General features: G+C 44.6%; 1 protein-coding gene and 1 long non-coding RNA gene across 5 annotated transcripts; one reads left to right on the top strand and one right to left on the bottom strand.

The window, feature by feature from the left end:
* Positions 1 to 11,628: 11,628 nt before the first annotated feature.
* Positions 11,629 to 56,950, bottom strand: SMOX (spermine oxidase). Of its 4 annotated transcripts, none has more exons than XM_085223731.1 (9): positions 56,771 to 56,949; positions 32,467 to 32,701; positions 31,993 to 32,035; positions 30,535 to 30,557; positions 28,026 to 28,252; positions 21,190 to 21,363; positions 18,038 to 18,737; positions 13,343 to 13,503; positions 11,629 to 12,117 (listed from the first exon to the last, which is right to left on the bottom strand). In XM_085223731.1, the coding sequence occupies exons 2-9, from the start codon at positions 32,672 to 32,674 to the stop codon at positions 11,980 to 11,982; spliced, it is 1,674 nt and encodes a 557-aa protein (XP_085079857.1). In that variant the 5' UTR covers positions 32,675 to 32,701; positions 56,771 to 56,949; the 3' UTR covers positions 11,629 to 11,979. The 4 variants fall into 4 exon arrangements, 3 of the variants coding, with proteins under 3 accessions (XP_085079857.1, XP_085079858.1, XP_085079859.1); XM_085223732.1 differs by lacking the exon at positions 56,771 to 56,949 and adding an exon at positions 53,545 to 53,564; XR_014883267.1 differs by having other exon boundaries at positions 11,893 to 12,117; positions 18,013 to 18,737; positions 56,771 to 56,950.
* On the top strand, positions 23,686 to 28,435 carry LOC146544552 (uncharacterized). The gene is made up of 2 exons (XR_014883268.1): positions 23,686 to 26,203; positions 26,530 to 28,435. It is a non-coding gene; the product is annotated as an uncharacterized LOC146544552 (long non-coding RNA).
* Positions 56,951 to 72,089: the final 15,139 nt, after the last annotated feature.

Here is a 72,089-nt window from a genome sequence, read left to right on the forward strand (position 1 = left end):
GTGCCACTGCATCACTGCTCTTTGGGAGAAGAATGTTCTCCTAATATTCAACCTGAAAGTTAACAAAAAAAAAAAAAAAAAAAAAAAGCCAGTCTTTTTCTTGATTTCTCTGAACTCTTTCCAAAACAAAAAAAAACATGTAAATATCATCAGCTAGAAAAAAAAAATTGTGTGCTAACATTGCTGATGACTGAAAGTAGCTTGTCATTATAAGCAGAAAACAAATGGAGTGTAATCAGAAGAATCTAGACATAGGGAGATTGAGTCACTTTTATGCTAATTCATCTTCATCAGACCTCCCCAGTGGATACATAAAATGGTCTATTTATTGCAACTGAAGTTTATGATAAAATCACAGATCATGTTTTCTAGCTCTTGTAAATGTATGTACACGGCTATATACAAAAACTTGTTTTTCTCTCTCTTTTTTTCCTCCATAAATTCTCCTCATTTTTTCTCTTTGGAAATCATTGCTTTCAAGATAGGTGAACACAAATCATTTGCTCAGCTGTGCAAGGGCAAGGGTCTGCTCACATGGGCACCACATCTCTGCCTTCTTAGTCCCAAACTGAGCCGAACTCTGAAAAACACTTTCTTTAGTGTTACCAACTCATTAACCATGTGTTGCTCTTCTGCAGTGCTCTGAGCTGGTTCTAGACCTCTGGGCCATTCTTGAATCACAAGCATTGCCCCTTTCATCAGTTACCCAATTCTGAGAGCTCTGCTGTCACGATATCTTGGTTTTGTAGCTCCAAGACCCTCAGTTCCCTTCTTGCCTTGGATCCAAATGGCAATGTTTCATTTTCCACTATTTCCCTCTCCCACAGTGTCAATCTAACACAACTGGTGTGACAGCAATTGCTTCACACTGCTGAGGTACACAACTTCATCTACCATGTTCTTCCTCTTCTCTTTATCCTCCTCCTTAATGACTCCGAGCTAAGAAGAAAACTGCTGCAGTTACCAAAAGGCTGTTGATCTGACCTGAAATAGCTGAACTTCAATGAACACCCAAAATGCAGCTCTTAACCACAAAATGCCCTATCTGAGATGGTAAACTCTAGAGGGAATAAATATAAATCTTACAGTTGTTCTGACTGTCCAGAAGGGTTGTTAATAAGCATTCCCTTATTAAAGTCCACTGATCCCCTTGTGCTTTGCCTCTCTTGGTTCTGGCCATCCCTGATCTCTTTCTGAACAAGAAGTGCTATGGATCCCATCAGTATCTCTATCTATCCCCTTGAAAAATCTTGACTGTGTTCAGATTGGAAGTGTTCAAGGACAGGCTGGATGGGGCCCTGGGCAGCCTGATCTGGTGGGGGGCAACCAAGAGGTGCGATGAGATCAGAAGTCGTGGTGCTGGGATCTGGGGTCTCGGGTCCCACTGGGTAATCATGGCATTGAAGGATCTGCTGAAGACCTAATGGGGCATGGACAGCAAAAATAAGCCCAAGTCACCTAATCAGGTTGAATTCCCCTGGTATATTAGAGCAATTTCAACATTTTCATTGTACCCATGAGCCCAAAATCATGAATGAAATAATGGTAGATGAAGGGACAAAGCTGAGATGAGAACAGATTAATCTGTATGTGCCTATATCATAAAAAAGAGAGCCAGCAAAGTGTAAATTTGTCTCTCTGCAAATGGCTCAAAGTATAAAGAGAAGCAGTCATGTTTTTCCTATGCTACCAGGGCTTCTTTGACTTTCTGGAAAAGGGGTGAAAGGTCTAAAAGTCTCATTTGGTCACAGCAACACTTCTTTGATTTTGCTGCTCCGAGAAGCAAACAGCAGGGAATGTGGAGATCCAAGGAAGTGCCACCACTAATGCCCATCCAGAGTTCCATGATGACAGAGAGGTGGGGATAAGGTAATAATAAACAAAAACGTAACTGCAGAACAACAACTCCCAGCACTTCCGTGTTCTTCTGCATCACATGGCATTAAAAAATCTGCATTATTTTACATGCTTTTTTAATGTTAATTTGCACTGTAAATAATGCAAATGGTTTTCTAGCCTCTCCTTTTGACTCAAGTCTCCCTCTGCTCCAGATCTCAGCTAAGACTGTCTGAATGGCGTTGGCATTATTTTTTTTTTTAAGACTAAGCATTGATTTTTATATGGAGGCCCTATCAGCATTAGTCAGCATCCCACTATTTATAAAACCTGGTGTTTTGTTGGCTTTCTTGTCTGCAATTACAGAGTGAAAAGAGGTTTGTATTGACCTGTCTGTGCTGATGCAGAAGTGTCACTCTCGAGCAGACACAGGTTATCTGAGAATCCTGTCCTGTCCTGATTTGTTTGATTTCCCCTCTCTTCTGAGTTAGCTTACGTTTTACCGGGGCTTAATCTCCTCTGCTATGCTATTAATTCCCTTGGCTTGTTTATGCATCTGTGAAACTCCTCCTTGCTTTTGACTATCTAAATTAGCTCTGTGCCATCAGCAGATCCATCTGCTTCTCTTTCCAAGCCAGGTATCAGCGCATTAACCAGCACAGCACATCTGGGACTGAGCACCGACTGTACCCTACCTGCCTGTTTAATCCTCCTCTTTACTTTCTCCTAGGACAGCTGCAGAGCCACAAGAACAGTTTCCCACTCATCCTGCAACCCCTAAGCTCCCTCAGGAGGGCCTTTACTCTGACCTGGTTAGAAACCTTCCGGATCTCCAAATGCACAGAGTGGAGCAGGTCTCCTTCAGCCACCATTTTCCTGGCATGGTCATTGAGTCACAATTCCTCACAGGGAGCCAGTGGGCTCATGCTCTCCAATCATCAGCTATCTCTCTGAATTTCATTATCCTGCTTTTAATATCATTTCAGACTAATTTCTCCAGGACAGTTGTAAAGAAGGATGAGCTGCAATTCCCCCAATCACACCTTAAGGCTTTTTGAATATGTGTGTATCCTTCCCTATATCCCAGTCCTTGCATATGGTTGGATTTGATGATCTTAGTGGTGTTTTCCAACCTTAATTTTTCTATGATCTTTTCCTTACTAAGTCAACCATGTCCTATCTAAACTGCTTTATAATGTCTTGCCAGGTGCCCTGGACCACCCAGGAAATTCCTCCTGAGATAAGTTGAGGGACATTTACAGTTCATGGCTGGGTTTCTCTCCAACAAACAACAAGGGCAGAGAGCTCTCTTGTCTGCCCCATTCATATTTTACCCCAAAACCAAAACTGCAAGCTCTATCAAGCAGGGAGACCCCAGTGTGAGCCAGCTGACATCTGGAATCCACATTGAAATACTTGTATGGGGCAGCATTTCAGCTAACATAGACTTGGGGATGATTAGAAAGAGAGCTCAAGCACCATTTTGAAAATTGTTTTCCATCTCAGCACCTTCATCTTTTATATTGAACCCCATAGAGGAACCAAAGGAAGCCCTCAATCCAGCACTCCATGATCCTTGTGGATCCTTTCTAATTCATGATATTCGATGATTCTATGATTTTTGTATGGTCCATGTGTTCCACTTTCCATACTGAAACAGAGTGGAGTGCTTTACTGTAAGCTTCTGCAGTGAAATAATTTCTGTACTTGGGACTTAACTTTAGAAACTCCTCATAAATAATTCACGTTCTACCTTCCTTGTGGGAAATGGAGTCTTTGCCCAGCAGATATAAAGGGCTGTGTAGATTAGAAAGAACTCTGTTGAGTTAGTGTTTTTTTTTTTTTCTTAACACTGTCAAAACTGCTCTCAGAACCCATTTTCACCCATTTCCAGCCACTTTGAGGTATATCAGAGAGTCAGTGAAAGCATTTCTGTGATACGTGTGCGATGCTCCAACTTACTTTCCCTCCAGGAGCAAGTTGGAGTAAGTCACAGAATGGCCAGGGTTGGAGGGACCTCAAGGATGATGAATCTCCAACCCCCTGCCACATGCAGGGCCACCAACCTCCACATTTCATACCAGACCAGGCTGCCCAGGGCCCCATCCAACCTGGCCTTGAAAACCTCCAGGGATGGACGGGGCATCCACAGCCTCTCTGGGCAGCTGTTCCAGCACCTCACCACTCTCTCTGTAAAGTCTTTGGGGTTACATATAATTTGGTGGATCCGCAATGATTTACACAAATCTGATAAACTCTGTCTGGGCAGAGAGTTCTTTAATACTTTTGCCTAAGATCAACAAGTCCAACTCTTGCACCATGCCCACTGACCCATGTCCCCACTCAAGGTGGGTTGCTGTAGGCCAAAGTCTCAAGGTATGCATCAGTGAGCCTCACTTGGCTCAGCAAAGCTTCTTCTTTTCCATCCTTGCATTTCCCAGTGGAAATTCTTGTCCTGGTGCAACACACGTGGCTGCAGTGACACTACTGCATAGCAAGGATGCGACATGCATGGGCTGAATGGAATAGGGAAGAGGGTGGAGAGTGCACAGCTACAGCAAGAATTGGAAAGACGTCCTGGAAGAAAATGAGTTTGGAGCTGACTTGATTTGTTCAGGACCAAGCAGCTGCTTTAGGGGGTTTGTATTGGAACAGGTTGCCCAGAGAAGTGATGGAATGTCTTTCTATGGAGATATTCAAGACTTGTTTGGTTGCTGACCTGTGCAACCTATTGTGGGGAACTGCTTTATCAGGGGGGTTGGACTCAACGATCTCTTGAGGTGCTTTCAACTCCTGCATTTCTGTGATCCTGTACTGGCAGTCCCTGCTTAGGAGACCCCTGGCAGAATATTGTGGATGTAGATTGCAATTATAATTCATAATTGTAACCACATAATTGCCATTGTAATCTTATATTTATGAAATATGTATCTATAAAGAGTGCATACACTAAGAGAATGTGTGTATATATATTTATACCAAGAGTTTTCACTTCAAGCAAATAAAACTGTGACTCAGCTGCAGTGATACCTTTGTGAAGGTCCCAATAATTAAAGGGTCACTTTATCCAAATCCACCTTTTCCATCCACCTCTGACGCACTGTTATTTATTCTGGCTATGCATCTGCTCATCCCACTGCTTCTCATTTCCGTGCAGATAATCAGAGAGTACAAGTTATTTGAAGGTGGAAAAACCTCAGAACTTCTTTTCACGAATTGGGCTTTGTGTTATTTCAAATGCAGCATTTCCATCTGGAAATGATGTCCTGCAAGACACAGGACAGAAGATGGATTTATGGGAAGAGCCCTCGCTGGCTGGGAAGGCCATACAATAAGTCGTGTCGTGATTCAGGCAGAGGAGACACTCAGCCTAAAATTAATCCTGGAATAAAAATGCATTAAGGGAGAAAGCCTCTGTTCCTCCAGCCTGATTGTGCTGAAGGCCTGCCCCATTTGGAGCCAATTGTGGCAGCTTGATATCCCTTGTCTTGGCGATGGCAAAGTTTTGCTGCTTAAAAGTAATTGCAGGAAGGTTTCCTTTGACTCAGCCAGTGAAAATCACCCAGCCCTTCCCAGCAGTGCTACCAGGGGCTGCTACATGGGGATTCAGCTGAGGTTTTAATTGAAAGACCGGCAGAAATTAGAAGAATGGATCAAATCTCCCCCAGCAAAGGAGACATTAAACATGTCAGGTATACTGAGACATGGAATCATAGAACCACTGAAGTTGAAAAAGAGATCTAAGATCACCAAATCCAGCCCAATCCAACCCCTCCATGCCCATAACCACATCCCTCAGTGCCACAGCTCCATAGTTCTTCACCACCTCCCACTCTACCATTCCCTGGGCAGCCCGTGCCAATGCTGACCACTCTTTCTGAGCAGGAATGTTTCCTAATACTCAACCTGCACAACTTGAGGCCATCACCTCTCATCCTATTGCTATTACCTGGGAACAGAGGCCAGGACCCACCTCGCTCCAACCTCCTTCCAGGCAGCTGTACACAGCCATGAGGTCTCCAGGCATAAGCATGACCTGGCATTATCAGATATCCTCAGGGATGAAGCACCATTTTGGACGTGGAAGTTGGCTTGTCAGTAAGCAGGTAACCTTATAGCTCCCAGCTTTGTTTCAGACGCTGTGCACCAGGACAGAGAGGGAGAATTTTGCTTCCCAAACCGAGGTTTTCCTGGAGATTTATGGCCCTCAGCTGGTGGCTTTCGGCAGAGCACTGCAGAAAAAAACATTGGTACATTCCTGTGCTGACACTTCTGTGCTTGCTCTCCCAGCTCTGCCACCCACCCACAACACTCATAAAAGCCCCAAATCCCCCTCATCCTCACCCTGAGTACCATCAAAGCCCACACCAGCTCAGCCCTCACTGCTGCCCAGCCAAACAACGCACGCTTTGCTCTGCCAATTTATTTATTTTGCCATCCCTGTCCTCATAAAACAATTCCTCCAGCCTCTGAAGCACTCCCTGTGCTGTTGCTTTACCATTTGGCAATGCTCATTTCCAAATGCTTTGCACATTGCCCTCTGGAAGTCACCCATTCAACCCATGAGAAAACCATAGAATCATAGAATATCCAGAGAGGGAATGGACTCATAGGGATCACCCAATTCTCACATGTCCCATAAACTCAGGGAAATCCAACAAACTCAGCACGTCACCATTGGACCCTCCTATGCTGCAGGGCCATTGCTATTATCACTATAAAGGGCCATGCCAGCCATGCAGTGATGCCAGCCTTGGGACTTGTGGGTCAAGCAGGTGAAGATTTACTGTTGCCTGGGACACCAAGAAACTGACACTAGGTCTCCAAGGAGCCAAAAATCTCACAGATACGAGCTCTGAGAGACTGGAAATCATCCAGCATTTTCTATTCACTTTCCAGTTCTGCCCTCAGATACCCCAGGGTAGGAATAGGCTGCCCAGGCAGTAGTAGGGTCACCATCCCTGGAGATGTTCCATAGCCATGGAGATGTGGCACTGAGGGATGTGGTTATGGGCATGGTGGGACAGGTTGGAGTTGGACTTGATGATCTCAGAACTCTTTTCCAACCTTAATGGTTCTATGATTCTATCATCTGTTTATGGATCACCTGTTTTTGGGTCCTTCATCCTCACTGACAAGAAACAGAACTCACTGATGAACGCCACATCTATGTTTATGCACGTAAAGGCTTTTAAAGGCCTCGAGAAGTCTTTTTTAGCCACGAGATGGCAGCACAAAATCACCTTTCCTCGGTTCGTGACACCATGCGGCTGAAAGTCATTGCAACACCAAGGAGAAACCGGTGGTGTCACCCCAAGGACGGACAGAGGAAGGGAAAAACATCCAACCTGCAAGCTGCGGATCCGAGGATACTTCTTCTGTCTTTCCATCACTTAACCATTTGCAGTTTCAGCATCCACTCATTGCACGCACTTCTGGTGTGCTGCATTTGCCTGTTGTTTTCAGGTCCTTCATGTAGTAACACCAAGGTGCCTTTTAAGCTGCTCTGGACACCCAGATTCCCTCCACCCAACTTCCCTCATCATTTGCACTGTTTTATAGGTAACACCCCTTGCACATCCTGGATGATACCCACTATGCAAGCAGGCACAGCGGGGAAAAGAGTTCAACAGTGCAAACGCACAGCTCTGTGCTAAAAAATTGTGCTGCAAGCACAACATGAACTAGAGAAGGTGCAACCCAAATGGTGCCCTCATTGCATGACAGCACAGTCGTGCAACTTTGTGCCACTGTGGCACCCAAACGCGTTCTCCACTCACCACAGACACATAAGGGCTTGTAGAAGAAGGGATGTTGAGCCCCAAGCCAGGAGTTGGCCCACAATGCCACCATCCTTCTGGAGCAGTAGAAGCATTGGAAACTCATTTTAGCTTTTCCAACTATCCCCTATCCAAAACATTTCTTGCTGCCATGTTCAAGGTTCAGCTAAGAAATGTGCAGCTGGGGACAGACGTGCACGTTCCCCATGACACCACCAAGTTTTCCTGGGAAATTGGGCAGCCCTTACCATCATCATTACTCCAATCTCTGCTTTCTATCCAGCTTTCATCCCACTGATGAGTTGCCTGTGGCAGGGGAGAGGTCAGAACTACACGATCATTGAGGTCTCTTCCAACCCAAGCCATTCTTTCATTCAGTGACTATGACAAGGAGGCTGCTGGGTTTAGAGAAGGCAGAGCAGAGTGAGAGGCCATGGCCCTCACTGATGGGTCCCCTCTCTTCCTCATGTACTCAGGTGCATCAGAGCCTTCTAATTTTAAGAACTTCTTGGTAAACAATTGCTAAATTTAGTGGCTGCAAGAGAAACATTAGCCTTGTTGTAAAGGCTTAACTGCTGGTGATGGAGCAGAGGAGTGAGGAGGCCAGGTGGGGTTGCCCCACTTGGTTTTCCTGGAGAAAGGAGAAGTAAATTAGAAGACCTCATACGAAGGGAGCAACTTGCAGACTCATCTGAACCAGCTGTTGGCCTTGCCAGTCCCATTTGGCTCACTGCACGATGGAGGACATCACAGCAGGTTTTGCCTATGGAGGAATGCTTTGAGTTTTGTTGAGAAATGCTTGGCAGTCCTGGGGCAAGGACAGCCCCGTGGAACCAGGTGGTGGAAGAGCAAGGTGACATCCCTCATTTGTGGGGTTTGTACCCAAAGCCAAGAAGCAAGCCGTAGAGGGGAGACACTTCACTCTTCCCACCCTGACACAGTTAAGCAACGTGACTCCCAGCCCAGATGCTTTGTAGGAAACCACAAGGAGAATACACATACTTCTCATGGGGCAACTGATGCCAAAATAGACATATTCTTCATTTTGCTCCTTGAAAGGTCCTTCGGGCAGCAGCTAGTCACATGGATAAATGACATGCAAAGAGATGTCAACAGCTTAAGAACGTGTCTTCTTTATCCTGCAGACTTTTTTATCTTTTGGAAAAACATCGCTTAGACATTATAAAACTATGCTGATGACCACATTTTGCTCAGCTGACTTTGAAAAGGATTTATGTGTCTAAGAAAAAAAAAAAAAAAAATTAAAAACTCTTGTTCCAGAAGGCACTCTTAGCAAGGTCAACCCAAAATCCAGCTAGTTACTAACATCTGTGTCTACTGACACAGCTTAGGGGATGCTAACATTGGGGAGAGTGCTGCTGTTCAGCAGGACATGCAATTAAAGCATGAGGCAGCAAATGGGACGTGCTGTGCACAGGTCCTCATGGAAGTTGTTGTCCCATGGGAAGAGCAGAGCTCAACATTATTGGGGTTAAACACAACAGCTCTCAGCAGCAAGCTGCTGTCCTAGATACACCATGGTTTGTACCTGCAACCTGGGTGAAGCTTAGAGCTGGCCTGAGTTACTCAAAGCCATCCCTCTGAACCCCACCAGTTTGGTGGATCCCAAGAGCTGCAAACCCCACTGATCCATGACACCTGACTGCCTCCTCTTCAGGGCATGCTGGAGGTGAGAACTGCTGCTGTTGGCTTACTGTTGAACAAAGAAACACATGAGCTGGCAAATCCTTGCCTATACAGATGGAGAACCCTTCGAGGGAAACAAAACATGCGCACACACACACACATATGCTCCAGTGACTGAAGCTAGAACCCATTTACAAATAAACAAGTTTCTTTTCAGGAAGCCTATTTAGGTCAGAGGAGAATTCTCTTGCTGAAAGCTTGAATGCAGCACACAGATGGTTTCTCATTTATCACAGTCCTGTTAGCTTTGTACCAGCCAGACCTCTTTAGTCCAAATCTTGTTGCTGGAATCAGAAAACCCCAGTTCTGAGGGATTCAGCCATACAAAGCAAAGTTTACGTGGTGTATTTCTGACACTGGGCAAACACAACTGTTTATTTCCATGAGGATCACTGCAGGTGATTATCTTTGGGCTCCAATGCAAACCAGGTCACCTCTCCATCCCAAAATTCTAGCCTGGCTGTCTTCTCAATTGTAATCACATTCAGTCAGGCTTGTAATATTATCTTAATTCACTCACACCAAGTCAATCTTCAGATCGTTTTCCTTATAAATTCCACTTCTTACCTACCTTTTTCAAGTACACTTGAGGGATTTTCAAAGTTTGACTTGCTCAGTACAAGAGCTGTCACTGCCTGAGGTGCTCTTCAGGTGAAGATGTGCTCTCCAGGTTACAGAAGAAGCTGCTAGGCTCAAAACCAATCCCTGCCAGGTATTTCTTACCTTTGGCATGGCATTCAGTCTCCTCATGGCTGAGCAGCATCCCTGCACAAAGTATGGAGAAGGAAGGAGGGAAGATGAAGGAAGATGGAGAGAAGAAGGAAAGGAAGGAAAGGAAGGAAAGGAAGGAAAGGAAGGAAAGGAAGGAAAGGAAGGAAAGGAAGGAAAGGAAGGAAAGGAAGGAAAGGAAGGAAAGGATCTATTCAACCAGTCTTCAGACCTCGTCTGGCCTGGCAATCCCCCCAAAAAATCACCCTAAATCACCATCTCCTAGCCACAAGTGTTGCTGCAGAAGAAGAGTTTATCATGAGAACAAATCTTACTGGCCAGCTGGGAGCAATTATACACAGCTGATCACAGAGCTGATCACATAAAGGAAGAGGTTTATCAAAGGTTCTAGAATGTCATCTCCTCTTGGAAAAACTAAAAGGTACTGATGTGAAAGATGCAGTATCCCTGCAGGATAAGTTGAGCTTTCCCATCTTGAGGAGGGATTTTGTCCTTACCTCTACGGAGGGAACTCCTCTATGTGGACTAAGAGAAAATCTGGCATAACTGAATTGTGAGAATTTTAATTGAAATCCATGTCAGATACTATACAGAGGCTCCAAAGGATATATATATTTTTTTTATCCAGATATGACATGACACGCTTTCACATTCCTTCAAAAGTCAGTGGCAATGGCCTTGACCCCCCCTGAGAAAACTCTTCAGCATCAGTGGTTTAATTTAGACTTTTGGGCTCTTCTCTGGAGGAAGGGGCTGAAAACCTCACCTGTTTTGGACACCACTGCCCAACAAAACATGGAGTTTCATCACAGGAGAAGTTCGAGAATGCATCTTCTTATGATCCTCCTTCGAGCACACCTAAGTTTGAATGAAGTTTTCTACTTGGACTACTTACAACTACAGCTGCAAATTGTGCTCCAGCTATATCTACATTACCAAGGTGGGCATTAGCATTGTGTTTCAAGAATTTTTGAAGGACAAAAAGCTCAAGGAGGGAAGGTTCAGAGTGGATGTCCAGGATAAGTTCTTCATAGAGAGTGGTGAGGTGCTGGAACAGCTGCCCTGAAAGGCTGTGGATGTCTCATCCCTGGAGGTGTTCAATAACCAGTTTGGATGGGGCCCCGGGCAGCCTGGTCTACTGTCAGATCTAGAGGTTGGTGGCCTGTGACAGGGGGTTGGAACTTGATGATCCTTGGGGTTCCTTCCAACCCAAGCCAGTATATGATTCCATGACTCTATGACAAGGGATAGGTTAAGACTATCCCCAACAAATTTCCACACAAAATCATAGAAAGGTTTCCACAAAAGCCCACAGCAGCTGACAGGCAGGTGACACCGAGTTAAATATACAGTGATGCAGAGGGATCTCAGTGCTGACCTAGATAAGGCAAATGACAATGTCTCTAGGGCACAATTCCTTGAACACATACCAATCGACTGATACACAGAATCAATTCTCAAGATCTTCCTATTCCGAATTTTGTAGATAGAAAGAAAACCCCTATTTTTTGACATCACTGAAAAAACATGTAATAACTTACTGAGATGACTATGCAGAAAGTACCGGATCATGCAGTCTTTTTATTACAACATTTATTTTAGTATAGAAGGCACTTACAATACAGAAAGGAAAAAAAAAAAAAATGATAGGCACTGAAAATGCAGTTAGAATTAAAATGACAACAGTTCAACAGACAAAAAGAGCACCCTTCCCTGTTAACAATACAGCACATAGAAATGAAGCTATTGATGACCAGGCTTTTAAAACAGGGCATTTTTTTTTTTCTTTTTCTGTTTTTAATAGGAAAAGATAAAGGCTGTTCTACTGCGAATTGAAATAAAAATAAAATTAAAAAAAAAAAGGAATCTCCTCCACACACCTGGAAAATGAATGGGGAGTTGGTGGTGGTTGCAAACACGGGGCCTTTTAGCTCCGGCACTGCAGGAGGTCCTGGTACATCTCAATGAGGTGAGCAGCCTCTCTCTGCCCAGAAAGCACAGCACCGTGGGTAGTGGAATAATACTTCCTGTGAGTGGCCTCCCCTGAAAACATCACCTGCATCGGCTGGAGGGGATAAGAAAAGTGGGAAAGCTCAGCAGAGCTTACTGAAAAGTATGCATGAGGCAAAAAGGAGACAATATTTTTGTGCCCTCCCGCATCCCCCATGAGCTGATATGCCAAAGGTGTTTATAGGTGGCTACTGAACCCCAGTGTGGGACAGGCACAGCACATCTGGGAACATGCAGCTAACCCTTCCTGGAATGCCTGCATATGGTTCTTGGCAGAGCTGCAGCACCATCCCAGCTCCCACAGCCTCAAACAAAGCTGCACAAGTCACTGAGCATCCAACTTCTGTGCTCTCTCTCCTCTTTGCTCCCCCAAATTACACCTCAGACTTCTGGACGTTAAAGATTTATTTGGGAATTGTAACTTCAGAAGGAAAGGCAGCCACATCTCAAAAATCACAGGGTGAAACAGTGCCTTCTCTCTCACATCGATAGTTCAGTGCTGGGTAAAATTGCTCCTCACTCACTTTTGAGGATTTCAGATCCCTCTCTTCCTTGAGAATGAGTGTGAAAGGTTCCTAAAGCTTCTGCTATCTTTTTTAATAGATTTCCATGCTGACCAAAATTACATGGTGGCTCTGGGTGCTTGTATAGCTGTTTGGAGGCTGCATATTCATCAGACATTGTCTCTGGGTTTGGATGGGGTGAGTTTGATTAATTTATTATTGCTTATAAGTTGAGATGCAGTAATAATCTCCACGTGTGCTCTCACTCTCTTTAAGAAAGTGAAGACAGTACCTGGGGAACAAATTTCTCTGTCCTCTGCCAATGCACGAGTCCCTCAGCCAAGAACTTCCATTACCCCTCTCCTGCCAAAACATAAGGATTTCCTAATATGCTCCTCTGAAATATTCAGACCTAGCCATTAGCAGGGGTTATGCATTTAATGCTGTATATTCTGTGTATGCTTTAAATCAGAATAATTTTTCCTACGGAGCTCTGAACAAGCTAGTAATCCCAATCACAATTTCAGAAGCCACCTGGATGCTCAGCTCTTGGTACTTCTTGAGAGAGGTAGGAATCCCAAGGTGTTGGGATTCCAGTCTCTAAGGAGGTAAAATCCTACGTCCATCATTTGTCCAGATGGGTATGTATAAAAACATGGCAAACACACTACTGAAGGCCCCACCAGAAACTGTCTCTTTCAATCTGCCTCGCAGAAAACCCACTGCCCAGTGTCTTATTAGTCTTCTCGTCACCCAGCTGATTCGGGCCATACTTACAGTAGTTTTGGAGCTCTCAGCATAAGGCAGTGGCTTAGCAAGTTTCTCCACATCGGCCCCGCTAGACCCAACTTGGGTATAGGAGTAGGATCCACGGAAATTGGGATTGCTGCCCCAGGAGGACCGCAGGATCCGACGAGGTTTTGGAATGTTTGGATTCCCTGGGTGGAAGGCAAGAGAAAAAGTGAGCCTGCATTCAAGAGAAAACATCTGTGCAAGTTGTGAGTGGCTTGTATTCAAAACACATCCTGGCAGAGCCTACAGGCTACATGGAAGAGAACCTAAACCAGATCTCCTTTCTATTGCTATGTTCCAGGTATCTAAATAACAGAAACAGCATCCCTTTTAATTCCAATCAACCACTCACAGCCTCACGTTTTAGGAAAGATTGTTAAAACATGCAGAAGAGATTTGGGAGCTCCAGAGAACCCAGGACACATTCTAGGTGAAAATATACAGCATTCCCTGCTTTTATTCAGCTTCTAGATCCTGGTGGTGATCAAGCAATTAATCTCACCTAATTTTAGGTATCTAACTGGGTGCCCAATCTAAACTGGATGATAAAGTAGTCTCATAAGAGATACACCTCCAAAAAGAACAGTAATAAGATAAGAAGGCAAATCCTCATTATGCAGGTGCATAGGTAAGCCTGTCAGAAAGTTCTCAAAGCCTGTATTACTCACTCTAACTGCTACTCAGTCACCAGCCTAAAACAAATCTAAAATCCAGCAGACCCATTCCGTGGGATGCACGTGGCATGGAAAGGAGAATGATGCTGGGAGGAGGGTTTCTAGATTGTTGTATGTTTTCAATGTGGATGCAGGACATGGAGGTGAGGGGTACTTGAGAGAAAAAATTCTAAGAGGCAAAGTGACTGAGAGTTCTTACACAGCTCCTGTGGCTGCTCCAGGCCCTGGCTTTGTAACATTTCAGAATGCTTAGCCTAGCACAGAGACAATCCAAACTCTACTTTCTTCATAACAGCTTAGAGTGGGAGATGCCCAGCTCTAAAGATTAGCTAGGTACTGTGCTATTTAGTTCTACTAAACAGTTACTGCCTTTAATTCCTTAAAATCAGGAGCAAATTATTGCCCTGGTTCAGCTACCACTTTTTGGAGTACGATGTGTCTACCAGAATGATGAAATATAAGGCTGAAACACAGCAAAGGCAGTTGGGTGGCTTTTCACCCCTGTGAACACTTTCTAACCACTAATACACAGATCAAAATATGGCACAGACCAGCAAACAAATACACCCTACAAACAAAATATACCCTATAAATGAATGTTGTTTCAGGACTGAGCATAACAAAGGCTCTGAAACACGCTCCTCCAAGAATCATCAAAGCAAGAATGCCTGGGATGGAAGTGAAAAGCCCAAGGGAGTCTGAGAATAGGGAGCTCTCAGATGCGTCAAGGAAATAAGTTATCTTGTTTTATTTTGAAGGGCTGTGGGAAAACTCAGGAGAATACACCACGAACACCATTAGAGGACACAACAGCAAGCAGTCATCCATCGTGCTGCATTACAAAAAACAATCATACAAGTAAAAGGAGTCTCTGCAGTGGGCTGATGATGCTTCTCCTGTAGCTAGTGCATGTTCTTATATTCCATTGCCAACATAGAGTCAACATGTAAAACATGCCAGTAGAAAGATAATTGATAGAATCATAAAGTACCCCAAGTTGAAAGGGACCCAGAAAGATCAGCAAGTCCAACTCCTGGCTCCACAAAGGACCAAAGAAACATGAAGTTTCTACTAATGTAGAAACACTACAAGCAGCGAGATGATGGCTTGTTGGATAAGGCCACATATTTGAAGGACTGAAATTTGTTAACAAAATAATTTGTGGAGTCATCAGCTCAATTAACAGTGGTATAAATCCTGTAATATTTGATAGAAGCACAGAGATACCTCTGCCAGCACGGACCTAAGGAGCCCTGGGTACTTTATATGGCAACTGTGTAGAAGAGAAGCCAGTCTCCTTCCTTAGCACCACACTGTGTGGTGCAGACATCTCAGCTCTCCTGAGATCCCCTGAGGTTTTCCTTTAAAGTTCTCCAGCACACCAGACCATGATGCAAATGTCTCCTGTTAAACCTCTTGTGCTGCTGTTTGCAAGACAGAAACTACAAAGACTGGCAGACTCTTTCAAGGAATATATTTAATTGGGCTTTCTCAATCTGCTTTTAAATAGATGGGTAAACATGTGCCTTTGCCTACAGATAAAAGTAACAACCAGCACAGATGTGGAAACTTGTAAGAACTGAGCACTCGTTCACTGTCCAAACAGAGATAAAAAGTCTAAAAAAAGAAATCAGCCTTCACTAAAATAGGACACATTTTTTATGCCACTGAGTCCCATTTGTGAAGCTATGGAAGATAAATTCACATGCTTCCAACAGTCCTCTCTTCATTCTGCACATTTACTGATTATGGGACTGATTATGAGACACTGAAGCATCACAAAATCAACATATACCTGTCAGTTAAGACACCCAAACTTAGATTATCTACCAGCAGAGCATCTAAAATCCCATCAATGCCAACAGATAGTAGTACTATCCCTATACATCAGCATCCACAGACAGCAAAGGGACATCAGGACATCCCAGGTATCCACATAGTAAGGCACAGCACTGAAAAGAGATCCGTTGTCTTTCAGAGAAATAGCAGGAGGACAGGCAGAACTCCTCAGGGCATCTCCAGCCTAAGCTTGGCAACTCAGAGGGAGCAGGGCTGCAATTATACCTTCTGGCATCTAATGCTCAGAGCTTAGCCAACAAAGAAAGCAGGGCAAGACCAATAATTGTCTGGAGGCATCCCATTTAGTCAGATCTACAGGAGCCTGCAGCCTTCTGTCATCCAGTTGTGAAGAGCTCCAACTGTCAATGGTTCTGAGGCTAGAACAACCCCAAATGTTTTTATCAGCAAAGCCAGATAAGCCCCAGCACTAACCTGCAAGTGAAATCTAAGGTCACAAAACTATGTTATCCTCTCTTAGAGAGAAATACTCAGTATAATATAACACTCTAAAAGAACAGATTGACCGTAGGGCATGTCCAACACCCTCTGAAGCCAATGGAAAGGGCTCCACAAGCAAAAGACCACAGAAGATCTGAACTACCTTACAGAAGAGCCTCTCTTTCCATCAAGTTCAGGGTCAAGTCTGAGATCCTGGGGAGTAATGGTAAAATTATGAACCCAAACAATTATCCCCAAAAAACTAACAGTTGGGTTTTTTGTCTTTTTTTTGTTGTTGTTGTTGTTTTGTTTTGTTTTGTTTGTGGAAAAAAGTGGAACAAGTCATGTTATATAATGGGTGATTCAAGGACAGGTTGGAGAGTTTTGCAGTCTTAAGCACAAAACGTTCACTGCAGGGCGAAGCTCAGTAATATTCCATGTGAATTTCTCCAGGGTTAGGTAACCAGGATTGGAGGTTGAGACAGAAATCATTCAGCTGAAGAGTCTGATGGACAGTGACCAGGTGCAGCATCAGCTGGAACAGCAACTGTAGCACGTACCAATGACTCAGTGCCAAGGTATTTCCATTGCAGGAGGAAGGGAGGAACATCCAACACATACAAAACAATAACAGCAAAGGAGCACAACGGGGAAGAGGGAGAATAGAAGAATACACTCCCATCGGCCAAATTAATACGAAGCCAAGGAATCAACTCTCTTAGATAAATCGAGATGTTAAAAAAAAAAAAAAAAAAAGAAAAAGGTGATTAAGTGAGAAGAGCTGCAGCAAACAAGGTTGTTTATACTCTCAGGGAGAAATCAGCACTAGAACTTGGCTTTAAAGCCTGTTGTGCTTCCATAGAGCAGCAGCTGGCCTGCTGAAGTCAAGAGGAATGAAGGCATGTGTGTAGTGCTACTGTGACGTAATGTAGGGATACCCAACACCACTGAAAACAAACAGCTCAGGAAACAGAAGCTGCCTGGAGTTCAGCACTGATTCATCCTACTTCTCTGCAGGCTGCAGTAGAACCACAGGGTCATCATCCATCATGAATGTATCACTGAGAAGAACGAGCCAAGGATTCAGTTTTGGTCCCTGCAATGGAGTTTTTGAAAACAAAGTCTAGCCAATGTTTTCTAAAGAGACTACTAAAATGTAAAACCTCTTCTGGCAATGGCCAGCTATGCAGGCAGTCCTCAGCTTCCAGGTCCCCTTCTATAGATCTCTGCACTGACAGCAGCAAATGGTCTGTAAATGCAGGGGAAAGCTACACTTGTGAAGGCAAATTTCTTCAATTAACTGGAGATCGTGGACAAGAGGTAAGGCTGGAAACTCACTGGGTGTTGAGATTTGGGTAGCATGAGGTAACAGATATAAATAGGTTAAGTGGGGGACTTGTTTCTAGAATAGCATAAAATATATCTAATCTTGGAGGACGCTGCTCTTACAAATACTTACAATTTGTGATTAAACAAAGCAGAGGATGTGGAATCCTCAAGCACTTCAGTCCACCGCTTCCTGAGCTGGTTATCAGCCCCTCAGTATAAATAGCTTCCAGGCACACCCAAGCAGGAGGTATGCTGGAAGCACTTACCCAACCAGAGCAACATAAGATGCCAAAGAACTAAAAATTACTCTAGCACACTTCCTTCCTAATGGTTATTCAACACCCAACCCCCATTCTCCCTCTCTTCTCCACTCACCCAAATGAACCAGGGCATGGCTGACCTGTAAATTTCCGTAGCATTTCGGTGCAGGTTTCAGCCACAGTTTCATCATCGCACTTCTCCATGATCAAAGCCTCTTCTCCACAGATCCAGCCACTCAGCACATGGCCGTACCGCTCAGGTGGGTAGAGTACATCGAAGCTGCAGATCTTCTTATACCACAGCTCCTCGGGGTAAGTCAAGCTCTCGCTCTCCGCCTCATCTTCCCAGACAAATTGGATGCTGTTGCATTCAGAACTCCAGAAAGGCTCTTCGAACTCAAGGAAAATCTTGTCAGTGGTATTGATCCCCAGTTTCTCAATGGCCATCACCTTCTCCTCGGGCAAGCGGGGATGGAACAGGCTCTCGTGGCGTTTCTTCAAGACTCCCAGGGACACAGTCACAATGACGTGGTCAGCTGGGATAAACTCACAGTCCTCGCACTCCACGAAGACATTGGAGCCCTTGTCCTCCTCAGGGAGGTCACTGTTGTGGTCAGCCACTCTCTCAATCTCCTTGCTGACCGACTGGTTCCAGTGGATGCATTTGACCGGCTTGCGGAGCTGAATGACAGATTCAGGAATGGAACGGGCTAAAATCTCCACGATTTTAATGAAACCACATGGAATGATGTGATGAGCACCAGGGATCTCCGTCCATTCCCCAAATTCGCTGAGCGAGACCTCATCCATGCTGTGGGAGCTGCTCTCACAACTCTCTACCTAAGGAAAAGCAACACAGAAGCAACGTTGCCACAGAGGAACTCACTGCAAGGGCAAAAAGCAGATGCCTAAATTGGGAATCCTGAATCCCTCTCTTAAAGCACATTATTGTCACTAGTAAAAAAGTGTTCTGCAAGATCTGATGAAATCTGTCCCTTAACCTTGCTTCTAGTTAGAGAAACCACTTTGTTATGATCACAAGCTGCATTGGCCTTGGTTGCATTGGCCACAGTTCCATCAGCCATGGTTAAGAGATGATGTGTCTTCTTCTGATGACACTGGGTTACAGTTCTGACTGTCTCCTAGCACTAAAAAACCACAGCCATGTCCAGGACTTGCTGTTTGGCACTCCCACAACAGAAGCTGGAGCTGTGTTAATCAGATGCTCTTCCCCATGTTAATAAACGGCCCCTTGAGAAGCCAGGAAAAAAATCTGGCAGCTATTTCTGCTGTCTGCAGCTTTCAACATGCTGTCAGTCAGCAATCAGCAAGCTAACTATCTGCAGGAGGTGGCAGGACCCAATACAGAAGGAACTAAAGGAGACAGGAAAGGGAGATGTCAAGATGTGAGACACTTGCAGTTGGTTCTCTTGATGTGATTATCAAAGCTTTAGATCCACAACCTGTAGGTCAATGTTAGCAAGGGTATTAGATATAGATGCAGCTTGCATCAATTCCTCAAACAAAGGCAGAAATGTTTGGTTTGCCTCATGATAAGTTTCTAATAACAATGCATAGCACACAGTGATCTAAGAATCTTCAAATCACCATTATTCCCACATTGCAGTTCTTTAAGCATTTTAGATGAAGGGAACTTTATAATTCCATGCCTTACCCTTTCATCCATTTTCCAGGTGTTTCCACACTTGGAAGACTACCTTTGGAAGCCTGGAGCACCCTGATGCAGGGCAGGAATCTCCATGCTGGGCTAAGACATCATGCAAACAAGTCAGATAGCTTTTTAGGAAAAGGTTAAAGTTGCACTAAGTAGTTCACAGGCTGCTCCTGGGACTGCATCAAGATGGTTGCCCCAATCTGATTACTGCACAGGGAAGGACTAAGCAGGAACTGCCACTGGGCCACATTGCCAGCAGGTCTTGAAGATCTGTCCTCTGAGTCTGCTGTGTTTCTATCCCATCCGTGCCACTCAGGGTCAGTACTGCTGGACTACAGCACAGATCTGTGCCCTGGGTCACACAACAGAGTCACTTGTCTTGAGATGAGTGACTCATTATGGAGATAACAAACAGTGATGGCTGTTGGGTTATTTCAACCATGAAGGAAAAGTGCAAAACAGTTAACAGGGAGAAAAACAAGCAGCTATCAAGACCATGTTTCAGCTGAAATACTGGTTAATCCTCACTTTCTCAGCAGCCACTCTGATCTGAGAGTCTTAAGTCTCAGAAGCTTTATTGTTCTCAGGTATTTATGTGAGAAAAGATTTGCAAGAGCTGCAGAAAAGTCTTTGGCTGTAGCAACCTGTAGAAGCCACAAATGCCACCACCAGAAAAAAAACAAAACAGGAGTGCATCAAATGAGTAACATCATCTGCATTGGTAAAACTGCATGAATGAAATAGCAAGTAACTAGTCATTAGGTAATGGAGTTGCCACACTATACAAGTTCTTCATTTAGGATTCTGAGATATGAGAAAAGTTTTATGATGCCTGAGTTCAAATCTCAGCTTTATCACAGGCCTCTTCGGATACTCTTTAAGTCTTTATCTCTGTTTCAGTTTCCCACCTAGTAACAGTGAATATCACATACTTACCCATGTGACAGAATGCTGCCTGGCTCCCCTGTCTCATTTCATAAGCCTTTAAGTCATTATAATTGAAAAAGGAATGACTGTTAGACTTTACTTGCGGAGTGCTTGATGCAGCATTAACTCCTCATCCCACAGAGATCTCATTTAGGCCAAGGCATCAAGTAGATAAAAAGAACTAGGGAAGCCGTGAGGAAAGATGATTAGGACATTGGTTTATACAATCTGCCTTTGACTTTATTCCTTTACCTTTCAAAATGCTTTCCAGGGATTTCTTCAGCAAATTACTCATACCAAAGATACATTTCTTCTGGCCTCTGAGATATGGGCAGAGGCAGAAGGGGGTAAAGATACTTGGTGGGGTCATGGGGTGCTAAGTGTAGGGCACAAGACAACACATCACTAAAAGAAGATGACAACAGAGTAGCTCCGGGTGTAAGAAAACCCTAAATCAGACTAGAAGATTTAACATGGCTTAGGAAATCCCATTCTAATTAAAAAGCTAGAAAGCTAAGAAAAAAAGCAACGAATGCATTGTTTCCTACAGCCCACTGTCTTAGCATATGTCTCAAGAGGAAAGATTGTCCATATGAAAAAAAAACTGCCCAACAGCAACAGCCCACAGACAGTGATTCCTCAGTGACGGGACAGCAGTAAAAACAGTGGAACAACGATGTGTACACACACCTTAAGGTACTGCTGGATCATGGCTAGTTTCAACCTCTTGACAGCCTCTGTGTCATCTGGATCAGCCTTGACACGTTTCCGGACTACGTCCCGTGTGAAGACACCCACACTATTCTGGCTCTCAGCATTGACTGGTTTACCTCGTTGGAAGAACTCCTGAGTCAGGTTATAGACCTGTAAGAGATGGGATAGGAAAATGGACATAGTGAACATCATGATTCACAGCAGCATCCAAACCCCAATGCAGGATGCTTTTTCCTCCATCCAAATCCAGCATGTTCAGGTTACCTTCCTTTGCCAACCTCTGAGATTTAGTTCATTGCACACTCTGCTCCAACACCACGTGTGTCTGCACCCATAGCTGTGCTGGGTAGAAGGAAAGAAACAAGACCTCCCTCCAGGCAAAGACAAATGGCCTAAGATAATCGCCCTTACTCGCCGGCAATAGTCTACTCACTATAGTTCATTATTAAGTTAATATTAACTATGAAGTGATTATTTATTTGAACATGTGTTTTCTATCACTTGCAGAAGAGCAGGAGACGTAGTCCATTCAAAGTCCTCTCCCACCTCTGTGTCCCAGGTGCAGTCCCAGATTCCTGACATTTTTCAGCCCTGGATTTCCACTGTATCAGCTACTTAAAAGCAAGAAAACAACCATCCACCTTGGCCACCTCCTTGTGGCTGTCTGGAATAGTCAGTATTTCTGCCTCTTAAGACTCCCAGAAGAGCATGCAGTTGAATCACGGCTCTCCATCTCAATGGAAAAACTCTGAGGAATCTTTTAACAGAGGAAAGCTTTTAAAAAGTGCTTCCCAGATGGACAACTCATCCCATTACTAACTTGTTTGCCCAGAACGAGTCACTGTCGTCACCATCCCTGGAGGCTGGGGACATGGTTAATGGGCATAGTGGTGATGGGTTGACTTGATGACCTTAGAGGCCTTTTCCAACCTTAATGATTCTGTTCTGTCTCACTTATATCATGCCACGAGGGGTGCACGGTGCTTTTACAAGTAGAGAGGCAAGATCTCTGCTCAGTTTTTCCCATCTAAGTTGGTTTGACTAAAACTCATCATCTTTTTTTGGAGACAGATGAATTAGGCAAACAGAGGGCTTCAGCTCACAAATAATTGCTTGGCAGGCAGCTTGCTGTCCATCAAAGGCTCCAACAGCTTCTCATTGTCTACTGATACAGCTAATTAATCATGTTCCAGCTTCCTTCACCTCAGTGCTCCTCAGAAGCTTGGTTTTCTCTGGGGTTTTAGGAGTAACGTGAATTTCAGGAGGCAAAACGGAAGAATAATGAAGATGGGAAGGTGTTGAGAGAAAACATACAGGAGTGGTAGGAACAAGAGAGAGCAGGTCTGTGAGTAAATGGAGGAGAAAACAGATGAGGACAAGTAAAGAATGAGGAGAAAACTGACAAAGAAAGTATAAGGGAAAAAAGGGAAAATAAATTCTAAGAATAAGAAAAATGAGTAGAGGTGCTGAAGATAAGTGAGACTTGCAGACACTGAGACATAAAGCCTCTCCAAGGAGATTTCCAGGTGAGAAAGGTGGAGACCAATGCCCTTTACAAAACAAAGGCTTCCAGCAAAAGAAAGGGAAAGGTATCTTCTCTATCTCCTAGAGACAGCAATAGAATTTGGCAGTTTCAGCACGCCATTACTCTCAATCTAGAGATTCCCAAGGCCCAGACCATCTCCAGCAAGTACAAGCTGCAAGGACCTTGCGTCAACACATCTCAGCTTCCATAAGCTGATTGCACACTATAAGCAGATAACGCGTTCACAAGACAAGTAAAGCTGTGTTAAAATCCAGCTACCATTTGGCCAAAAGGATATGTGAGCCATGGGTATGTTTTTATTAACTGTTGTACTCTTCATTGCCCGACAGAGAAAAAAGCAGAAATGCCCAACTCATTGTGCTGTGAGTCACCAAGGAAAGCTGCTCCTATGGATGTCATCCCATCAATCAGATAATGAATGAGCATGATTGGCACCCGGATTTATTATTTTTTTTCTCAGAATCCCTGTTTTTTCAGCGCTTTTATCCGTTATCAGGAAAGCAGCTTGATAATAAATGACAGCAAATCCCACATCAAGACATCCTACATCTGGGTTCAGGCAGTAAAATGAGCCCAAAAAGCACATCTGCAGGAACTATCAGCAGAAGCAAAAGAAGTAGAATATCTAACTACACATTTTAGGCATATTTCATCCCCAGTTCTAAGGATTTACATTCAATCCTGAGGTTACATTGGATTGAAGATGAAATATTAAAATATGAATAGGTGTTAATGGAAAGGGTATGATCCCACAGTGGCTTCACTTTTTCTGTCTCCCTTCTGACTTGCTTGGGGGTATCCAATAACAGGGGTCTCTGAAGGGAACATGGGCTCTACTCAGGATGTCCCCTCTATTACCTACACGTGTTTACTACGTCAGTGCTCACCTACCACAGGAAGAGGCAGTCTCTTAGGAAGAACAAATCTAAAGAAAGAAGCTTCTCAGGGCTGAAGGAGGTCAGGAAAGCACTTCCCAAGCCACACTCCTTCCTGTCAGTGCCAGTGATGATCCATAGCATTGCCTTTTCCTCACTTGGCTTAAAAACTCAAGTGATTTAATTCCCGCTCAGCCCGAAACCTTGATAGAGAGAGGCTCATGTTGTTACTAGGCCAGACGTCTGCCAGTGCAAAAGAAAGGCAGGGAGGGAACTCTGACTCTTGGTGGCCCTTTGGTCCATCTTTCTAGATAATAGGCTGGAGCTTAATTGGAGATGGCACAAAGCCCAGCACAGGGTGGGGGTGTGAAGGGTGGAAAACTTTGTCATTCTTTGGCTGCATCCCTCTCCCAGCGCACAGGAGAAAGCTGAGAGATAACAAGGCCATTAATTAGCTGATTGTTAAAGAGAGAGTTCCTGAGAAGCAGACCTTTAGGGACCATGGCCTAACTGAGAAATCTAAATAAAAATCAGGCTGGTCAGTAGAATGCAAAACACATGGGCAAGCATAGTGCATTTAACTGAAGCTCACCACCTCCCTCCCATCCTTCACAAATACCTGGGGATTGGCTGGAAATGCTTGTTTGCAGAGGAAAATTAGGACTAAATTGTGACAGAAGTGACCCATCTTAGAGTTAAGATAGGCTGTCCTCAGTTACACTTTTCCCTGTGCACACACAGACACTCAAGCTGCATACACAACCCCATCCTTCCCACTCCTGTCCCTTTTCTTTGTGGGTCACACACAAGGAAATAGAGTCCTAAACACTTCCCAGCCCCAGGCTCCCCAAATTATCCTATCCAGAGCAGAGAGAAAGATGGGAAGATCAAGAATGTGTGGCATCACACCCTGGTGAACCAGCCAGTGGCACTGAGGGACATGGTTAGTGAGCATGATGGTGATGGGTTGATGGCAGGACTTGCTGATCTTAGTGGTCTTTTCCAGTCTTAATGATTCTATGATTCAGTGCTGGTGCACAACTTTTGCTCCTTTCTTTGAGGGCAAGCGGACAACGACCCTGAGCAGTGCCAGTGCTGCACAGTGCAAGGTCTGAGACGGTCTTAAAACAACAGTTGTTCTCAGCTAAGACAGACTCTCACAGGAAACTTTCTGCTATAAAATGAAGATGGCTCAGCTTCCTTGTAACCAGATAGAGGCTTCTGTGAGGCGTCCCTTCAGTTGTTAGAAATCCAGGCTACAGCAAACAAAGAGAAGCAAAACTCACACAGAAGCGGAAGCCAGCCAAAAAAGATTGGATAAGTGCCTGGAAAAAGCCTCAGCTCTCTCCAGATGAATTAGTGAGGCTAAGCTAGAGATACTGGGATGCACTGCTATTCACACTAGGGGAATTCAGGACGTAGAGGGAGACCTCACCTTGTTGGCTGCAGTCTCAGTGACCCCATATCTCCAAGTGAAACACTTGAGGGAGATCCTCTGTGCTTTGCGCTCACTTGAATTTGGTATCCAAATGACAAAATAACTGAGACTAGAGAAATACACACTGAGAAGCAGACGTGGAGGCACACACAGAGCCCAGGCACATGGCTGCAGCAAAAGGAGAGCAGTCTGAGAGCATGGGAAGCAAGCATGCTGTGCAGGGGAAAGGCAAGCATCTGAAGCTGTGACAAATTTAGCCTTTGTCCATTCAAGACTACATTTTCCACTCTTAATGCCAGTGCTCCATCCCTGATTAGGCTTTGCAGCTTTTTTTTTTTTTTTCTTCTCCTTTTTAAGTCAGGACAGCTTGTGTCAGTCACAGCCTTTGCTATATGAGTCTTTTCTAAAGGGAGAGATGCAGCTTGAGAGATGATGTTGGACCAAGGCTCCAAGAAGGGTCTGGGAGCTCCTATAAGGCAGAGCAGGAGCCTGACCACAGGGTTTGGTGATCTGTAAAATGATTGTTTGTGTTGGACAACTTCACAGTATTCTAACACCTAAAATCCTACCTCCTAAAAGTGAAGAGTGGCAGAACTGAAGACCAAATTTCTACTGCTCCTCCCCAGCACCCATTTCATCACCAGAGAAAACAACAGGGTATTGGGCAGCTGGCACCAAAAGGAAGTTGGAATGGACTCTTGTGAAAATGTAAAAAAAAAAAGAAAAAAAAGCAAGGGTGGGGGAGGAAGGAGGAGAGGAAAAAAATAAAAAAGCACCAGGCTGACTCAGCACGTGTAAACAGAAACATTCCCTGCATTTATGTCAGAGGAAAAGGTTCCCAAAGCCGCCTGCGTACTGCACATGTTCCTGTCTTCCCTCTCACTGAGGCATTTGTATATACATACAGTCTTTTTAAGTGGTGATTTTCAGGAGGTCACAGAAACCACTCTTCCTGATCGGTGCAGGGAAGAGGCTCACTCTGCCCTAACTCACTGCAGATTGTCCAATCTGACACCCTGGACCAAGAAGCTAAATAAAAACATGGGTTGCCCTGCAAGAAATTCGAGCACGCTTTGAGGGACTGAAGAGAAAGCAACAGCAGTCAGAGGCTGCCTGATGTCCTCTGCTTGGGTAAGCTGTCCCTTGTAAATTCTTTATTGCAGAGAGTAGCTGTAGACGTTTTTACAGTTCATAAAAGTGAAACCATTCTCTGTTTCCTAGCAATAAAGATATCCTGTGGCAACGATAAGCTAATTACACACTGCGTACAGAAGATTAACTTTAAATGTGTTTTTCTCTCATGTCACTGGCTGCCTCCTTTTTCTTGCTTTAAAAGGAAGAGCAGATTTAGCAAATTAATCATTTTTAAAACACTGACACCTTGTTACAGCCTTTATCTTACTGACTGTATCTCAAAGCCAAGTAGCTCTCATCTTTGTACTCCTTTTTCCTTTCAGAGTCAGCACCTGACACCCTTCCTTTGGTGGAGACTTTCTTAATCATCTCTGAGATAGGACGATCACTGAGCAGTGCAAGAAGTTGGTGGAGTTTCATTTACGTAGGTAATGCTGCTCACTAAGGGATTTTCACTTATTTCCTCCTCCTTTTCGATTCTTATATGCTGTTAGTCTTGCTCCACACATCTTACCCATCTTTCATTCTGGCTCGTTGTGGTTCTGTTTTGACCCAGTAGTCCGAAAAAGCAGTTCAGATGGATTATCCCCACTTACATTTGTCCAGAATGATCTCCTTTCCATGCTGAATTACGAAATAATTCCATACTGGTTTCCTAAGATTGCTAAATTCCTCCCATAATGAGGTTTCTTTGAAATTCCTATGACTTTTCTCTAAAACTGAAATAATTCTGTGCCATCTCACCACAGATTGCAATTCAGAGCCCCAGGATATATTATTAAAACTCTTTCCAAATGAAAAATCCACATCCCTCCTCCACAGTCAGTTCTTAATAATTCTTTACAGGGTATAGTGATTTTTCTCTTGGAGACTTTCTAAATTTTGATGGACAGATTTTCAAACAGAAACTATCCAAGGCTAATCTCACCCTACTGTGTGTTTATCCATGCATCAAATACTATGAAGTTCATTGTCAGATGAAAATCTGAAGGCTGCGGGCATGCCTACAGACTGATGAAAATAATAATGTTTGGCTGTGATTTGGATCACAACAGTGTTGCCCAGTTATATGAACGTAGAGTTGGTGATTCTTGTCTAAGAATTTAACACTGCCTTACAGCTTCTTCAGCAGAACTTAATCTTTCCACTAAACATATATTTCCATTTCCATCTTGCAGTCTCCCTTTTAATATTTTTAGGTTCTGTATGTGTAATTGTGTGGATTTTTTTTTCCTATTTGGCTCTTCTACCACATCCTGAAGCCCTCTTCTGTTCAGTTTATATGAGGAGATCACTAAACACTGAGCAAAAAAAAATTAGAAAGACTTTAAACCAAAGCCAGTGCTGGCCTGAATCTACAATAAAAGATGTCCTTTTCCTTCTGATGCAGGAAAACTGGTAATTCCTACGACACTGAGTTGACTTTGACACACTACACTGTACACTATGGTATTTATAACATCAATAAAATGTCACAGGGCTACAATGTTTAGCTGGTTGTTACTAAGCTCTTGCATTCTGCTTTGTTTAGTAATTTGATCCCTCCTTTACCCTTTTCATTAAGTAGCAACTTTCTAGAGCAAATGATTGGGTCTCCCCAGCAAGTGACTAAATTGACGTCGTGGAAAAATTGTTCAACAACAACAGTAATCCCACATCAGAGACAAATGGGTTGTACTTAAGATGATGAGCAAAAAATTAGGGTTGATTTTTTGAAAAGAAATTCAAAACATTATTGGATTTCTACCTCTGTAGAAATAGCAAAGGCTCCCAGCGTTTCATGCAGAACTACAAGCTCACATAGCAGCTGAATACCAACCTCGTTGTATAAATCACTGAATTCTTCAACCACATCTTTTGGGATCCTTTGCCCATTGTTGGTAAGATGATAAGCCACCCCATTCTTGGAGTAAAGACTGATCCGGCCAACGCTTCTCTCACCATCAGTAGTCTCTTCAAGTAAACCATTGTCTTCTGCTAGATGATAGACTGGGTTTCCATGTGAACCATGAATCCACGTAGCTCCCAGTTCAAAAGTGGCGTGCCCTGCAGGACAGTAAATAAAGCACACCAGTTTTGGAAGCACATTTTTTTGAAAGCATGAAGGGATGCTTCCAACAAAGATACATTACAGTGACACTCCTCTGAATTACTTAAGGTGAAATACAGAATCCTTTAGGTTCCCAGTTAATTGTTGTCAGCTGCTCTACCTTTGCTACGCTGCCTAAATCATCTCCCCTAATCCTAAAACCTAAGAACACAACTGAATAGCAGAGGATGTACTGCTTTGTGTTGAAGTTTAAGCTGTGTAGCAGTGAAGAGCTGGGGAGGGAGAAAAAGAAAAGAGCTGTAAGGAGCCACGCTGCAATACTGCAAGATATGAGGACACATAAGAGGATAGTTACATAATATAGAAAGAAAATCAAAGAATCATTAAGGTTGGAAAAGACTTCTAAGATCATCAAGTTCAACCATCAACACATCATCACCATGCCCAAGTAGGAGAGAAAGAGCATATATAGATTACTTAAAGATTTCAAGTACCTGCTGTACTCTAGAGGAGGGGATAGAAGCCCAAACACACGGAGGAAAAGCAAAGACAGCAGGGAGCAGTAAGAAAAACTGAGATTGCCCTGGGACAGCAAGACTGATCTACAAACTGAACCCATTCCCGTAATTAAAAATGAAAGTTATTTACAAATATGGTTTGTGTTACAGCTGGTTAATACTCAGACTAACTGAAATGGAAAAATGCATTTCCATTCCCCAAATGAGGGAACAGATCCTATTTTACTACTGACACCCTTGAAAATTTCTATGAGGTTCTTTAAAAGCTGCAGATTAAGCATCAAACACATTTTGCCTTCAGCACTGCTAGCAAAACAGAAAGAGTTTGGTCAGCCCCATTGTCCTTTCCTTATGACTAATAGAGTTTGAACCAGCATTGAGCTGATGGCACAGGACAGTGTTCAGCAGCTGGAAGGAGGTGCTGAAAATAAGCTGAGGTCATGTCTCTTATCCACATTTTTACAGATTCTCAAAAGTCCTGCAGCAATGTTTAACAGAGCAGCATCCCAGTCAACAGCACACTGTGCAGCTCACTCTGCAAAGGTGTGCAAATGCCTCATTAAGTGGGATGCTAATAGGATCCGGCTTGATAAAGGAAGGATCACGCAGTTAGCAGTCATCAGATACTGTTTAAGATGTAAATTGATGCTCAGCTAGAAAGCCACTGCAGCACCAGACTCACACAATCAAGTTTAATAGGTGAAAGCTTCAAGAAATGTGGCTGAGACATTGCCTCAAAGAGAAACTCTACATACAATCTCATTTTTCTGAGCAGACAACAGCCTTGTCATTAAACAGTCCTTCAAAACACACATCAGAAGACTCGAGTGCTGCATGTTCCTTATGTGCATCCTTATGTGTGTCTTATGTGTTCCTATCACAAAGCGTGGGGTTCAGAGCGTGCAGCATCCAGGCACAAAGATGAATACTGAAGACATTGCAAATCCTTACACAGTCCCTGCACACCCAGCCTGGTGGAAATGACTGCTGTACGTTGGCAGCCAAAGGTACAAAGCTCATAAATATTGCATGTGGCAGTCACCTCATTAAGGCAATCCTCTTGCGAGTCATCACATGCCAGATCAGTAGCAGGAATAGTGCCTGCTGCGTTATGTCAGGAGCTTGCTCTCTGCAGCACTAACAATCTTCCTGCATGGAGCTCTTATTTATGGGGGCATCTGAGCTTCGAAAGAAGAACATATTGGTGCTCAGTTGCACGAATGACGCATTGCTATTTTCAGTAGCTGCATGGAATGTCATCAAATACCAACACACTGAAAATAGTCATTCTTGCCTGTGGGTCTTATAAATGCACGATCATCTCCAAGTGGGTAAGCCAGTCGTTACCTAATGTAAGTTACATGAGCAATTATTTAAAAGTGTAAAATTAAAGAACATATTTTTTAAGCAGAGAAAGTAAATTTATAAAAGATTTTTGTTTCAATATTAATCTACTTGGAATGAATCCATCCATACAACAAAAATAAAGTCTACTTCCTACTCTGCAAATGAGATTACTGAGACACAAGCAGCAGTCAAAACAGGCCTGTGCAACAACAATACACCAGAGCAGCAGTTTTCCAAAGGAATGCACAGATTGCACATCAAGCCTTCTGACTACGCACAGGAACTCTCTTATTTCCCTTTGAAGCCCAGATTATTCCTTGCGTATCCTGTCGTGAAATATCTGCAGTGGGGACAGATGTCATGGCTCATGTACAAGAAACACACAATCCAGAAACAGAAACCTTCTGCCTCACCTGTCCTAGAGGGTTCACCTGTTCTGTTGAAGATTTAAAGCAGATCTTCAGTCAAGGAGTGGCTAGAGAAGTGTAACATTTAAATGCCATTTAGACAAGCAGATCAAAGTGGTCACAAGTTGAAGACCCAGAATAACCACTTTTGTAACCATTTTTGGAAGTTTTAGACAGTTCAGAAAAAGGAGCAGGTTTTGCATGCCCCACATGCAATCTTGCTGTTTGGAGCAGTGTAGAATGGAAAAAAAATAGAGCTCAAGATTATACTGACCTTTTGCCTTCTATCAGCAAATAGGGAGGTTGTGAGCACTGCTGCTTCTGAAGACTTCACCACCCACCATAGCTCCAAAGTCATTTAGCTAAAGGGAATGTGAAACTGCAAAGCATGCAAGGGGCCAGAACATGCACCCACCATGGGAAAAAAACTGCAGTCAATACAGTCAATCCCTATACAATATAATCTTGACAACTTGAAAAAGATCATTTGAGTTGGAAAGGAGTTTTAAAGGTTCAGTGCCTCTCTCCTGCAATGAACAGGGACACCCACAGCTCCACCAGGTGCCCAGAGCCCCATCATGCCTGACCTTGAGCATCTCCAGGAATGCCTCACATTAGTTGAAGAGATAACCAAGTGGAAGTAGGTTCCCAAGCAAAGGTAAAGAGATGATGAGTAACTGATGAAGGTATCCAAAGAGAGGACAGCTCTCTGTACTAGTAGCACAGAATTATTTCACAGGTGCACTGACAAAATTATATATTGCTCCCTGAAGATTTCAGATCTTTGATACTTCCCTCCTCTTGCAGACACGATCCAGGATATTTTTAATACAGTGTATTGTGTGTAGAGGACACACTTCCCATTTTAAGCTCTATGCCAAGTCTCAGCAGAACGTAAAGTGCCCTATTCAAACCCTGGAAATCAGATTTGACTTTTTATTCATTTCCCTTCTAAAAGTTCATAGGACATTGCTGTTTATTTATTGTGATGAGTTTATAGAGTAAAATACAGAAAGTGATGTTAGATTAAAAAAAAAGAGGCCAGCAAGAGGCCAAATCTAATAAATATACAGTGATATCAGAAACAGAATGAGTTAACTGAAATTAGGACGGCAGTTCAGCAGAAGCAAAGAGTTTTTTGCCTCTTAGGGAGAATAGACAGGCAATGCCCTCCTAGATACCAAGGGAAAGTTTCACTGACTACTGAGCTGCAAAGGGCTGCACTTATCATATCATATCATATCACATCACATCATGTCATATCATAGAATGGCCTGGGTTGTAAAGGTCCTCAAAGATCATCTAGTTTCAACCCCCCTGCCGTGGGCAGGGTCACCAACCACTAGACCAGCTCATTCCACTTGTTCCATTACTTTGCATTTAGAGATTTTACAAGCCCTCCTAACCGACTTGAGAAAGGAAGCCACAGAGGTAGGAAAGTAGGAAGCCAGTATGAAAGGATACACTGAAGAGGGTTTTCCAGCAGCCTGATTCACAGGGAGCAGTTCTAGGGAAAGTAATGGGGCTATCAGTGAAACAGAATAGCACCGAACAATGTAAGTCACAGACAAAGAGACTACCTGGAAGACTTACTTATTGCTTCTAGTCAGCAGTCAAGCTGAAAACAGTGGTGCAAGCTGTCCTTTACAGTTATTTAATCATAGAGCTTCTTCTATAGAGTGAGCGTTATCATCAGTAAGACCTTCACTGTACAGAAACACGGACCATTTTGCAGCCCTCCCTTGCAAGACATAGATAAGCACACTCATACCAACTCATTCACCCTGAAAGGAGCCCAAGATGCACGTGCCAAGAAACCTTGTGCAAGTTTCGTCAAATTAACTTCATAACAATACAAAACCCTGCCAACATTTAAAAAAAAAAAAAAAAAGAGAGAGCCCAATGGATGACTAATTCCCCTTGAAACACAGCTCTTACCAAGTTTCACACTTTGGACGCGGCCTCCAATTCGATCAGTCGCCTCAAGGATAGTTACATCCGTGAAACCACTTTCCAAGAGCGCTTTTGCTGCAGACAGGCCTGCAAGCCCAGCACCAATAACTACTATTCGAGGCTGTCGTTTTCTCCGTAGGCCACTACTAAGAGGATCATCCGTGCTGTCTCCAGATATTTCACAACTTTGCATGCCGTCCAAGCTCTCTTTCTAAGGAACCTACGGAAAAAGCAGACAAGCGCGTTGAAGGAACTCGGCTCAATCGTATCCTCATCAAAATCTCAAAGAACTCGACAAAAAAAAAAAATCCAGCAGGAGAGACAGTGAACTTGGGATGTATAAGAAGGATAACTGAGGTCAAATTGGGTTGCAACAGCCTTTTGGCCTGGAGCAGGCTACTGGAAACTGGAGAAATCCCCACCCTCTAGTGCCATGCAGACTATTTCCAGTGAAGCCAAAGGATTTTCAAACTCCCATCTCTTAATATAACCTCCAGAAGTGGCAATTTTGTGGTAAAGACTTTAAAAGAATGAATGAGAAAACCACATACCCAGTGCTGACATGCTCCACGGCACACTAATGAAGCTTCACTTTGCCTCTGTGGCAACCACAAAGCACCAGCTTCAGATCACATAACGATGGGATAAGGTAGAAAGGATTTAGCTCAAAGCACAGAGCTCAGATATCAAAACTGATCATTACCTAAGTGGTACAGATGGACAAAATGCTTCAATTGACAAAAGCCAATGAGAGCCAGTTCGAAAATTCACAGGCATGTGATGCACACCCTGGAGCCAACATTGTACTGACACATCGGGAATTGCCTTATTCTTAGAGGAGGAGAGGTTCAAACCCACAATAGACCTGACTAGAACAGTTTTACCTCTACCTACCCAACATATCCAAATGCTTCTCCAAGCAGTATCCCATGTTTTGCTTTGCAGATTCCTAGAGGCTATCTTTTTAACTGTATATGCCATTACTTCTCAAATCCCATTGCCCTATTATAGTACACAACCTAAGCTTTATATTTGAGGGTAGACCTTAATCAGAGATCACCAAGTAGGATGCCATTATACACACATGTCAACGTCAGGACATTTGGCTCAGTGTGGGTTCACACCAATCCTCAAGAGCACCAAGAAACTGGGCACAAAGTCCCATATTCCTCCAAGTCCAAGAAGATATCAGTCCTGATTGATAACAAGAAATACACAGTCCTGGATTCTTCAGCCCAGGCATCAGACAGTGCCCAACAATTTTGTACAAAACATGTACAAAATTCCCAGGTTTCTTACTGTTCTCCTACCCAACACTTACTGAAACCCAAAAAGTTACTATTGCTGCTTACCTGATGCCAAGCTGTTGGATATTCCTTTCTGAGCTCTTTCCCAGTTCTCCAAACATTTGGCCAGCATCAAAGACTCCTATTACTCCCTTGCATCACCAGGAGAAGTTTCAAACCTCTGTGCTTGAGAAACTCCTCAACTATTGCCGTATATGACCCTGTGTGCTAATTAAATACAAAGCAACAGTGATTTCATTTTGGAGAGTCCCTTTTACTTTGGGATCTTAAAGTATTTATGCATGTTGGCCAAACATCTCCTGCCCTCTGTAATAGAGGTGACACCGGACTGCAGTCCATAGAGATTTAAGCAGTGGTGTAAAAAATAAAGTTGTCCTCCTGGTACACTTGACAACCATTTTGAAAATGTGTAGTTTCAGCTTGAGCAGCTTCAATTCAATTCACTCTATGTGGGCTTACCTGCAAGGGATAGTAGCACAGTGGCTACAACAAACTGCCCATGCAGTGTGCTCCAACTGCCACCGGACAACGGAACAGGTGACAGGGAGCCACGTCAAAAACTGCTACTGCTGTTAACAGCCATCATCTCCTGATGAGCAGATCTTGGCTGGCAGATATTTGTCACAGGGAGCCAGCCACTGGTGTTTGAAGAGTTATTTCCAAGCTCAAGTCAAACACGTCAAGCACTCAGTGCTTTCTAGTCCATGTGTGGTCATTTGGCAGGTAGGAAAGCTGTGAGCTGCCAACACGAGGTGCTGGACTTACTGCTGAGCAAGCCGTCCTCAAAAGCACTGCAATACTTTGAGGAAGTGGTAGCAAGAACGTTTCCCCCCTGGTTTTGCAATCAACTGAAAAGCTGTGGAGCAGAAAGAGAGGAGGAGGATGCAAAGCTCCCTCCCTGCAGCAAGAGATGAGATGGGTTAAGATCCCAGCTGCAGGCAACTTCCATCACTGCTCATCTTCTCTGGAGGTTAAGTGAAGCCACTACATTTCATGGGACCTTGTACCAAAGCTTCTCAAAGAGCAAACAGCCCGTGGATCAACCAGTACTACCTTACTTCCCAACTTTTGACTTTTCATCCATTGACTTTTCATCTAACAAGGTAAGAAGTGAGATTTCTTTGGATTCTTTCAAGATCTTTAAAATTGACCATGAACTTTGGGACCTCTCTACTCAAAGCCTTAGGGAAGTCCATCACTGGGGTATGAAGGGCAAAGAAAAGAGTGCCTAAGAACGGCCATAGAAAGTCATATTGAAGAGTATGATTGGTACAATTATGAACAACGCTCTCCTAATTTCAGGCCAGCAAGCTTCCAGCAGTAAATCCAAGTAGGGATGTCATAAAGTAGAGCCAACATTCACACCTATGACTGTAACAACCCCTGCGGACTTCTTCCTCTTGCATTTGCCTGCTCCTTTTTGAACACCTCTCTACTTCTGGCCTTCACATCAGCTCTGCGGTGAGGAGCTCCACTGTCTACTAACCCAGCCCTTAACAGAAATGCCTTCAGACTTATTACAACCCACAGACATTTTACAACGCTCTCCACTTCTCAACCAGTCTCCAGACAACAGATCAATGCAAGTATTTCAGTTGCCACAGTAAAGAAACATCTCTTCTGTCACCTACACCCCATACGAACAGCTGTAGCTCAGCTTTTTAAGTAAAGCTTTCCTAATCCTGGCCTTGGCGAGCTCATGTGAATTCTTCACATGAAAGCTTCAAGAAAATGTTTTTCCCTTCTGTTTCAGAATTTTAATACTGGATTAGGTGAGCTGTCTAGACAGATGAGAAAATAACAGGTTGTTTTGTGTGTTCAGAATCCTGATTTAGAAATCACCCTTAATTAGCCAACAACCTTTACTGTATGATCAGCAGGGGAAGGCAATTAAGATTTAGCAAGAGCCTGAGCTTCCCAATCAAATGCATGCTTCATTGTGAAATGAACAGACAATAAAACATCTATGAATCCTCAATGCATTTGATTTCAGTATTATTTATACACTGGGAGGTTCATAAGTAAGATAAGCACATAAAATACCTTATTTTTTTAGTGTGCGATGCCTTACCGTCATTATTTGCCAAGCCACCAGCCAGGGTTACATCCAATTATATATTTCTATACACACACATCATCTCCATTGTGTTTTAAAAATGCATCCTTGATCCTCTTATTTATCTGTGTGCCTTACTCATGGTATTTCACTCAATTCATTTCCCAGACCTGCTCTCTTTTCTCAGTGTCCATCACCATACTGCCTACACCTCCCTAAGTGCCACTACCCTTCATTTGCCCCTTCTCACTACTGTCCAGTTACCCCATTCCAAAAAACATCCTTAAAAAAATCCCTAAACATTCCCAAGAAAAGCCCCGTGCTCAACTGCTGCTTCCCAGCAGGCAAATCTTTGCAACAATCTACTTTCTCCAACGGTCATTACTGGATGACCAACTTGGAATCTTAAGTTTCCATTCCTAGTATTGCTCTCTGGATGCTGGTATTATCTTCCTCTAAACCAGCAGCAAAATCATCAAAGTTCAGAGCTGTGTCCACTTAAAGATTTCCTTCTAATTTTGCCAGCAAAACCTGGCAGCTCACAAGGAAGAAGCCACGGAAACATGGCTGTTCACAGCTGCCATCCTTATGACAACAATACTCTCTATTCTTCTAGGAGCCTTAAGGAAAAGGTCAACGAGGTTCAGACAATATAAAATACAAAAATAAAATAAACAAAAACATTTCTCAAGGAAATCTCCTATTCTTAGCTGACCCGTATACTACCCTCATGGCAGCACTGTCGTAGCTGTGATGATACATGGCAATGCACTGAAAACAAAGCTTGCATGCTTAAAAGTTTGTCTATAAGGTTTTATTTTCTTGGCTTTTTTGTGTTGTTTTTTTTTTTTCTCAACCTAGATTAGCTAGTTTAAAAAAAGACCTTCCTTTTCCTTCAGGTTTTGCTTCATACCACACAGTAAGTTATATACAAGCTGGGGCTGTGAGCTTCCAGCATGCCACTGACAATAATAATGGTCCCTTGAGGTAGGACTCGTCCCCTCACGTTACATTTTGGGTGTAAACTTGCATCAGCTGTCTGCAATCTGTCCATCAATGGAGGCCACCACAGGGTAATCCAGCCTGCTAATTTTCACAGGATCACATAATCACTAAGGTTGGAAAAGACCTCTAAGATCACCAAATCCAACCCTAACCCATCCCACCATGCCCACTAACCATATCTCCAAGTGCCACATCTCCAAAGTTCTTGAACACCTTCCATATTTGTGACCCCATCACCTCCCTGGGCAGCCTGTGCCAGTGCCTGGGTTCCCACTGGGTCTTCCTTTGCTAGATACTAAGCATCATCCTTAATCAGCAACCTAAACAACAGCATGTGTTTGACTGAAAGGAACTTGGATAAAAAAGAACAAGATCTCACTTCATAGGAAAGACTAAATGGAGGCAGAAAAATCCACCCTTACTTTTATTATTATTTGAATTGCAACTATTCAGAATACAGTCAAGACGTGACAGGACATACATATGTATTTGTAATGGAGGCTCATTTCTCTCAGTCCAAAGAGTGTTTACAAACAATGAATACTTGAAAGCAACTATCTAATTTAATCCAGGCAAAGATAAAGCAAGATTGCCAGACCAATTCAGAAACAGAACCAAAATGGCTATTTTTAATAGTGACAGTAATCAACTGTTGAAACACTTTCCACTATAACCAGTGAGGATATTACTTGAAGCTTTTAAATCAGAATTGAACCTCTCAGAGGCTCCAGAACCACCTGGATACAGAGTATGACGCTGCAAGTTAGCATGGTGCTATAGGGACACTGCACACACGAGAGGTTTCTAGTGGTGCCTAAGAAATGGGAAGTAAAAAATAATAATTGAAAAAAAAAAAAAAGCATATTTTTGGATTCAGTTTCAAAAGCTTTTTTTTTTTCTTTTTTTTTTTTCTCCCTAATAGCTGTAATGATCTCCATTATTTCATCAAATGCATACAAAAGAATGGCAGTGCTGCTGGCTGTGGTTCTCCTCAGCTCCTGGCACAACAAATGCCCATTTTGTAACTTCTTCCCCTTTTCCCCTTTCGTCAGCCTTCTGAGAAGCCTGTTGCTTCAGGATGCTCTTTCCAAGTTCTCCAGGCTGTAAACACGTCAAACTGGAAGATCCTTCCCTTTCTGCCTTCCCCTCACTCCTCTCTTTCCTAACCCAGCCAGTTCCCTGCCAAACTCACTCACGGCCCTTTTCAGAGTCATTTACACCATCACAGGTAAAGCCCGGAAGCAGAAGGCAGGAGAATTATTAATTGAACTTAAGCACTCCACATTAGTCAGACATGGAACAGGCAGCTGTTAAATCTGCCTTTTGTTCCACACTTGTGCAAACACCGACCCAGTGAGATTGCAACAGGTTTACTGCAGCAGAAGCAGGCACGCCTTGTTTGCTTTCCTACCTGGAGAGCTGCAGGAGCAGAATGGTCCTCAGCCATCCACCGACACACCAGTGCCCTTCCTGAGCTTGTAAACCTGTGACACCGACAGCACATGCACCAGTGAGATGGAGGTTAATTCGTGTTGGCTGCACACGCTGGAAACTCACCTCCTGCAGAGCGGTGTTTCATCACCATTCTCGTGCTCAGGCTTTATCCAAGGCAACATTTCAGTCTGAACAAGTTTGCCAGCTGGATACGGGCAGTAGGAACAAGTCACTCAGCCCCAAAGCAGTCCTGCTGGCCTCTCCTGCAGGCAGCAGGGCTTGCTAGAAGAGACCCTTTTCGACAGCTTACCATAAGTGGTGGTCAGAGGCAGCAATTTTGAAAGCAGAGTTTTCCAGGGCTTGAAACACAGATCCTTGTGATTTTTTTTATCCCCCATCATTGCAACTTTGGCCCCTTGCTCTTCAGCACCTCTTCATGTGCTGCTCATCTTCCCCACAAGGCACAAGGAAGCCAGGCAGCCTTTCACAAAGAGAAGCCAGCATTTCTGCTACCTGCCTTATGTTTCTGTGGCTGGAATTTATAGGGGTGGCTGTGAGAGAAAAGTAAGTTTGAAGCTCAGTTCATCTTTAGAATAATAGAATCTCTTGATTGGAAGGGACCCTTAAAGGGCATCTCATCCAAATCTCCTGCAATAAACAGGGACATCTACATCTCCCAACCTTACAGGGACGTGCTGAGGGCTGGGGCTTTTCAGCCTAGAGAAGGCTCTGGGAAGACTTGAGAGCAGCCTTTCAATATCTGAAGGGAAGGGGACTGTCTGTTGTGACAGGATAAGGGGAAATGGTTTCAAACATTATCCTCAAATTTCTGAGATTTGACCAGGTGAAAGCTCAAGCCATCAAATGTGTTTTGAGGCATTGAAAATGCTGCCCTTCAGCAGTGCTGATCTTTAACAACAGCATCGACAAGCCCCACTTACAGACTACTGACCCACCCCAGTGACACACAGTGCTCAGCTGGATCAGACATCAAGGAAGGAAGCACAGTAATAACACACCATGTGTATTCTTAGACAGCAGCACGAACAGGATGCTTCCCATCGCCAAACCTTCAGCCTTCTGCCCCAAACCTTCACAGCATCAGTTTTTGGAAAGCAGCAGAGACCTTCAGGCTGACCTGGCATTCTTCTCCCTCTTGAAATACCCCCAAAGAGACAGACAGAAATCACAGCATTAACTTTTCCTATCTAAACTCAGGTCTCCTCTAGTCTAAGAAAATGACCTTACCTGGGCTGACGAGATCTGTAACAAAGCACTTCAAGTCTTAACCTACATTAAGACCTCACTTCCAGCTATTTCACCTCTACGTGCTGTATTTAAGACAACTCACCTGGGCAAAACAACTCAACTAGTAATGAATTTTGGTAATGCATTGGCACAGCTGCCCAGTGAAGTTGTGGAGTCACTGTCCCTGGACGCAGTCAAGAACCTTGGAGATGTGGCACTTGGAGACATGGTTAGTGGGCATTGTAGGGGTGGGTTGGGGTTGGACTTGGGGATCTTAGTGGTTTTAATGATTGTATGAATGAGAAACAGCCCAAGGCTGCTCTTAGAATCTTAGAGTTGAGGCCATGAAACATTCTGCAGGCCACAGGCTCTGATGACAGCTCCATTTGTAGTCCTTACCCTGCTGGCTTTGAAAATGAAGCAGAAATGTCTTAAGTTCTCCAACACAAAAACAGACAGGTCTGAGAAACAGCATTTTTCATTTCTTTCTTGAATCAAGATGCTGGAAGAGGCTCTGTGGTAAGAGCACTTAGTTGAGGCACTGGGCACCTCATTTCCTGAGCAGACAGCGTTTATTGGAAGCTATGTTGCAAGAAAAGACATAGCTGCATGGTGTCTACATCTCTGAGTGCCCAGCCCAGCAGCCCATGGGAGATGTGAATGCAGCAGAATCTATAATAACACACTCTTCGAGACAGAAAGAAACTCAAGAAGCCTCCCCTACACTTCAGGCTCATCACAAAATTTGCTTATTGGGAAAATCTCTACACTTTTGAATGCTTAAAGGAGAAGGTTCTTTTGGGGTTTTTTTTTAAGGGTTACCAGCAGACCACTGCACATACTTTTACCACTGCAATCCAACTTGTTTCAATGCCTCAAACATCCCTCAAGTCAAATGAACTCGTTCAAAACTGATTCACATCAGTGCTACTTTTTCAATTGAGTAGCTGTTGACAAGCAGAATATATTTAACAAGCCCCAAGCATCTTGGCATGCACTAGAAAGACTTCCTATTATGAGGTGTTTTTTTTTAAAGCCAACATATGGGCAGAGCAGGTTGTCTGCCAGAGGGCATTTCCATACAGCGCTTGGCACAAACCAGACTGCAAAGATATCCAAAAAATAAACTAAAGAACATCATGCCAAGAACACAGGGAATGAATCACACCATTTATAGTGCTCTGATATAATCCACCATTATGCGTTTTTCAAATCCTTCTCATCCGAGGGAAAAGAAAATAAATCAAAATAATTGGCTGCCTGCGGCTGATTCTCAAGCCTGTTCCTCTGGCTGAAGGGCAGCATGAGAATAGAGCAGGTTCAGCCAGCTCCCAAGTGCTGGGAAGGGAGCAGGGTATCTTCAGTATCACAAGTTCCTCTGACAGCATGGTAGAACACAGCCTGCCCAGCAGGTCAGCACCAGGAGATGTGGGCTGTAGAGCTCTTCCTGCTCACACAGCTGATGAGAGCAGTGCTTGTGCCAAAGGCTACTGCCTTACATAGGCCACATTCTAAGGAGTCACAGCAGCAATAAAAAGCAGAGTCAATAAATCCTCTGCTCTGCAAATCCCTCAAAGAAAAAACAAGTAGAAGCTGCAGCTGGCACATCAGCATGCCCTTTGTTTTGGGAGACTGTGGGGATATGTACAAGGGCTCCCTAAACTAGCAGACATCTCACAATATCATCTCCATCACAACAGAGAGCTTACACTGTCAGCTTACACTGCTCCCACATCAAGAGAAGCTGGAGAAAATAGGGGCACCTGAATGGTATCCAACCTGCTGCAGTGAATGGGATATTCCTATCACAGAATCATGGAACGGCTTGGGTTGGAAGGGACCTGAAAGATTAAGTTCCAACCCCCTGCCACATGCAGGGCCACCAACCTCCACATGTGGCACTGCCCAGGCTGCCCAGGGCCCCATCCAACCTGGCCTTGAACACCTCCAGGGATGGGGCATCCCCCTCTGGGCAGCTGTTCCAGCACCTCACCACTCTCTCTGTGAAAAACTTCCCCCTGACATCCAATCTAAACCTTCCCTCCTAAAGCTTAAAACCATTCCCCTCTTGTTCCTATCCTAAACCTAGTGATGGGAATCATGATCTAACCTTGAATTCTACAACCTGTGGTGGTAGAAATCATTGTGTTTCTGCATACTACAGACCATCTGGGACCCATGAACCCCGTGATTTGGCTAGAACCTCAACGAGCAGAGCAAGATGCAGAGGGTAAAGAGCTCAGAAAGACAGCTGTTGAGTTACCTGGACCCAACTGGACTCTCTTTTACTGTGTACCTGCATTGCTGTTCAGAGTTAGCTTGGAGACTCAATACAAGCTTGGCAAGAACTGGCTGACCCACTGCTGGGAAGCTTCCCCTGATTTCCAGCTCTCAATGACATTTAGCACTGGGAGGCATCTGCTGCTTTTATGCTTCCCGTCAATGGCTTGGTGTTCAGGACTGTAAAAGGAAGGAGAGAGAGACGGCAAACTAAAGAAAAAAACAGAGGTAACAAGCTGAAACCACTGTATAATGGATCAGAACAATGCTGCAAACAAGTTTCCTGCAAAACTTATGTTCTGACTGCCAAAAAGAGCTGTGCCCTATCCCATCTGCACAGCCATGCGATCTTATCTTCACCACCCTACTTCTCTCTCCAATTGTTTGGGAAACTTAATTGATAAAACCAGCCTTAATTAAATAGGAAACATGCCCATGTTTGCACAACTCAGAACACAATGGGGTCTCAGTCAAATAAACACTGGTGTCTCTATTGCATTTGGGAATTCTTTGTGGTTTGGGGTTTTAAATTCATTGCAGCAAGCTTGGGAGCAAAGTTTCAACAGGAATCTTCTCCTCCTCCTATCCTATGTAATAAAAGGGTGAGACAGGGAATGAATCCACTCTGTGCTCTGCTCCAACTCAATGTGTACATGAGGATTATTTCAGGACACACCATATGAGACATGCTAGCCCAAAAGCAATTATACTTTCTCACCACTTCTCAGAATCCAGACCCAACAAACTGCCCTGAAATAGCAACACAACTTTCTAAATAGCGTCGTTTATTCTCTGTTTGAAAACAACACCCACACTGAATCTTTGATTTCAAGCCATCCCCAAGCACTTACCACATCTTTACCATTCAAGCCACAAGGAAAATCATTAAATGCAACAGAAACACTAGGGGATGAGAACCAAAATTAGAAGAGCCAAACGCTGCACTGATTTTCTCCCACAATAACTGGGCTGACTTCATCCTGCAGGAGGGCAGCCACGAATCCAGGAAATCTGTGTCTCTGCAGGTGGAGCAGTTTCCAGGGGACTTATCTCAGGCTGTGCTCTGCTGGAATATCACTTGCAAACAACTGTGCTCCAGCTCTGAGACAGCAGACACAAGCAGGGCTGGCTCAGCATGCTGCAACACACAGCTTTCTCCATTCAGCTCTCTGCACTGACACGCTCACACATCAGACAAGAGCCCAAGGCAGGGGAAATCAGGCTGAGAAGTGTGTCCTTAGATCTCAGCGAAGTCTAGGCCGTGGCTGGCAGTGTTTTTCTGAGATTTTTACCCACCAGAGGCTTCCTTTGAAGAAGAAAGGTGCTTTTCCCCATGCTCCTTGAGGTGTGGGATTTGCATATGCCACCTCCCTGTGCTGATGTTACGAATGCTTCAGTGCAAAAGCACAGACATCAAACACTGTCTGCATTCAGGTCACCTCGATGTACTCACAGAAATTCAGTGACTGTCATATCCTACATAGGAACATAATGAATAATGCAGCAAGTCACCCTGCTGAGGGATTTCCCTGCTGAGCGCTCACATGGAAGCACACCAAACACAGCAGAAAGCAGATGCAGCTGGCAAAAGACAACGGGTGGGAAAGGGAAGCAATGAGAACACAGCAGTGACACGTTTAGCTTTGTATCTACCTTGCTGCAAACATCAAAACAAAGCCCGATGATGAAACGTTGTCCTCTGGCTGAGTTCTTGTGCTCTGGGGTTGCTGAATGCCCCGCAGAGAACAGCAGCCTGAGTGCTGTGGGACGCACACAAGTGATGGATTATCCTCCTCTGCAAGGTGCCTTTCATCCCTCCTGACACATCTGAGCTCAAAAGCATTTCTCCTCTGCGACGATCAAGACATTTTACTGAAACAAAGGGAAATTTGCTTTTGCTCTTTTTCATTAATCCTCACAAACCGCTTCACAGAATTAAGATGAAGCGCTGCACAGAAAGGAACAAATGACACAGATAAAAATACAGGTATTTTAGATCTGGTTTCCACAGAGCAGGAAGACTTGTCATGTGGAAAGCAGCAACGAGTGGGAATGGAGACACTTGTGTTTGATCTGCTCTCCCACAGCCTTCTCGCACGATGAGGGTGACAGAATTACAGCCCTATCCACAAAGCAGCTAAAAATACAGTAAAGTTTCAGTGTATCCAGATGAGAGCTCATTGTGCTCAGTGTGGCATGTCTCATCCCTAACACACTTCAACTTCGGTGCATATAAAACAGCATTAGCACCTCGCTGTGCCAAAGAAAGCATTTTGATTAATGCCCTGAAATGAAAAAGAATTAGTATAAAGCACTGGATGCTCAACGGGGCTACCGAGCTACCTGGAAGTCAGGAGAGATAACGAGCCAATGAATTTCAGATCACTTTCTGCATCCCTCCTGTAACTACACACTGAAACCCACAGAGCCTGCATGCCAGCCAGAAGAAATTGTCATCACTAAATTTAGCACACACTTCAGCTATTGTGTGATGCTTCAAAAGCAACAGAGACATAAAGTCGAGTTTGTAGGAGAAGCATTTAAACTCGACTGAGAGCTCCTCACACTGAGCAAAGTCTTTTCTTAACTGCCTTCCTGTTTGGACAATTGGATCCACTTCATTTTTTCCACCACAACCATGAGGGTCTGTCCTGCAGTGAATGGATGTTTTTTTTTTTTTTTTTTTTTTTTTTTCCTGGGATAACTTCCAGGTTAAAGAGAAAGGATTTACACTTGAATGAAACATAGGCTCTGTATTTGGAAAATTTGTTTTGAAAACTTGGGAAGGAAGCAAAGCCTCCTCCAGTTCAAAAGGGACTCAATTAACATTCTCCAACAAATCTTCCTATAGAAAGAAAAGTACTCACTGGGGTACATGTGATCTGAAAGTTTTTCTCCCTGCTCACAATGTCCCTTTCTGAAATAGAGGCCACTGTTGTTGAGGATCTTTGCACAGCTTTCCAAAGAACTGCCCACCACAGCCCTTGACTCCAGACGTACAGTGTTCTACAATCTAAGCTCAGAAACTTGAAATACTGCCTCTGGACCTTAACAGAGAGAGCTTGGGGGACATGGTTTTAGTGGGCACGGTGGTGACAGGTTGATGGTTGGATCTGATGACCTTAATGCTCTTTTCCAACCTTAACGATTCTGTGATTCTAATGAAGATCTGGGCTGGTGCACCCTCTCCCTGAGCACTCTGGATCCCTCTGCAGCAAGAAGGCAGTCGGTGGTCAAGATAGTTGTTAGCCACAAGAACTAAGCATCATCACACGTCTCACCACCTCATCTCCCTGAAAACATGCATGTCTGGTTTCGGTTCCAAAAGGTTTTGTAAAAGAAAAATAAAATAAAATAAAATATTGCCCACACAGGAGGAAGAAAACAGCTTATGCCATTATTTGTTTCAAGCTAAAACTATAGGGAAAATAAGGTCATTGATGATTTAATATCTAGTTTCATGTCTCAATTCCTTTATCCACTGCATATGACAGAATATTCTTCACCCTTTAATAAGTGTAGGCTGAAGTCAAGCCCAACTCACAGTTGATGATAGATTGAGTATAGGAGTTTACCACGATAAACAGTAGATTAGGATGAGAGAGAAGGGTGTTATTACTGTATATTGCTACAGAAAATATGCAGCCTCCACCTTAACGCTTTAGGGAGACTGTCCTTAACAGACCACGCTAATTCATTTCTTCTGTGTGCCTCAGAATGAATTCTGGCCCAGACACGAAGCAGCAGAAGGGAGCTTACCTGCAACTCAGCCAGACAAGGACACAGCCTGTCTCCAGAGGTCTCCAAGTGATTTAGATGCCTGGATGTGAATTACACTCTGGAAAAAAGATCCTTTTCCCTGCTGACCACGCTCTTAATCCAGGCATTAAATTAGGTGTGGATAAGTATCCAACCCTTCTGCACTCAACAGCTATTTCCTGCTCTATCCAAAATAAAGTGATGGCTTGGGAGTTTGCCTACACATAAAAGGACCAGAACAGTTACCCTACAATCTTTTCCCTTCATTCAAAATAAAAGCTGGACAGCATGAAAACCTGAAGATACACGCTAGACAAAGCAAGAACTCTGGAAATGAAGGGCCCTCAGCACCTCACTCAAGACACAAAGCCTTAAGTTGGGCTTAATTTGAGCCTTATGTCAAAACTTTCTTTCCAAGAGAATCTAGGAAACATTTGGCCACTGCGTGTTTCATTGACCCCATCACATTCCCTTAATAGATGCAGTTCTTCTACCCAGAAATACATCCCTTGGGAAACATGCTCTCCCAGGAATAAGTAAGAGGTGGTGACAAGCAATGAAATGTGCTCATACTTGCACAATAAAGAAGCAGGCTGCTGGGAAAATCTAAACACACCTCTTCCACAAGAGTCCAACTGTTTCACTTACAGCTTTCAAGACAGCCAATCCACATTCAAAACTGATAAATGGAACAAATATACTTTCTCTGAAGGAAAGGGAAGTGTATTTCCATCATCACAGCACCTCCCTTCCATTTATAGAATGGGTCATGCCAATCCCCAGGAAAGCTTTCCGATCCTGTCAACCCTGCATCTTCTTCAAGCACTGGAAGAAGCTTTAGGACCAGCTAACGTGAGCAAAGTCTGAAAGCATCCCAGCTCTCTGCTCTGGGACCCAAATTCCAACCTAAATGCTATAAACCAAGCATGAACCCATAAAGCTCCAGGAAATGAAGCGATGGGGACACAGGGCTGCATTTATACTGCTGCTCACAGTCCAGCTTCTCATGTCCATTTGTCACCAAGCACAACTTCCCCTCCCTGCTCAAAGCAGATTAAGCTTAATATACTTATGGAGTTGTGAAGTGTACTGTCTATTATCCAATTAGACAGCTAACGAGATCTGAGTAACAGCACGTAGGCACAGATAACAGTTGGCTGATAGATGGGACAGATTAGACATGTTCTTTATTTTTCCAGCCCTTGCAGAAAGAGGGTTGGGATTCGTTCAAAGGCTGCTTTGAAGACTGGATTCAGGTAATTGTTTTATTTTGTTTCGGACCCATAAACACATCGTGATTGTTTCCTCTTGATCTCCCGGAGCTCTGATATGGGCACTGTCCTGTTATGAAAGTCCTGATAAATCTGGAATGGTTCCCACAATTAAACTTTCAGTGGGTACAGGGGCACATCTCATCAGCTTTTGTCTTCAAAAACAGTCTATGAGCAATGAAGGATACATACATCAGCAGGAAAATAAGTGTATGTTTGTGCAGAAGTGATAAGGATATTCCAATATGCAATCTTTATTAACTCTTATGCTGTTCCATGTGACATTCCCATAAGATCCAGCTAAGAAAACATGATCTAGATGTAATCGCTGTAAGATGGCTGCTTGACAACATATTTCTTGCAGCATAGTTATCAAGGGTTTGCTATCTCACTGGGTTTAGCCAGGCACAGGAGCCGTGCAATATTTTCATCACCAATCTGGATGATTGACTGGAATGTATGGACTTAAAACCAAGAGATGATTCAAAGCTGGGAGGATCTACAAGTACTATGGGGCACAGGTTCCAATTTCCAAACTTGAAATGTTGGCCCAACATCAACAAGAAGAAATACCTACAAAAGAGAAATCACAGGTAGAAATGCAAAAATGGGGAGACTTCCAACAAGACTACAGGAAAGGCTCTTGCATTTTGGAGGGTCAGAGTAAAATAGCAAGGCAATGTTCCACTGTTGCATCAGGGCAAACTTTAGCCTGCAGTGTTAAAGAGATCCTAGAGAGCCCATAAATCCCCATAAATAGAAAGATATAGATGCTATGGGAAGAATAGAAGGTGGTGAACATTTGTTTGGATAATTGAGGTCAAAGGGTAACCAACAGACTGAAGTATTAACGGGCATCCTCTGAGGAATGGTGCTCCTCAGAAACAGCCAGCATTCACACTAACACTGTCCATTCTTAACCTGAATGATGGAGCAAGTTCAAGGACTACATCATGCTGGGAGGACAGGACTGCCCAGCAAGCTGGAAGAAAGCTCATGAAACTGAAAAATACCAGTGTGAAGTCCTGCACCTGAGACAAAGAAAACACACTGTCAACACACACTGGGGACTTATTGGCTCTTCAGAAAGGCTCATGGAAGTTCTGGCAGACAGTGAAGTGAATAGGAATTAACAGAGTGCCCCTGCAGCGATGAAAGCCAGGCACATACTGGGCTGTACTGGGAATGGCAATAGCCAGGAGCTTAGGGACACAGTTCCTCTCTTTGGAGGATATACTTGGAGCACAGTCACATTCAGTTGCATTCCCCAAGAAAGCACTGACAAACTCAGTGATGCTCTGATCAATGGAATACATAACGTAAAAGATGAGCATGAGGGAGATGGGCTTGATTAAACTGGAAAAGAAATAGGAGCTAAGGAGGGATCTGATCTCCATCTTCAGCTACCTAACTGGGGGTTACAGAGAAGGTGGAGAAGACTTTATGACACACAGCAAAAGAGACAAGTCGCATATTTTGCAGCAAGGGATATCCTGATTACATAAGATGTGAAGACTCTTCACCACGAGAGCATTAAGTACAACACTAACTTGCCATGCTTGACTGGCAATGGTCCAGAACTGGACAGGTAAAGGTCATAAGCAACTTACCTTTGCATTTGGACTTGCTTGGAGCAACAGGTTAGATTAGAGAGCTCCAGACATCCTATCCTACTTAAGATACTCTAACAGTATCTTAGGTAGGATACTCTTAGCAGTTCTAACAAAATCATCATGAAGAAAAGCTGAACACAGGATTTTGCACAATAGCCTACAGCACTATATACACCTGCTCAGTGTTAACAAGTGCTTTAGACTCAAAAGCTGTCAATAAAATACTTTCCACATGACTGAAGTTCCCTTCATCTGTAATTAAGGGAGAAAAAAAAGAGAAAGCAGTAGAGCTGTCACTGCTATTTGAAACTGAACATGAGACACTGGAGACTCACGTTACACGTGTTATCACAGAAAAGCTCTGCAAGAAAACTAAGGAGAGTTCAAAAAAAAAAAAAAAAAAGAGATATGCACCAATGGTTTAAGCAAACAAAGCCCAGACTGCTCCTCCCTACCTGCTCTGTCTACCACAATAAATATGAGTTGATACCAGGAAGGATTTCAGACCTGTACAAACCAGCCTTCATTGTGGAGCTGAGTCTTCTGTTGTCTCAGGGTGAAGACTCTCTGTATGCAGACATACCTTTCTCACAGGCTTTCTACTGTCTCCCACTGAAAGGTGCAAGAGGTGTTAATAGATTGAAAATGCCTACAACAACCTACAGAGGAAAGTTATTCCACCTCCCACTTAAGAAAAGCACTCCAGAAAGTGAAGCCCTCAGTCACAGTTCCAAATGAAACTGCTGCCTTCCTCTGAGTATCCTCTAAAACAAAGCCTACAAAACCTGAAAAAATAAATACAGCCATGGCATACAGCAAGGCTAATAACTGCAAACTGAGGTGTTTCATGCAACGTGGACATCCATCCACCTGTAAGCAGCAAGAGCCAAATTCACCCATAAAGGCCCCATAGCCCTCTGATGTGTGATGGAGCCAGACACCAGCCATTTGGAATCATTTTCCTAGCCCTGCAATTACCAAGCAACAATCACTTTCAAGGAAATATCTGATCACTGCCTTAAGGCAGTCTGATATGTCAACCAGTTTATCTTAGTAAGTAATGTTCTAATGCTTACCCACTGTATTTTCTGTCACAGTTTATGTTTGAGTACTTTCTGAAGGATCTGCACAGCCACACTTTGCACAGTTTTGCAGATGCAAGGATAACCTTATCCTACACAGAAGCAGAGACAGTACCTACAAAATGAGAAGTACACAGCGTATCCACTGCAGAAGGTCACTCATAAAGCACAGCAGGAGCTCAGATCAGGAGAGTAACATTGCCCAAAGTGCAGCCCAGCTCACCATGGGGAAAGCCTTGGTGATAGCAGCTGGCAAGGACCTTCCCCCTCCAGCTCTAGAATAGCTGGTAAAGATCCTGGGGACCTTTTCCTTGGGGAAAAGGCAGCATTTGAGCTAGAAAAGCCTCTGCTTTTTTTTTTTTTTTTTTTTTTTTTTTTAAATATAGTGAGTAGAGGCACAAACCCATCACGAAGCCTTTCATGACAAAACATGTTATCTGTGCAGCTGCCAGAAAGAAAACAAATGCATCCAACATGCCCCAAAGTCTCCATATGAGCATCATATGTGTCTGTCAGCTCCATATAGGTTCGTGCCAGATGCACACAGCAGCCCAAGGCAGACTCAACCCAGCTGCAGCTGTGGCCTATGCACAAAGCCTGCAGAGAGGGAACTTAACTCCTTTTGTACAATAACAAAAGGGCAAGAGGTCAGTAATTTTCAACTGCAGCAACAGAAATCCAAGTCAGAAACTAGGAAAATCTTACTAATGCTAAGAACAACACAAGACTTTGAAGGATCACCCAGGAAGGATGGGGAAAGCCCATCGCTAGAGGCTTTTAAGGACTGGACAAACATCTGCTGGGAAAGTTTGGATAGATCTGACCCAGCCTTGGGGCAGAAGGTCAGATCAGACAACTTGCTAAGGCCCCTTTTGGCCCTTTGGTGAGACTGTTTATTCCTACCACTTTGCTTCCTTCACACTCCACCCTGCAGTCAGAAGAGCTCTCCTTTTTCCTCACATCTTCTTCTGTTCCTCCCTGGAATATTTTCATGCATAAGTGTTTTCAGGATTGGATCCCTTTCATGTTTTGAGAAGCTCGGAGCAAAATGCCTGTGTGTCTAACAACAAAAAGACCTTACAGATCATCTGCTTAGTGTTACAGACTGCTCTCCTATCCAGCATAGCTTGTTCCACAGTAAGCCTGCGGAAAATCCCACCTGCACCAACTCTTCATGTAGAAATACCTAGCTTGTATCTCATCCCCAAGCTGTACAACCTTCAGTGCTTCCTACCAGCTTAACCCTGGCAGTCAGCAATTGAGAACAAAGCTGACTTTATTCTGGATCCCCTGCAGAGCAATAGAACCACACAATTCAAGATCTTACCCCATGGGAATCAGGAGGCAAAAAAAAAAAAAAAAAAAAAAAAAAGTGATGATCCAGTCCTTAACCCTAAAGCCCATTGTGTAACATTCAGCCTTTTGTCAGAGTGCCTCAACCAGAGGCATCAGATGCTACTGTATAACTACAGCAATAGTGTGAGCTCCCTGTGACAATAAAGAGGACATTTATTTTGGCATATGATACTACTGGAAGCACTGTGCTTCTGCAAGTGTTAATTAATGGCACATAGCATTGCATGAGATCAGACAACCCAAGCAGCATACTGCAAACTTGAAGACTGTGAGTTCGAACCTCTATCTCAGGGTTAGAGCTGGAACTACCAACTTCAGCAGCAAGAAGGACTTATGAACCTTTGATTCCTCGTGAGCCCTATACAGCATTTCCAGCTCATCCTTGGAAACACAAAGCCAGCTCTCAGCCCTGCCTGTCTGTGGAAGCAAGCAGGGAGCGTGAGAACAAGAAGTGATCAGAGGCAAAGACATCCACTCCAGTTTGTGTGTACACATGTGACAGCATGAGGGCACAGTTTCCCAATGTCAGGAAAACCATCCAAGTTTGCTGTCATTAAGGACAGCCCTGCTCTTTCACCAGCAGTGAGAGCCATGGAGTGAGCAAGGGATAAGACCCAACTGAAAAACGACCCTATAAAAATAAGTAACGATCTGCTGACAGGGATTGGGCACCCAGATCAGGATCTCTTGGCCACCAGCAGATAAGCAAGAATAGGACCAACCTCTACACCAGCAGCAGTGACTTAAACTGCCATCTGTCAGCTGTGGCTCTGCGTCCCAATGGGATTGGAGAGAGCTTACACAAGAGAGGAAGCAAGCAGACAGCAAAGTGAAAATATCTTGATGTTGTTTCACTGCTGAAACCACCGTCTTGCAAAAAGAGACTCCTTCCAGCAGCCCAGGCTTTCTGAAAGGGTCTGTGGCTCTCAGGAGTTCAACCAAAGGGTTACCAGACACGCTAACGATGCATGTCTTCCTGGCAGCATCCGCTGGGATCATAACTGTGACTGATTCCAAAAAAAGTCCTGCTTGAGAAAAAAAAATCTGGAGATCAAAGCAAGAGGTTACACCTACATCCTGGAACATGCATGCTTATGGGACAGAGGAATTTTAAATTCAGCTTCAGAATAAACATCTGTTTGTCCAACTGAAACATGAGGCTAGCATGCAGTTGTATCTTACACCTGTACAAGATCTTCTGGAGAAGAAGCTGAGTGTTCCAGCATTCCTCACCTGCTCTGAAACAGGAAATAAACTGAACAGAGGTGTTACAAAAGCAAAAGGCATTCTCGTTTCCCATGCAACAGCCAGCACAGGAATAAGCCAGCACTACTGCCTACCTCAGAGCAAGGCAATTTCTGGATACCTAAACTACAAAGTAGCTTGAGTTGATATTTCACAACAGAAATGATCCAAAGCAAAGCTTTTCTTCCCCCCCCCCCCCCTCCTCCTCCAAGTGTGCAAACATCATCATATCCCATCCAATATCTGAGTCACTCCAAGCACGCCAGCAACCTATGTTGCTAAATGCCATTCAGCTAAATCTGGAGAGCACACTTTAAATAAAAATTAGAAAACCAACACACTATTATGCAGAATAATGAGCTACGCAGAAAAGAGTAAATAACCATCCATTGTTCAGAGCTGATCTACCTTTATTTAGTTCTCTACTTCAACGGTCAGGAAAGCAAATATTTTATTATTTATTACAAGGTAGTTCCTGCCTTTGAACTCGCAGATTTTAACAGAATTCTCAAGCCACTGTAAAGATGTTGCAGCCCTTGAAAGATCTGTTGGATAGAAGATGTGAGTGATCAAAACCAAAGACTCCTCACAAACTGAAATGAGCCTTATTTACATCAGTGCAGCTCCCTGGACATTGAACAGCTCACTGCAACCTCTGTTCTGTCCCCTATCTGCACCGTGGCCTCCAGCTGTCTCCATCTGACCTCCTCAGAAGTGAGATAAAAATTGTCCCCGAGGACGATGTGGAAGCAGGCTTTGAAGATGGAACATGCAACAACCAAAGTTCTGTACAGCACCACTCCAGGGCTGCAAAAATCTGTTTCCCTCAAACCCACGGAGTTCCCAGACACTGTAATTTTGAGCTAGCTGAGAGCATTAACAACAATTATCTCCTTACCTTCAGCCTTTCTCAGCCACACTACACTCCCTACTGCACCCATCCTTACAATCAGCATGCCATAAGGATGCAGTATGCACACGCACATTGTGGTGATGAGATAGGCATGCTCTGATCAGTGCCATTAATTCCATAAAAGCACGCGTCTCACATCACTCCAGCGATATATCCTACTTCAGGAAAGACAATTGCATGCATTAAATTAAACCTCCAGAGAACCATAGAATCATTAAGGTTGGAAAAGAGCTCTAAGATCACCAAGTCCAACCCCAACCCACACCAACCCATCCCTGTTAACCATGCCCTTCAGTGCCACATCTCCACAGTTCTTGAACACCTCCAGGGACAGTGATTCCACCATCACCCTGGGCAATGCCCACTCCAATGCCCAACCACTGTTTCTCAGAAGAAATGTTTCCTAATATTCAGTCTGAAACTCCCCTGACACAACTTAAAGCCATCACCTCTCATCCTACTGCTGCTAGCTGGGAGAAGAGGCCAACCCCTACCTTGCTTCAACCTCCTTTCAGGGGTTGTAGAGTGTAATAATGTCTCTCCTGAGCCTTCTCCAGACTGATCCATCCCAGTTCCCTAAGCCACTCCCCATCAAACTCGTGCTCCAGACCCCTCACAGCTCCACTGCCCTTCTCTGGACACCCTCCAGGGCCTCAACATCTGCCTGGTAGTGAGGAGCTCGAAACAGAACACAACACTCGAGGTGCAGCCTCACCAGTGCCACTACAGAGGGACGATCTCCTCCCTTCTGCTGCTGGCTGCTCTACTGCTGGTGCAAGACAGGATGGCTTTGGTCTTCTTGGCCATTTGGGCACATTGTTGCCCAGAAGCTTTATTACAGAGTACCCAGACTCACAGAGAGAGTACAAATGGGAGTTGAAGCACACAAGTTCCATAAAATACAACTGAGACACAGAGGGGCTCAAGCTCAGGTTCTTACAAAGCCATTCATCCCGTGCAACACCAACTGGCTCACAATGGGTGACTGTCACTCTCCCGTACTACTGCTATGCTACAGTCATTCCTGCACCACTGCAGGGCAGAACCCTTAAGCCAGATGGTTTAGACACTGTTAGGAAATAAAAGTTCAAGTTTGTTCCTCACCCACGTCATTTCCAAGAGGTAATTCATTATTTACCACTTTGACACAGCTTTTTAGCTCATCAGCAGAAGCAAAAAAACTCAGTTATTTTATTTCCATAGACCTGACTTCATGAACTTCTAAAGAGAACTGATGCTTGTAGCCACTGGGAATGGTATTTCTACATTTTTTCCATTTTTCTGGTCTGTTAATTATGGTTACTAAGAGAAGGAGACAGAAGTTAGAGTTGTGAAATACTGTACTTTAATATTAGTCAAAGGAACAGACAAAATAACTTCTAGTTCCTTTTGGTATAATCCAATCACACAAACTAAGTAAAGCTAGAAGTCAGCCTCACCATTCTCCTCAGACCTTCATTTGGGCCAGCAGAAAACTGACGGAGAGTGTTAGACTTCATTAGTAGGGATTATTAATTTATTATTTATATTTATTAATAATTAATTAATATTATTTATTTATTTTAAAAAAAAAAACAAACCACAAAGCGATATAAACCAGCTCCTGGGGTTTAGAGGACAGGCAGCTCTACTTTTGCAGCAAGCAGTAGAAAAACATCAATTGTAGAAATTATCCATCCTTCAGAGGTAGAAATGGGGAAGAATCTTTTGCAGATGGAGAACTGCAAAAAACCCAGATCATCCTACTTGTCTGAGGTAGAGATCAGTGTAAGAGCAGGACTCACATCTTTTAGTCCAGAGGGTCCTGTAGGGAGTCCATAAACACTGTTATAGAATCATAGAATGGCCTGGGTTGAAAAGGACCACAATGATTATCTGGTTTCAACCCCCCTGTTATGTGCAGTGTCAGCAACCAGCAGACCAGGCTGGCCAGAGCCACATCCAGCCTGGCCTTGAATGCCTCCAGGGATGGGGCATCCACAGCCTCCTTGGGCAACCTGTTCCAGTGCATCACCACCCTGTGTGAAAATCTTCCTCTTCCTATCTAAGCTAAACCTCCCCTCTACCTGAGCTTCTCCATGCCCATCAAATTGAGTGATATTCCCCCATGCAGGAGAAGACATGCTTAAAAGACACCACAGTTAGAATCATTCCATCATTATGGAATGGCTTGGGTTGGAAGGGACCTTAAAGATCATCCAGTTTCAAGATGATCCAGTTCCAGTTAAATTGATGCAGTTTGGTGGGATATACACAACAGATATTTCTGGGGGGAAAAGTAGGGTCTTTCAAGTGAAAACTACAGAGGGTTATCCAGGACTGCAGAAGATAGCAGGACATGGGCTCCCAGGACACGTGCTGGGCGCTTGTGGAAAGCAATTGCACAGAACAGTACAGCTTGAGAGCAGCAACTCTGCTGAGCCCAATGGGAAGAACTATAAATGACAACAGCACCCAAAATCAGCCAGCATTTTCAGGACTTAAAGAGACAGATCTCCAGGCTATTTCCACACATATAATTTGGCCAAAATACCAGTCAGTTGCTCCTCCAAGCCCAAAGATGCCCACGTAAACATTTGAGTAGCTCTGCTACAATCCAGGAACTGAGTCAGAACAAAGAATCATTTTGCCAATACTCATCTGTGCGTTTCCCAGCCCAGTTCCCCACTCCACAGAGAGCAGAGCAAGGGGACAAGGGAAATCAGTTCTGTTTATAAGATGCAACACCAGCTGAAGCTATGGACTTTGCCACTCATAGAAAAACACCGTACATCTGTCCCACAAGAGCACCACAAAAGATTAGCTAAATCGTTCAGCTAACAATCCGAAAAGGGAAAAGGACCCAGGAGAGCACAGCGTTATCGCTGAGTCAATAGAACAACATTTGTAGAAGGCTGAAAACATTCTTACACAAGGCAAGGCACTACTGGTGAGCTGAGTTCACATCCTCCACTAAACCCGTCCGGTAAGTCCGGGAATGATCATGCACCATGTCCGACAGGCTGAGGGAAAAGTGGATCAGTGGGGTGAGCTGAGGACAGGGCATGGTTGTGTGCAAGGTAGCAGGGTGGACGTGGAGCTGATACATATGGTTTCACTTTTATGTAAAGCCTGCATGTGCATCTCATATATCAGGGCAATTGCAGCTGGCTCAGTGCTGCCTTTATGTTGGACTTTAAGCTGGATCGGAGACCGCACGCCTACAGAGCAAGGAAAGGATTTTTAGGGGTGCTCAGACAGCTGAGATTAAGATTGCTCAGCAGCTTGGCTTGGAGGTTTGCTACCTCACAACCTGCAGTTCCTGAACCGACGATGGAAACAACGGAGCGACTCACAGGAGTCCAATGGATGCGACCGCAAGGTCCCAAGGCACAGCCAAGAGCTGTGACAGCACCGACACCGACACAGCGCAGGAATAAAAACACCAAGAAACACGTGAACCCTTCCCTGAGGGGATGCTGCACCTCAGCCCGAGCCTCGCACACCCGCAGCCGCCCCACAGCAGCAGCGCGGCTCTCAGCGCGGAGGAGGCAATGGAGCGAGGCGGCTCCCCTCATACCCCTCGCTGCCACCTCAGCGCCGGGCGGCGGCTCTCTCCCTCCGTCCCCGGAGGCCCGCAGGTGGCCGATCCACCTCGTCGGTCAGTCAGGACTTTGGGGAGGGCCCCTTCTCCGAGAGAAGCGGGAGCAGCGCGGAGCTGCAGCCCGGCGGGAGCGGTACCTCTCTCTGCGGTGCCGGAGGGGACGGGGCTCTCGCCGCCCGCCCGCTTCGCCTCGCTCCCCGCGTCTCGCTGCTCCCGGCCCGGCTGCGGCGGCGGCTCCTGGCAGTGCGAGGAGAGAACCAGCGCCGGCCTGTTTACAGCCGCCTCCCCTTCGGTCCGCCCCAGCTCCGCCTCGAGGATCCCCCCCCGCTCCTCCTCCTTCTCCGCCTCCTCAGCGCCGCCCGCCCTGAGGGGCCCGAGGGGAGCTGGGGTGAAGCGTCCTCCTGCTCCACCACCCAGCGCTGGAGTGTCACCCCAGCTTATCACAGAATCGTAAAGGTTGGAAAAGAGCTGTGGGATCACCCAACCCATCCCACTGTGCCCACTGACCGCGCCCCTCAGTGCCACATTGCCATGGTTCTTCAACATCTCCATGGATGGTGATCCCATCACTCCCTGGGCAGATGGACATTCAAGGGCCATCTGGTCCCTCTCCCGGCATTGAACGGGGACACCCACAGCTCCATCAGGTGCTCATAGACCCATTCTGCCTGACTTTGGGTGTCTGCAGGGATGGAGCATCCACTGCCTCTCTGGGCGACCTGTTCCGGTCCCTACTGCCAATCTGGAAGCTATGGTTTTCCTCATATCTTCCCAGTTATCCCCCATTATCATCCTCCAAAGGGTCGTACTTCCACCTGGATAGACCTTTCTATCTCATTCCTGCACAACAAGCAACTCAGAATGGAGACCTGAAACTCTTCTGACACTTTCCTATCCATGGTTCTAATTCTTACCATGATGCCCAACCAAAGAGCATCCTTCAGCTCAGAGAAAAACTCATTTCTGCAGCTTTCTGATGCTCAAAATACAGAACTGAGCCTGGAAACAAACACACCATACCTACAGTATTGTCCCTACTTGCAAACATGATCTATGTGACTTCCCATGAAAGCATCCAGCAGCTTGCACAGGCCAAGGAAATTCACATCCGTCTCAAACTCATTGCAGCCTACAGCCAGCCCTGTGCTGCAAATTGCTTTGAAAAGTCAAAGCCTTGGGTTTAATAAATCCTTGTGTACTTCTTTAGGACAGATCTGGGTAACACAGCACTAACCCGTAGTGCCTCTCAGAGATAGAATCCAGGCTGCTATGGGATATACATTCAAACACTCCCCTCAGGGCACAAACCTTCACAGTACAGACATCTCCCAAAGGAAGGGGAAAGCAAAAGCCTCATTAGGGTTTAACGAGCCAGGAGAGCCCTGTAACAAAGCTCACCGTGGTGATGAGGCTTTCCTGCCTCTCAGTTTGATGGCTGTCATGCCACTGCTGCAGGAGGTAAAACTCCAAGCAGCAGCCCTATAAACAGCACATTTTATTATAGCCCTTCCCCCAGAAAAGTTTGTAACCAAGAATGGGTGAGAAATATCTGACAGACAGAATGAGGATTTGTGGTAGAACAGAAGATGGAAGCAGTCGTGGATGCAAATTGCCCCCAGGCACAGCATTCAGCTGCCTGCCTGAGGTTCACACCTGCAACACTGGGGTGAGGTTGTTCAGCCAGCCAAAACACCTGGAGAAATCAAGAATAACACAGGATTTGGCTTTCCCATCTTCAACCAGAGATTTTTTTCCATTTCTTCTGTACTTATGCTTGTGAGCTCTTTTCTTTCAGACCTCACATTCTCATGACTGCTCTTACCCCTGCTCTCATGTCTGGAATTGATCCCTGCAAGGCTCCTTAAGCACCCAGATGCAGAAACCTTGGTTGTATTTGACAGCCAGTGTAGGACAACAGGCAGTTCACGGCCACACACTGCTTATATATGTTTTGGAATGTGGTTTCAGAGCCTGCAGGCCATGAGAATGATTGCCCCCAGCCAGCACACCCATGTCTGGGTGCTTTTGGATAAGAGCAGTGCTCTCATGCATGCCCCACATCACAGGGTCTCCTACAGATGGAAGCAGAGCTTTGCAAATTAAAGTATTTCGGGGAAATGAGCCATATCTCTGTTTTAACTGGCTATATCTGGAAAGAGAATTGGCAACGAGGTGGATTATGTTGGCTGGAAAGAGCAGCCTCTCCCACAGGACCGGATGATGAGGAAATAGGGTCAGTTTTATGGTCCAGCTTGAAGTGCCTATCTGGAGGGGATACCAGGATTTCCTCAGCATCTCATAGAGCAATACCTGCCCCTGGGGGGCCATCTCTAATCAGAGCCTTGTCTCTTTGTAGCCAAAGAGAAGCTGCAGTGCAGAGCAGACTGGTGTTCCCTGTTCCCACGGAGAAGCTGACCCATGAGAGATGCTAGTCATCCAGCAGCTGGGAAAGCTGGTGAGCCAATTCCTACTGAATGGCACTTCTATTTCCTCCATAGCAAATAAATAACCATTCTCCAGGACTGCACTAGCTGTTAGCTCTCTTGGCTGCAATTGGAAGGATTTGAGCTAAATCTAGACAGCTCAGAGCTATTGGGGTCCCCTGGGCTCTACTCTCATTTTCCAGTTTTAATCTGACAGCAGAGCTCACCAGCTCGAAAGCTCTGGTTCTGTTTGCAAGCCGTTGTGAGGATACATAGAAATTCAATTACCTGTGAGAAAGTAAAGCTAACATGTTTAGTGTATTAAGAAGGAAGACTTGACAGGTACAGCTGATGTTGGTGGCATACTGAAGCAGCAGTTCCAATGGAATGTGATAAAATCCTAAAGTAAGCACTTCTTGTGCCTCTGAGATTAGCTCTTAGCTGGTGATCTGTGAGCAGCTGGCTTTCAAAGCAAGCAGAGCATCTTTCCTGGGAAGAACCCATGAACCACAGGTTCGTGAATGAAATTCAAAGTGAAAGAGTAAAGTCCATAGAGTGTAACCAGAATGCCAGGGAGAAATATCTCCTTGTGCAACACACCTGAGGAGACTGCCAAGACCAGCAAGCCAGAGACCTAATCCACATAAAGAAGGAAAAAGGTGTTGTCTGGAAGGTCTCTTTCTGTGTGGTTGTTTTCTGCACCGCAGCAAGGCCTCCCAGTGATAGATGGAAATAGCCCAATCTTCTATCCTTCCTCACACACAACTTAAGGGACAACTTAAGGCCATTACCCCTCATTCTAATCATGGTGGGCAGGAGGGGCATGGGGAGATACCTGTGCACTATATTAATCTGCACTTTTGGGTTTGGTGGTGCTTGAAGCCTTGTCAAGGGGATCTGTTGGATTGATTAATGCTTTTTGTTCTGTCAAGGAAAGAGCTATCTGGTACAAACCACAGGGCATGATGCATGGGAGTGGTGAGGTGCTGGAACAGGCTGCCCAGAAAGGTTGTGGATGCCCCATTCCTGCAGGTGTTCAAGGCCAGATTGGATGGGGCCATGAGCAGCCTGGTCCGTTATTAAATGTGGAGGTAGCCCTGCATGTGGCAGCAGGGTTGGAGCTTGATGATCCTTGAGGTCCCTTCCAACCAAAGCCATTCTATGATTCTATTCTATGTACTTGACAGACTGCCCACGTTTGCTGTGAGATTCAGAGTAGACTTTAAGAGAATGACTCTGTTACAAGCCAACAGTTAGGCACCTGCTTGTACCTTTGGGGATCCACTTGTGCACTGACATACTGCAGGACTCCCTCAGATTTAAATATAACTCAAAAGTAAATATATGTAGCATAGAACACAGCTTTTCTGATTTTCTTCTCCAGGAATAATTATCAGAAGGGCAGCTGGCTGCTGCTTTTGGCTCCAAGGCTCACTGCCTTGGATTGGGCAACACGCAATGGCAGAGCAGTTTGTGTTCTTCCAGTAATACATGAATTACAGTTTGGAAATGCCTGTGTTAAACAATTACATTACGATTCTAAACAGTCTATCTGACTTTTCCATCCTCTCCATGGCTTGTTTATTAGAGAGACACTAATCCACTCTACCTGTTCCAGACACAGTAGACAAAGCAAACATACTGATAGGGCTCAGATATACTGCTTTATTATCTTTCCATGAATACATGCTATGGAATTTCCATGATTCATTCACCCATTTCAGGGACAGTGGAATAATCAAACAAAAACCATACATTCCCAGGAGAAAAAGCAAAATCACATCCGGTACAGGAGAGAGAAACATTTGAAAGTAAATACAAAATCCCGCTAGAAGTCTTATCTGAAGAAAAAATACTGATCATAAAACACAGTGGGGAAGAGCAAAGGTCAAACAGTATCAGTTCTTGTGACTGTGTTTCCCCTGCTTCTCACAAGCCCTTGATAATAAGTGAATAAAAGGTTTTACCGAGACTACAAAGGGGATCTGAAAACCCTGCTGCTTCCCTTTGAGAGTATATTCAGGCTACAGTCAGTTTCAAAGCTGCTTCACTTTGCTAAAAAGCCTCGTGACCTTCCAGTCATTCCAGCACAGCTATAGTAATTCATAGGAATGAATATTTATGATGTTTGCTATTCAGCCATCATTTGACAAGCTGCCTAGGTGACAGGGAGATCCATCACAAATATCACCCTATTCTGATAAACAAGATGGACGGAGAGTAGCCATGCAGCTCACCTTTACAGTGAGAAACAAAACAAGCCCTGGTAAGAAAATAACTCCTGGAATTCTTTATTCCCTTATAGGATGGTGATTTCCAGAATGATACAGCTCAAGCTGTAACTTCTAACAACCTGAAAGCTGCTCTGCTGGCTTGAATACTTCTCTGCATGAATTCTTGGAAGGGCATAGCTGCTGAGATGAGACTGAACTACTGACTTCTCTCCAAGCCTCTTATGGTTTTGTACTCTTCTACTGTATCCTTCTTACACTCTTTGTAGAGTCATAGATTCATTGAGTTGGAAGAGACCCTTAAAGGTCACCTGGTGCAACTCTCCTGCAGTGAACAGGGACAACTACAACTCCATCAGGTTGTCCTGGCACTTTGCCTTCACGTGAAAGCAGTAGCAGAATCTCTACTCCACTTTGTCATCAGGACAGCATGGTTTATATGAAATTTGAAACCCTTCAAGCTATTCTGAACACCAAGAGTCTAAGAAATGAAAATCTGTCAGACTCAAAGGGATGGGATTGAGTGTGGAAGTCAGGGAGGGGGAGGTTTTGCTGATGATAGCAATGCAGCACCTGCTTGAGAGCATCGCATAGCAGGTAACAGAGGGAAGCACAAGCAATAGCAACTGCAATGAGAACAGTGGGGAAAAAAAAACAACCAACAAACCAGTCCTAAAAGTCACAGTTTTGCTTCTTAGCTGCGAGCAGGAGACAGCAGGACTGCCACGTTTGGCTGATGTATCTGTTTGGATGTTACCTCATAAAGGTAGATATATCTGCCAACCCCAGCCAACAGAGTCCCGTTGCCTTCGTCACCATTTCCATCCCCACCTCTCCTTTTGCGTTCCGTTCTGGGCCCCGTGGTGCCTGCAGATGCCAGCCCACGGTGGCTTTCTCTGAGCAGAACGGCCCCGTTGTTCCACAGTGCTGCTCTGTCTGCCTGTGCCTGCCTCGGCTCCTGGCCACATCGAGGTCACAGGGCGCTGGGACAGAGAGGGCTTTGTCTGCTGCACATCTATGCTGCCAAGTGCAATGGGCCAGCCTGGTACTGTGCTTCCTAAAAATAGCTTGCCCTGCAGATAACCCGCAGCCTTTAAATCTCGATGATAAGCCTTCACATCACTTGTGCAACATCAGGAGTACAGGTTCTCCTCTTGGGGCAAAGAGAAATGCTCAGAAGAAATAGATGCAGAGCAGAACAGAGAAGAAATACAGCTTGCATACACCCGTAGGATACAGAAGGAACTAGTCCTGAAGGGCCAGGGGAACACAAGTGTACACCCTGCACCTGCATGCAGATATAATGGAATAGCTGCTGAGCCACGGACTGCTGTACAGAGAGCCTCCAGGGTCTGTGCATGAAGACACAGCGTTGCTAGCCCCAAAAGTGATCTGAAGGAACAATGATGCACCTAAATCATCTGGAAAAGCAGTCCAGTTTACCTCCTTCTTTTTGCAATGGTATGTATTTTGGATAAAAAAATACATCGGATTGCATTTTACCCTTCCACGATTTGCAGCATAGCCATTTACTCTTTCACATTTTATTTTAATAACAGGGGAGTCAAGCGAGCTCGACTGACAGGTTGGTTCCCTGGGAAACACAAGCAACTTATTTCTCTTCAATAGCAGGCACAAATGTTTCTTGTGTTAAACACAGGCAGCCTGCTGTGACATTCAGAGCTCTGGGATATTATATAAGGACACAATGTGTATGCATGGGTGGGGAAGGAGGATGCTGTCAGCACCTGCAGAAAGGCATGCAGAGGTGGTGAGCAGCACCAGAAGGAATCTGGCCCCTAAATCAGATTTGGGTACAGGTCCTAGTCACCAGCTGAGGGTCTGCTGGACTTCACTCACGAAATCTCAGCAAATCTCTCTTCCAATCACTTGCCCATTGACCTCTTGAACCTCCCAATAACCACAGTAATCTTCAGCAAGGAGTTTACAGCTCAGCCACCCATTGCATGAGGACTCATCTCCTTTGGCTTTCCACATCCCACCAATGTCATTGCTGGCACCCAGCTTTTGTATGTGCTGTGACACCCCATCCCTGGCACTTAGGATGTTCTAACCTCCCTGGTGTGCTCCCTCAGCATCTAAAACTGCATTCTGCTTTCATTCATCTCCCCCCAGTTTGCTTTTGGCTTAAAATTAAATAAAGAAGAAAAAAAGAATAACAAGATAGTGAAATACAAGTTCAGCGTGCCAAATTTTCCAGGTGCCCAATGTCCTGTTACCGGGACACTGAACAAACAGCCAACAAACATGACCATGGGCCTTTGTTCTGCCAGCTGGAAACCTCAGGTCATGCTGCACCCAGACACCACTGTGACAAAATCCTCAGGAGAAGGTGATGTACAGCTGAGCAAAGCACTACAGAGCAGTGCTTTCATCTCTAAAAGGATACCCAAAGAGACTTGGATATTTTTAATGGAATTTCTGGGTTGTTTGGGGTTTTTTTTTCAGTTTACCAAGGAATATTTTCAATGAAAAGGTCTCTGTCCATGCAAGTGACTCAGCCCAGCTCAGCATCTGTGATTCATTGCTTTTGAGCGTGCCAGTGGTGCTTGGTGAATTGCGTGATGCAGGTCTCTTCCTCCCCCAAAACAGCATTAATAATTGACATAGGCAACGTGAGATAGGCAATACGACCACAGACAGCAGGTGTCTGTCCCTCTTGGGTGCTCACTCCCCCTATCTCCCTTCCCAAAGCAGCTTTTTCTCTTCCATTCCATTTAGCTGCTATCTGACTCCCACCACACATCTAGTTGGACTGAATTTACCATCCAACCAAGCGATGAATTCACTCAGACACAGTCACTGTAGAATTCAAACCACTACTCTGAGCTTTCCATGAGCGTAAAAGAGAAAAAAACAAGGTTACCAAAAGGAAATTATGTGGGCCAAACATGAAAGGTGAATAATGAGCCTTCATGGAATTACTTGCTCATGGACACACATTCAGGTCATCTGTCCCAGCCGATCTCCAGTTGGAAACTTCTCTTATCAGGTCATTTTGAAAAAATGAAATGAAAGATGAGATAGATTTCTAATGCAGAAATGGTAAAAGTGCATTCAGGAACTCATTCCTCTTTTCTGCATTCAGGCCAAATACCCAAATAACCAGCAGCTCTCAATGGCTTGATGTTCCATGTCTGTCTGAATCTTGCAGACACTTTCCAGAGAAGGAGAAAAATTGTCTCAAATGGAATAATTGTGATCCCACACAATCTAAGCATAAATCTCTGAAGATAAGAATGACTAGTTGATGGTCAGGTTGGTAATTAGGAAAAAGTTCTTCTCTTAAAGAATAGTGATGTATTGGAAGAGGCTGCCAAGGAGGTGGTGGAGTCACCGTCCCTGGAGGTGCTCCAGAACCATGGAGATGTGGCATTGGGGATGTGGTTAGTGAGCATGGTGAGGTGGGTTGGGGTTGGGCTTGGGGATCTTGGAGCACCTTTCCAACCTGTATGACACTATGGTTCTAAGTACATTAAGCCTAAAAATAAAGGGTCTTTTTCATCTCTTACAACTGCCACTGTACTTAAAGGCCACTGTGAGATTCCTGCTGCCGGGGCATTGCGCAAACCACAGACCTCACACAGGAAGGCTCTTAGTTCACACACATTTTTTTTCCTTTTCCACCCAGATAGAGCAATTAATCTCATGAGACCCACCTCTTAATAAAAGCCCAGCCTGTAGCCCAACAGTCCACAACCCACCACAACCCTATACAAACACCACCAAATTTTCTTATTTCCTATCATCTGCTTTCCCCCTCTGCCATTCAGCCCTATTAACCTTCCACAGGGCAATGCAATACAAAGAAACAAAGCATTTTAAAAATCCATAAAGATTTCATAGCTCCAAACTTTTCCATTTTGCAGACTACAGCCCCTTGTGCCCGAGTTCCCTCCTGTAGAAACACACAGCTCACAGATGGGAGCAGGGCCCTTTAAGTCCTTTGTTGTGCTTGCACAAGTGGAAAACAGCGCCTATAAAAAAAATCCCCTCCGTTTGCCAAGCTGTGTGTAGAGATTATGAATCATTAAATGGCAGCCACGTGTCAGCAAAAGTAGCAGGAAGTGTCTTGCATTTGACCTTTATTTGTAATAGCAAGAGCACTTTGCGGCATATAGTTACGATGATGTGATTTATCCTTGCTCAGATCCCTTGCCTGCATGGTATGTTTTTTCCATTAGAAAGAAAATAATATCTGGCTAATAGTTGTGAGGCTGGAGGGACTCTGAGAAGGTCTTCTTGGTTTTGTGCGCTTGGAAGCTGTAGGATTTCTTCCTTTGGGATGCTCGTGGAGTGGGGCAGCTGGAATGAAAGCTCGACGAGCTTGGTGGCTGGATGCTGGCACACCATTCCAGCACCAAACCCTCTCCTGGCTGCATGCAGGGAATAAGAAACACATGCTAATTTTTTAGTAAATCCCATACATGAGAGGCCATTACTGAGTCATGACAGAGTAGCTCCAGGCTTCACTGGGGAGCGTGGAGATACGTTTGAGCTATGTCTTGCCTGGCTGTCATTGTGCACATGTGAGTTTTTGGTACCTGCTCAGGCTAAGGGCTTGATTCCAGCAGCCAAGGCACGTTGAATTAACTCTTGAATTAAGTTAAAATTTGAATTAACGTTGGATGATGTTCATGGTCTAGTGGTTGGCAGCCCTGCCCACAGCAAGGGGGTTGAAACTAGATGATCTTTAAGGTCCTTTTCAACCCAGGCCATTCTATGTTCTATGATTAGTCCTGCTGTCCTCTTTGCCTCTTGCTGGGAGCCAGGGTTGGGAACCTGCATGGCCATAAGGGAGCAAGAAGGCTGAGATGACCCACGTTAGAACAACTCACTTACCCCCAAACAGCCCCAGCACCATCCAGATTTCACCCAGTTCACCTGTGGCCTCCCTGTCAGCTCTGCACCACAACTGCACTCTTGGAAAGGATGCACAGCACCCTGACGTGTGCTTGCTGCAGCAGCCATGGACATCATCACCTCTCCCCACGTTCACTGCTGTCACACAGGAGGTTGTGAAAGCTTCTCTGACCCCAACAGGAAGCAAAGATTTCGGTGGTTTGGGAGGGGACTCCTATTCAAGACCAGGACTGTGAGGAGCAGATGTGTCATGTCTGCTAAAAGCTGGGTCAGAGGGCATGGTGCTGCCTAGCACAGCACCAAACGTGCAACCACAGATCAAAACAAGCAAAGAAAAGCCCTCAGTCAGCCTGCTGCCTCCAGCACTGCGAGGCAGTGGGTGCACAGCTGGCTTGGCAGCACCAGGATACACTCCACAGGTATCTGCAGCTGTTGCATAAGGCTGAAAAGCACTTTTTCCTGCAGAGTTCAGACTACATATCCCAGAGGAGCAGAGTCACTTGTTGTACCCCATCCCAAAATAATGGCATTCTTGTGGGAGGTGAGTCCTGGAGCTTGTTTTAGACCTCTTAGACAACTGCAGACAGCACAAGACTCTACGTTTGGGGTAATCATGGCCACTTGACAAGTAGGACAGAGTCTGGATGACAGAATTCAAGTTGTTTTGTTTTGGTTTGGTTTTTGTTTGTTTTTTGTTTTTTGTCAGATATGACAGAATCTTAGAATGGCTTAGGCTGGAAGGGATCTTAAATCCCACCCAGTGTCAATCCCTGTGCTGTGGACAGGGTTGTTACCCACCAGACCAGTCTGCCCAGGGCCCCATCCAGCCTGACCCTGAGCACCTCCAGGGATGGGGCATCCATACCTCCTCTGAGCAGCAGTGCCAGGGCCTCACAGCCCTAATGTGATGCCTTTTATCCACCTGGGGTGCTTCTAGGATGTGGACATTGTCAGCTCAAATCCTGACTACAAGACCGTCCTGATCCTCCGCATCCTTCCTAATGCTCAGCCTTGCACTTACACAATTATAGGAGATACCCAGGTTTCAGGCACACACAAAACTCATTTTAATTTTGCAATCATCCAATTTGGTGCTCTATGTTGAAGAGGCAGGTAAACCTAAATTTTCAGTTAAATGTCAAGTGTGTGAGGAAGAGAAGAAGGGAAGACTGATTTATGAATTTCAAGTGTGTGCACTGGTACTCCTGGCATCTCCCTGCAATCCCTGGAGGAGCACAGGCAGCAGGAATTTTCCAGCAGGGATGTTTGTTTGCCCAGCAGGTGCTTCTGGCCAGCTAAGCCAGGAGTGCTTCATTAACATGAAATATGAACGACTCATTTTGTAATGCTGCAGAACCACTGAGGGCTTGGGAGCAAGACCTGAAGGGCAGCTTCCTGGGCAGCTGTCACCAAGTCACTAAGCAGCATTCACAGTATGAAGAGAAGGAAACCACTGTAAATCACAGCTGCTAAGGACATCATATGGGTTGCTGACAACCCTGAAGCACCCTTCTTCCATCCAAGGATGGAGACCATAGGCTTTCCCTATTCTAGTATTAAGTGTGGAGGTTGACAGCCCTGCAGGGGGATTGTAGCCTGATGATCCTTGAGGTCCCTTCCTACCCAAGCCATTCTATGATTCTGTAATTCCCTACCCACCTCAGACTCACCCTACAGGGACAGAAAGTAGGGGAGCAAGTACAAATCATTCAATATGCATAAGACTTAATAATACTCAATGACTTCATGTGGATTTGAACCTTGTGGTCAGACTCTGGTACCAGTTGGCTGCCAACATGAGAAAGCTTTATTCCTATCACTCTTCCACCATGATAATCTGTTGGAAAGTGGTTAAATGCTTCAATAGATGTTAAAGAAGAGGAGGACATGGATGAAGCCAGTCCTCTCATCCAAATATATGAAGTGTGCTCACAGGAGCTGTGTTTCCTTAAGAGAGCAAGATAAAGCTATCCCTATGGTGGGGAGCCTTGGAAATAAGGCTCCTCACTACAGAGCAGGGCAGAAAGCCAGAGCCTTTAGCCAAGAGCAACAGGTTAGGCAGGTCTGGGGTGAGGTTACACCCAGGAGACGGATGGATGGCATGACACAGTCGTGTTTCTCAACATTACCTCACTCTCAGGTCTGCTTCACACCACTTAAGCCCAATCAGGCTGTTTGGGAATTTTCCAGATAAACATTTTTTTTCCATCAGGATGTGCAGAATCACGCAACACTGAACATTTCACAGAAAACACATTTCATGCAGTGAACCTCTGATGGAGCAAAAGCAGGGAGATGTTTCCACCAGACAAGACAAATTTCCATAGGGAATTTGACTGCCAGTTCAAGCAACGGTGGTGATGAGCTCCTTACAATCCTTACAAATCCCTTCTGGAAGTTCAGACTTCCAGGGAGCCTGATTTGCAGTCAGGACCCCAGATTATCCAGCTCATCCAGACAGAGGAACTCAAGCTTCTACAAATTCATCTCTGATAACTCCTGGTCAAATACTGGGGTAAACTGAGTTTTGGGGAACTTCACTGCCCTGTCATTCAGGCAGCCCATAGACCCATCACACTGAATGACATAGGAAGCTCTAATTCTAGTTGGCTTGCTGAGGTCATTTTATCCCTAAATATCCCTGAAGCCATCATCTGAGAGCACCAGAGTTCTCATCAGCTTTAAAATTTGGCAGACATCATACGAGTTTCAGTCAGCACTGATGAGTCCTGGGGTCCACCCTGAGTCTGAAAGCAGTCAGGTTTGGCATGGCTTCTGATAAAAATGTTAGGATATTTCCATTTGGAAAGGAAAATACATATGTCTGTAGTCAGCGAGTACACAAATGAAAAGTACAATTATCCACGAATTTCTACTGCTGATTGTATTGTCCAGAACCTATTAAACTCATCTGCCAGCCATGCCTTTCTATGTTGTACATGATCCCGTCAAGCTACATTTTTAATGTAGTAGAAGAAGACCACCTTCCCCTGATCTCAGGGCAAAGGATTAGTGAATCTAGGCAAAAATCAAGCGTGCTGCCCAGGGAAGTGGTAGGGTCACCTTCTTCTCAGTCTCCCCCTCCAAATCCCTGAGACCCAGTGCTAGATAGGAACTTGTGCTTGCATAGGCTGGTCACTGAATTGAAGAGGCCCAGAAGAGATGTGACAACATTTCATGTTTCAGGTTAGTCAAAACACAAGAATAATGCATAACTACAAAGAAGCATTAAGGGAGAAGTGAAACAAGAAGAGAAATTCACTCCTGTCTTTAGGATGCTGTATCAGAAACCAGAACTAGGAGTTACTCACTCCCTCACACCCCACATTCACTATTGGATGAGGGAACACTGCAGTGGTGTTATGGATAACTCCAGGAAGCATCTCAGATCACACACTAATCACCCCTGATGTGTCTATCAGCATATACTATCTATATACAGATATACTCACATATCTTAGAATCACTAAACTCTTTAAGTTAAAGCTCTCTGGTCCAAGCCCCTTGACCAGAGCATACTGTAGGGCAGTGAACTATTTGCTGTCCACCAAGATGCTCAGACCTTTTCATGTAAGATTTTGGTTTTATTTCATCCTCCAGAAGACTCCTGACCAGCTTTTATATCCACATACACATTCTCTTTCCACCTGTAAATCAAAAAGCCATGGTGGCTGGGGCTGCTCCCAGGAGAGGGAAGCAGGGGCATTTCCCATTCTCCTGCTGGGAAATCCCATCCACTGCTCTGGCTGCAAGGCAACACACAGAAACCCCTAAACAAAACTAAGCCATGATAGTCAATTACACTGTTTCAGCTTCTCTTTGCAGATGAGGGACTTGCAGGTCAACTATCCATATGGCCAGTCCCATTCACTAAGCTAAAATGCTCTTGCAAGGGCTTAAACCTTTGGTTTTTATTCTGTAAAACAAGGCATCAGACTTTTCATCACAAAAGGTCAAACGAACCCTTCACGCCCTTTGAGCAAGCTGCAAATGATCTAATTAACTTGAACTATCTCCCTACTGCCAAAGCCACCCTCTTCATCAAGCAATTTGTGGTTTCCAAGCTAAATCTACATCTACACCACTTAGAAATATTGTTCACCTGGAACAGACTAACCATGCCCACTCCGAGCAGTGATTGCTGTGACTCTCCTAAGGGTCCCCCATTGCCTTTCTGCACAAAACTGTATTATTCTTTTTGCTGTGAAGACTGTGTCATGGCCCACTAGTGTGGTGCTCAGGGTATGTGTTGAGTGCTCTTGGACAAAACTGCAGGCATATGGGCATGGCAGATGGTGCAAGACATGCTGGGATGGTGCTGGCTGAGACCATGCATACTGGCTCTAGCCACTTCTAGCACATGGCTTGGATGCTTTTAGCCACAGTGTCCTAGCAGGGCAGCTAGGAGATGTGATGTGCTGGCCATGCACACAAGGGGCACTCTGAAGGGAACCTATGAACCATTACTTGCCCTACTACCACATGAAGTGGAGATGCGGCCGTTTCCTTTCACTTAATGCTGGTGAGCCGTGTTACTCAAGGTCAGGCTACTGAACCACCAGCCGCAGTGCTCGTCTTGCTTTTTTGTTGACAAGATGACAGTTTCAGAATGTACAGCACTTCCTCCTTTGAAGCATTCGAGGACTGAGGCTGAGACCTTTGGCTGATGTTTGAATTCAGCAGCTGGAGATGGAAAACTGGAGGCACAGGCAGTAATCCCAGGGGTGAGAAAGAGAAAAGCCCTCTTTCTCCCCCTTCATCTCTTTATGGACAAACTCAGACCAAATCAAGCCAGTTGCAGCTGAAATACACCCTGCAAGAACAACATTCTCCACACAGCACTAAAGTAAAGCTTGTCCCTAGGCTCCTTCAGCATATGAAGGAGACTTGTCCATCTAGGGTGTGATCCATCCCATCCTTCTAAGATGAACGGGGCTCTGAGCACCTAATGGAGCTGTGGGTGTCCCTGTCATTGCAGAGGAGTTGAACAAGATGACCTATAAGGGTCTCTTCCAACTCAAACAGTTCTATGATTCTATGAAAGTAATCCCAATGGAGACTCTTTGCACCTAAGTACGAAATAGTACCCAGAACAATGCAGCTTTTCAACCAACATTTATGTTCATATTTACCCATTGCTGAAGCCTTTCTGTAATAGGAGTGGTCAGGAATCATATCAAAACAGCATAAGCACAAAGGTTCAGGGAAAAGCTGGAAAGGTCAGGAGGAAAATCCTCATGTTTGGACTGATTTTGGCTGACTGCTCTTAGAGACGGTCTGCACATGAACAGAATGCACAGCTTGGTGGACTCATCTATTCCATGCAAGAGAGCAGTCACGTAGCACAGAGCTGCCTTCAGAAGCACTTCTGGCAGGTACCATAAAACAAAACAAGGTTATGTCCTTTTGCCCAAAGATGTTTATCAAGCTTCTAATAAAAATGCAAGTGACCGCAGAAGGCCAAGTAGCACTATCTGCCTTGGCAGAGCCAACTGAGGGTACAGCTGAGACATGGAAACAAACCATTCTTAGTCTTCTGAAAGAAAACAAAAGGCAGTGACCATCTTGTATGGCTTAGCTGCCCTTTAGGTCCACCTTGGTTCAGTCAAAATTGTGATGAGTCAGCAGTTTTGCCACCCTGGCCCAACTCAGGTAAACTCATGCTGATGTCCCTACCTTTCAAAGAGGTCAGATCTCACTTAGGCACCAAAGCAGAGCATGGATTTTCAGCAGAGCAACTAGCAAAGGTGAGAACTGCAAGCCATGACAGCCTTTGGACCGTAATTTAAGGATGCATGGGCATCCTTCCCACTCTACACAGACTGCTGCTGTCAATCTGTCTACTTGTTTTGATACCTGATAAGAAAAAATGTGGCTCCATATTTTTCTCAGATATTCATCCCAAAATGTCCTGCCTG

The sequence above is a fragment of the Meleagris gallopavo genome, chromosome 4, assembly GCF_905368555.1.
Source record: "Meleagris gallopavo chromosome 4, MGAL_WU_HG_1.1, whole genome shotgun sequence".
In the NCBI taxonomy this organism is placed as follows: domain Eukaryota; kingdom Metazoa; phylum Chordata; class Aves; order Galliformes; family Phasianidae; genus Meleagris; species Meleagris gallopavo.

What these genes read in the sequence shown, in the direction of transcription:
- SMOX (XM_085223731.1), bottom strand. Translation starts at nt 32,674, where the DNA reads ATGCAAAGTTGTGAAATATCTGGAGACAGCACGGATGATCCTCTTAGT. An exon ending in GCTGGAAAACCCTCTTCAGT is followed by an intron (nt 30,558 to 31,992) that starts GTATCCTTTCAT and finishes AATCTTCAACAG; the next exon opens with AACAGGTGAACCCTCTAGGA. An exon ending in AGGTGAACCCTCTAGGACAG is followed by an intron (nt 28,253 to 30,534) that starts GTGAGGCAGAAG and finishes ACTGTCCTGCAG; the next exon opens with GGCACGCCACTTTTGAACTG.